At 40.6% G+C, this 72089-nt stretch overlaps 1 long non-coding RNA gene across 1 annotated transcript; it reads left to right on the plus strand.

Moving 5' to 3' along the window:
- Window positions 1–10773: 10773 nt before the first annotated feature.
- On the plus strand, window positions 10774–56222 carry LOC309340044. Its single transcript, XR_014155758.1, has 5 exons — window positions 10774–10883; window positions 24239–24342; window positions 52914–53022; window positions 54796–54859; window positions 56016–56222. It is a non-coding gene; the product is annotated as an uncharacterized lncRNA (long non-coding RNA).
- The last annotated feature ends 15867 nt before the right edge of the window (window positions 56223–72089 follow it).

Below are 72089 nucleotides of genomic sequence, written 5' to 3' on the forward strand. Positions count from 1 at the left end.
GGAGCAGATCATTAAGCAAACAGTCTGTGAGCACCTAGAAAGGAATACTGTGATCACCAATAGTCAGCATGGATTTCTGAAAAATAAGTCATGTCAGACTAACCTGATCTCGTTTTTTGACAGAATTACAAGCCTGGTAGATGAAGGGAATGCAGTGGATGTAGCCTACCTTGATTTCAGCAAGGCATTTGACAAGGTGCCCCATGATATTCTTGTAAAGAAGCTGGTAAAATGCGGACTTGACTATGCTACCACTCAGTGGATTTGTAACTGGCTGACTGACCGAACCCAAAGGGTGCTCATCAATGGTTCCTCTTCATCCTGGAGAAGAGTGACTAGGGTTCTGTCTTGGGCCCGGTCTTATTCAACATCTTTATCAACGACTTGGATGATGGACTCAAGGGCATCCTGATCAAATTTGCAAATGACACCAAACTGGGAGGGGGGGCTAACACCCCAGAGGACAGGATCACATTTCAAAACGACCTTGACAGATTAGAGAACTGGGCCAAAACGAACAAGATGAATTTTAACAGGGAGAAATGTAAAGTATTGCACTTGGGCAAAAAAAATGAGAGGCACAAATACAAGATGGGTGACACCTGGCTTGAGAGCAGTACATGTGAAAAGGATCTAGGAGTCTTGGTTGACCACAAACTTGACATGAGCCAACAGTGTGACGCGGCAGCTAAAAAAGCCAATGCAATTCTGAGCTGCATCAATAGGAGTATAGCATCTAGATCAAGGGAAGTAATAGTGTCACTGTATTCTGCTCTGGTCAGACCTCACCTGGAGTACTGTGTCCAGTTCTGGGCACCACAGTTCAAGAAGGACACTGACAAACTGGAACGTGTCCAGAGGAGGGCAACCAAAATGGTCAAAGGCCTGGAAACGATGCCTTATGAGGAATGGCTAAGGGAGCTGGGCATGTTTAGCCTGGAGAAGAGGAGGTTAAGGGGTGATATGATAGCCATGTTCAAATATATAAAAGGATGTCACATAGAGGAGGGAGAAAGGTTGTTTTCTGCTGCTCCAGAGAAGCGGACACGGAGTAATGGCTCCAAACTAAAAGAAAGAAGATTCTACCTAAACATTAGGAAGAACTTCCTGACAGTAAGAGCTGTTCGGCAGTGGAATTTGCTGCCAAGGAGTGTGGTGGAGTCTCCTTCTTTGGAGGTCTTTAAGCAGAGGCTTGACAACCATATGTCAGGAGTGCTCTGATGGTGTTTCCTGCTTGGCAGGGGGTTGGACTCGATGGCCCTTGTGGTCTTTTCCAACTCTATGATTCTATGATTCTATAAACCTCTTCTAAAGCCAACCAAGTTGGTGGCCGTCACTACATCTTATGGGAGTGAATTTGGTAGTTTAAATATGTACTGTGAAGTACTTTCTTTTGTCTGCTGTGCATCTTCCTACATTTAGCTTCATTGACCCGCTCAATCTACCTTCTCCACACCATGAATAATATTGTAGCAGATTTGTGGTTTTATTAGTAGAATATAACTTCAAAGTGATTATCAGATTGAGTTCTATATTTACTATTGTGTCTAGAGCAGTGTTTCCCAACCTTGTGCCTCCAGCTGTTTTTGGACTACAATTCCCACCATCCCTTGCCACTGGTCTTGCTAGTCAGGGATGATGGGAGTTGTAGTTCAAAAACAGCTGGAGGCACAAGGTTGGGAAATACTGATCTAGAGATATGTTTTCTATTATTTCAACATTTCATCAACATAGGATTATGAGATCCTTTAACAGATATATTAATTGCTGCCATGCCAGTCAAGAGCATTTCCCCCATTGCATCTTTTAAAAGCAGACTTAATGCAATGTACAGTTGCACAGTGATAGCTCTATCCCCTGGTGTAACCACAGTCTAGAGAGTGGCAAAGCTCTGTCTCAATACATAAGTTTTGGCAAGTTGTGAACATCAGAGTTATTTGAAAAAGGGAAATGAACTCCTGGCGGCTCCATGCACGGACTTCTTAGTGCTGTGTGAGTATGGTACCAGTGCAACAGATGAAGCATTCGTAAAGGACAGTGAAGCAGAACATGGTATTGGTGTTCTGTTACTGTCACATAAGATGCTGTTTTGGACCATATCAGCCCCACTTGCACTGGAATGAAGACTGGGCAGCCTGTAGGTCATTGGTATATTTTTGAAGCTCAGTTTATGCTATGTTCTCTTGATTAAATTCTGCATCCTCAGTTCTTGTATATCTATTTATGAAGCAGCTGCTTCGCAACGATTTGCATGGATCTTTAATTTGCAGTTTACTAATCCTTTCCTTCTATATTAAAAAAAAGACAACCTAAGCTAATTATAAGATGATCTCAAATCACAGGAATTATGGCTTGGCTCATAATTAGCTGGGATCAATACCAGCTCACCCTCCTGCTTCCTGTTTCCATGTTCCACTGCAACTTACCAGTTCATTTTGACTTAGAAGCAATAACATACTTGTTTCAATCCATCTACATTGGATTGATTCATTGTTTGCACACTACTTTTGACTTGTTGTTATCATTTATGGTACTCACTTATTTTAAAATTCTGCTCAGTTCAGTAGCTGCACCCTTTACGGACTTGCCTTACACAGCAATGCAAAAGTACATTAGATACAGTTTTGGGTGCTGTACCTTCATTACAAATATGCTGAAAACTGAAGCACCTACATTTCAGAAAGTTGTTTGTTCACTATGTATTTGGACACCTTTTTAAGATGCCATACCCGAATTTTGCATGGTAGTTCATGAAATCAAGAATGAAGTTTTCAACTGTGTTTGTGTAGAACTGGATGACATTCTGAATCAGGATGGTGGACTGAACCTTTCAAAACTGCAATGATTTTAACCATGTTTTGTATCATAGCTGCTGAGATCAAGGAGCTGGTTGGATACAGTTAGACACCATTTTGAATCAAGATGGCAGAATAAGCCTTTCAAAACTGTATCAATTTCGTGGGGTTCCTAGAATTCCTGAGCAGATATAAGGCTACTAGTTTAAAATAAAGCAGAGGTGAGTAACCCATGACCCTCCAAATGTTGTTGGACTACAGCTCCAATCACCAATGATCATTGGCTTTTCTGGAGTTGAAGTTCCACAACAGCTGGAGGGTCGCAAGTTTCCCTCTGCTGCTCTAGAAAATCTTCTGAATTTTATACCAAGGGGTTATATGTTTTGCCTATTCCAATTTCTGAAACAAACCCTTAAAACATTTCTGTTGTGCATATGCATAATGTAAGTAGACTGATAAGAATAAATCATGTTGTATAATACTGACACCTTACATTTCTATTTGACTCTGCTCTAAACAATATCAATGATTTTTAAATTTATTTGGGTTTTTTTGTTTCTTCAAAAAACAATTTTCATTTCTTTCTCTCTCTCTCTCTCTCTCTCTCTGGTGTGTAGGTTTAGGAGAAAGTGAATTATCCCAATCATATTTATGGGAAATGAGTGTATTTCACCAACAACCATTATTTCCCACCTTTGACAAAGCTGGTGTAAAATTCAGATGCAAAATAACTCCATTTAATATACCAGAAAGCCTCTTAAAAGACACATTTAATTTCAATTTCTCAGTAGATGTGAACTCCCCCCTGCCCTGCTTCACCCCTACTTTTCAGTTTCAACCCCACAGCTACTGGCCATTTCTTTCTTTTTGGCCAGCTTCTCAAATTTTACAGGAGGAGAAACAGGGTTAGACAAAGCAACAAGTAGTGTGGGAAGGCATATTCGAAGTCACAAGTGTTTCCCCAAGTTGGTAAATATTAAGGGATTAATTTCCAGGAGGCTACAGTCAGCTTATTGAAAGGACATGGTCAGTGCAAATCAATTACACGGATTGCAAGTAAAAGATGATAGAACTGTTTCTGAAAGAACTCATTGCAATGACAGAATGTGGTAGCATGCAGAAAATGCTATGCATGTTAGTCTCTCTTATTAAGGCATAGAAACAATATAGCAACACAGGGTGACGCAATAATGGTTTCCAGCTTATAGCTCAGTAGGGTTACTTAGCAACTGCTAGCTAACCTGTAGCTTAAAAAAAACCACATTTCTATATAGAGCTTTAGATAGATATCTAAAACTCATTTCCGGTTCTTCTTCTTTTTACTTCATAAACCAGTGCAGAATTGACATGCATTATTTTCGTGAGAGCCTGTACATTTCCATATATAAATGAGGGGGTGGGGAGGGATTTTAGACTTGTCATAGGCAATGCTGATTAACTCAAGAACATGGCACCACAGCCTTGATGGCAGCCTGAGGGCTTCATGCAAAGCTGACTGAAAAATCCCAGGGATTTCATTGAGCCCCATAGCAACAAATGCATCCTGGCTCAGCACACTGAAATCTTCTAAGGGGGTGGGGTGGGTGGGTAGAAGCACATGATAAAAAAGACCTCGGTCAGAATGAACAGTCGTGGTTTGTTTGCAAGCTGCAAAATGGGCAAAGAACATAGTCTGAGAGTTTTCTGTATATCCTAACTCTGCATCTGCATGCACAGAGCTTAGTCTTCTCCCATTGCACGAGAACTGTATTCTGTAAAGCAGGACTGGACAGACTTCAAGCTTGTCAATCTAATAGGTTTCTCCCTAGAAACCTGAAATATATCAGCAGGAATCAAATGCGAAACAGTGACTTAGAAAGTTGAATGGCCATGGAATTAGAGCATGGCACCATATACCGGTACATACCAGTTGCCTCTTACAGGAGCCTGGCAAATATGACCAAGGTGGCTTTATGGGTGAGATCCCAGAATCATGAAACTATTTTCAAGAGCCCATGGGGGCTTTAGATTTTGTCCCCCCTCGAGTATCACCTCCCAATACTATAAAGCAAATTGATTTTGAAACCCAGAATGATTTCAAAACTAGTTTATAAAATGGCATAATATTAGTTGTTCTGTTTTTTTATTCAACGCGGCAATTTGTATTCATTGGGAGCAGCAATTCATTTTAATACCAGTTGCTGGAGGCCACAGTAGGGGAGAGTGGTATTGTGCTTCAGTGCAAGTTTTCCACAGGTATGTGGCTGGCCACTATGAGAATAGGATGCTGGACTAGATGGTCCATTGGCCTGACCCAGCAGCCTCCTCTTATATTCTCATGTTAAATACAATACTAGCAGCAGCTGAAAAAAGCATGTCAGCTCCTTTAGTTTTTAGCCACTATTATCTACAGATCTCCACAAATTTTCACATTTTATAAAATATATGTCAACAACACAAATGTCCCTTTGAGGTGTTATTTGGTCTGTGACTATGAAAGTTGTGTTTTCTGCTTGAATTATACATACTGAACCGTAAAACTTAACACCGTTGATTTTTTAGAAAGCTAATATATTGGGGGGAGGGGAGAGTTGAGGAGCAGGAATGTTGCTCAATACCAAACTGAAATCTTTCAAGCTCAAGATTTTTGGTCTGAAACATTCAAAGATGTCCAGTGACCTGAAGCTAAATCGTGCTGATGTGTTGCAAAATTCCTGATCGGTGTAACCGGCAACTAAGGAACTGACAGTCACAACTCTAAAGATATAGCAAGTTGCTCCTAAATCACTAGGGCAACAGGTTGGAAACTGCCAACTGCGGTGCTGCTATGTGTTACTTGCTCATTTCATCACATTGCTAGATTAGTTCAGACCACTGCACCTGTTTGGTTTCCCTTTGTTCATTCACTTCACTGCAGGAGCTATAAAGTTGTTAAAATACCAAGAAAGATAATGGGCTTCAGCAAGTTGGGTAGGAGGGGGGTGAAAAATGTTGCTGTATTGTCATATTTTTTAAAAAGCGCTTTAAAAAAATGGGCTAAAAATCTTTACTTAAGCAATTCCCAGAAAAGGCCCCAGAAGATTCCTGTACCAGTCAGGAATGTACATGGCAACTGGGAAATCAATGGATGACTTCTATCATGTGACGTTATGCTATTGGATAGAGTGGCACAAGAGAGTTTTATGATATGCAGAGTATCAGCATACTGAATCCCTTTGAGGAATTTCTTTTTCAACATGAGAGAGCCTTTTGGGTTAGGCCAACAGCTCATCTAGTCCAGCTTCTTGTTCCCACAGAGGTCAACCAGAAGCCTATGGGAAACCTGCATGCAGGATCTTAGCAAGGGAGCCCTTTCCCTTTCCGTGGTTTTCAGCAGCTGGTAGTCAGATGCATTACTGCCTCCAACTGTGGAAGCAGAGCATAGCTATAATGGCTAGAATTGCTATACAGTATTCTAAGTGGGCATATGCATACACAAAGTCAAAGGAACAGTTTTCAGAGGTTATGTGGCTCTCTCACAGGAACTTGTTACAATCTTTACAAAGTCCTTCACTGCATAATGTGGGGGCACCATTCAGCAAAGTGAGGCGGCCAACTCTGGAAGCAAATACCTGGTGACAGTGAGGAGCAGAAAGGTATTTGAGAAAAAAACTGTTCCACACAGCCTGCCTTAAAGTAGTATTCAACTGCCACCAGCCTCTGTCTGTGGAATGGGAAAGGAGAGAAACTTGTCCTCCACCTCAGGCAGCAAAATGCCTTTGGCAGGTGTTGTGTGGCACAAAGATTTATGGAGAAACATAGAGAGGGATACAGTGGTAACTTGGGTTAAGAACTTAATTCATTCTGGAGGTCCGTTCTTAACCTGAAACCGTTCTTAACCTGAGGCACCACTTTAGCTAATGGGGCCTCCAGCTGCTGCCGCACTGCTGGAGCATGATTTCTGTTCTCATCCTGAAGCAAAGTTCTTAACCCAAGGTACTATTTCTGGGTTATCAGAGTCTGTAACCTGAAGCGTCTGTAACCTGAAGCATCTGTAACCCGAGGTACCACTGTATTCATTTTCCTGTCTGCAGTTTCACCCCGGACTTTGCTTAGCCAACCAGGCCTCAGGATGCAAAGATGATTCTAAGTATTCTCATTCTAGATAATGCTGATATGTCTCAGACTGTTGGTATGCCTGTTTATAGTAAATGTAGTAGCAGGGGGTTCTGATCGGATATCAATACCTTTGTATTGGCAAGGGAAATCAATTCTCCATGGTATGTTCCCCACTTTCTGGCATAGGAGAATAGAATGAAAACATTTTATGGACCCTAGCCATTCTTTTCTCTGCTCCTGATGTTGGTCAAGCATCATTTTTCACACATGCTTTCTAGCTAACCTATAGAATGTACTATCATATGATGTGTTGGTGACAATGGCACTGGTGGCATTAGAAGAGGGTTAGACCAGTAGCAGAGGAGGTGGTGGGGATCTTATCAGTGTGGTGTAGTGGTTAAGAGCGGTAGACTCATAATCTAGGGAACCAAGTTCACATTTCCGCTCCTCCACATGCATCTGCTGGGTTACCTCAGGCTAGTCACACTTCTCTGAAGTCTCTCAGCCCCACTCACCTCACAGAGTGTTTGTTGTGGGGGAGGAAGGGAAAGGAGAATGTTAGCCGCTTTGAGACTCCTTATAGTGATAAAGCGGGATATCAAATCCAAACTCTTCTTCTCTTCTTCCAATTTGTAAGACCCAGACCAGATGACACGATGGGGTAGCACTGCTTACCTGAGTCACTGTTTGTCCCATGATGGGGAGGAGCTGGGGCAAAGCGGCAGTGAAGTCTGCATGGTGCAAACATATCTTCAGAAGCACTAGATTGGCTCCACTGCTGTTCTTGCAACAACCTTGCTGCTGCCTTAGCTGGAGGAAGGCCAGGTAAGTGGCACAGCCCCACTGGGCCATCCACTACTGGGTTAGCCAAATTAATGATAAGAGCTTCCATATTCAGATGCAGTATACTGTCAATTACCAGAAGCTGAATATAAACTATAGGAATGTTAATCCCTTGTTTACAAGCCTTCAAAAGCATGTTAGCCGATCACTCTTAGAAATAAAATTTGAAACATTGGCTCTGATCTTGCTGGACGGTCTTGATCCAGAGCCCTTTACAAAATATTATGGAACCTGGCTTGTGTTACTACTCTACAAGAACTATTTTATTTATACTTAACAACCTCTTTACACTAGCTACAAAGGACTCCCAAACCTAAGAGCTGCTTGAGTTTTCATTTTAGAATAACACATACCAGAGGTGCCAACTTGCAAGGGTGATGGGAGGGCAATGGCAGGAGCTGGAGGTGCAGCTGAAGGTGTCAGATGTGCAACTTCAGTGGCCAGCAGCTCCTCCTCCTCCTGCTAGTTCCACCACTGCTTTGACCACCCTTCCCCTCCATGGCAGGGGAAGAGAAGGACCCAACTACTGGAGCTACGCCACACTCAGCTCCGTCATTTGCCTCCATGCTTTTGGTTCAAAAATATTGAGGAGGTCCAAGAGTGCTCAGGCCCCAGGAGCTGGTGCCCCTGACATGTACAATGTGAATGTGTTTATGAAGATCAACCTGTACCTGCAAGGTGCTTTCCGTATGAAAAAGTGAGAAGATTGTATTGTGTCTTTCAGCTGTGTTTATGCAAGTGATTTCTTAGACTTTATGTTGCATATTAACTAAAAATGCTTGCCATCATTTTTCGTAGCTTATCCTCTAGTTAAAATAATAATAACCAGCATTTAAAATGGATATTATTGTATCTCTTATATGACCACTTGAATTTAATTAAGCATTCAGTCCTAATTCGCTCCAATTCACTTTCTCTGGAAAAGAATCAAAATGTTTGTGTATTTTACATGTATATTTTTGCTTTGGATGAATAATCAGCCCAACCAGCTACTGATAATAAATTTCAATTTACATAAATTTGAGGAAATTCTAACCTAATATATCAACCAGTATCACAATGGTAATGCATCTGTCATTATACTTCCACATTTTTAGATCTGAAAGTGAAAGCAGGAAGCAGTGGCAGAATCTAGTTCCAGAGAAGGCAAGTGTCTCAATGCGCATTGGCCGACTCAGCCTGAATCTTTTTTTCGGATCTATATAACGACCACTTAATAATAATCTCTAAGTGATGTGCATAAAATAATGCCCATTATTACACAGATCAAATGAGCAAAAACTAATAGAAAATACTAAATTATATATATATGATGGGCTTGTTAAAAAAACAAAAAACAAGTTTTTAGCAGATGTCTTAAACAATGTAGTAAGACTGCTTGCTTAATGTTAATAGCTAGGGAATTTCAAAGTATCGGTGTTGTCACCCTAAAACATTGACTTCTAACAGATGTGGAACAAATACTACATGCTATTTTTAAAAGTGCAAGTCCTGCAAATGAAGTGGTTGACTGGCCACTTATGGGGCAAGGCTATCGTTTGGATGAACTCGATCCAAGCTCCTAAGGGCTTTATGAGGGATGGGTGGAATAGTCTTAATCTAATTTGAGCCCAATGGACACAACTTGAATGATAAATCCTTTCTGTCAAAAATCTGTGCATGGAATATTAATGTAAAATTTAAAACAAAACAAAGCATGCCAATAAAATAATATTAATTATATAACTAATGAGGTGGTCCAAGGACTTTATATCTCTCCTTATACTTTCTTCTTTGGATAGCTTGGAAATAAAGTGTTTCTCAGGGTCATTTAAATGTTTTGCAGAAAAAGCCCCTGGAAGTGACAGTATGTTGCTACATGGTGCCCTTCCTAGTTAACTGTATGGAAAGAAAGAGGCAGCCATGCCCCCCTCCCCATGTAATGTCCTTAGTAACTTTACAGTGATTTAACTGGAACTTCCCTTGTCCCATTTTTTTTTCTTTCTTTTAATTGTTTTTGTTTTATTTTTGTTATGTATATGTAGTATTTTTGTCTTTGTATTGTATTGTATGGTTTTGTTATGTTTAATTATTTTTCTTTTCTTTCTGTAACTTTTAAAACTTTGATAAATATTATTTTTTTAAAAAAGGTCAGCAACCTCCAGACCACTTGAAAGAGCTCTGCTAGCCAGCTGCTTGAGGAAGAGCACCTTCCTTGCAGTATACACTTCCACATGGTAGACATGACTATCTTTCTTCATATGGAGGAACATGAGGTGGAGGGGTCATGTGAACCCCATTATAATTCAGGATATTATTTATTTATTTTTATTTGACAAAAATTATATGCTGCTTTGGGGGGGACACCCTCTAAGGTGTTTATAAACATACAAATGTTTTTGTACAAATACTGTATTCATATACTGTCCTCCATATGAGAATTGGGTGGAAGAAAATGGTAAGCCAGGAATGAGGTACCTGAGGACCTCCAGATGTTGATGGATTCCATCACCCCAACAAGTATGGCTAGTGGCCCAGGATCATTCAACCTGTGGAGAGCTACAGGATCCTTGCCCCCATCACAGACAGACAGATCACAACTACAATGCCGGTAGGTTTGTTCTTTTCCTACAAACACAAGGTAGTTCCACAGTCAGAGAACAGCACTTGTTATCTACACTCCCTTTGAGAATAATACCTTTTATCTATATTCTAAGGACAGTTTGCTTTTGCATTATTTTACTGAGTTCTGCTTCCTAGGAAACAAGCTGCTATGCTGCCCTATAATAAGAAAGAGGAAATAATTGGATCCATACCCTGTGAGGAGTTGGCTGAGGTGAGATGCAGGTGAAATTGTTGTGTAGAAAACAGAGGTGTGCTTCCTGGAGGGGTGAGAGCATTCCTCTGTCATATACACAACTCTTTCACCTGTGAGGAATGGTATTGTATTCCATTCAGCAGAAGGGACAACTCTGAAGAAAGTTTTGCATGTGTTAAGTCTGTGCAAGAAGCTTGCAGGCTAATTAGCATAAAGTTCTATTCAGGGGGAAGGACCTTGCAATTTTGAAGTTGCTTGACAGTTGAAGTGACAGTTGAATGGATTTGCTGAATGCTGAGACTCTGTAAGTAAGGATTTCCCTCCCTCACCTAAGTATATCTGAAGACTAAAGAATGCCTTCATTCTGTCTGGTAAGGGAAGAGATTTCTTAAGTGATCTGAAAGTTGTGTTATCTCAGGAGAACGAGGTCCACTTCTATGAGGGAAATCTCAGGGGGAAGCTGAGTAATAATTTGGAAGCTGTTACTTGCCTGGCTTTAATCTAAAGTTACTCGAATCCTACAATAGCAGCCACTGTTAAATGTTATGAATGCAGATAAAGAGATGGAGTTTTATCCAGTGGTAGTCATATTCAGGAGGGAAACACTTCCATTTCCACAAGGCAAGAAAACAGAATTTCACTGATAAATCTACCCACTGCAGCACCACATGTCCAGAAGTGACTGGTGTTATGGAGAGGTGCTGAGGAATCACTCTCCCAACACTGGTATCACTGCAGCTTACATTAAATGGTGCAGGGGTAGGGCAGGATAGCAGCAATAGCTACTGCCCCTGTCCAGCCCCGACCTCATTGCCACTGTGCCCTGACCTATTATCATCCAGGTGAACTGCAACAATGCTGGTTGTGTCCCTTGAAAAACTGAAAAACGGGTGCTTGGTCTTGCATGAAAAGAACTATCAACTATAATCCATGGAAGAAATGTATAATGGGTGGTGATGGTTGTTTATACAGATTGTATAGGCATGGTGGTACTAATTTTCACAATCTTTTGAAACCTATTTGGACTTATCTATTTCATATTTACTGGATATTTATTTCATATATACTGGATACTTTATTTGAGAATAGGGAAGGGTCATCGTTCATTGGTGAAGCACCTGCCTTGCATGTTAGTAGGTCCCAGGTTGATTCCTCAGCATCTCCAGATAGGCCTAGGGAAGTCTTTTGTCTGAAACCCTAGAGCAGCTTTCCACAACCTCTTAAGTGCTATATTTTGCTGGACTACAACTCCCATCATCTTTGACTATTGGCCATGCTGGGTAGGGCTGATGGAAGTTGGAGTCTAAAACATCTTGAGGTTACCAGGTTGAGAAAAGCCAAAGAGCTGCTGCCAATCACTGTATACCATTATAAATGGACAAATAATCTGATTCTGTATAAGGCAGCTTCCATACACTCAATACTGCCATATCTTAATTTGAATTAAAACTTTGTATGACTGCTCCAATATGAGATTTAGTTTAGCTTTGCTTTTTGTCTCACATGTGAAGCAGTCATATAACATGCTTAAGACACATTTTAATCCTCATTTGAACTTCTCATTTGAACTTGGCCCACATTGTTCCTGATGCATCTTTCACAGAATCTAGGTTGCATTTGGATGTATCTTGTGAAATGTGGGGTGAGTTTTATAGAATGCATTTTGGAATCATCTCTTAATTTCATAGATAACTACAACCATGGGATCAGATTTCCTTGAGGAAATGTCAGTTCTTGGAAAATGAGAATTACACTCTAAATTATCTGCCAAGCTTGATAGATCTCCCACCAAATATTTCCTCCCTAAATACTTCTGAGCCTTCTAAAGCATGGGCAGAGATTTAGGACCAAGTACAGGGGAATATTCTGCAGACCCAATGAAGTAAGTCGATCCTGTATCACAATTTACTCCTTTTCTCTGGAAATACAGTAGGAAGGCCTTCCAGTAAAAAAAAAAGTTTGACACTTGATTTGAGCACGTCACATAAATGATGAATGAGTGGCAGATGCCTGAAACAGAAAAAAGACTCCCTTTCTTTCTTTACTACTGATTCCAAAGTCATTATAACTGGATGCCTTGTTGTATTGTAGAACACATTCAGGAGCACAGAATATGTGGAGAATGCTTAACATCTATGGTGTAATATGTAGCAGAACTTTAAGGCCATAGACTCGGCCAGTTGATTGTTGCAAAAAGGGCAAAAAGGGCAGTGAGCTGTGAACGTATGGATCAAATTACAGTGGCTCAAATTGCTTAGGAATCTTTATGATGAACTGCTGTTAATTAAATTGAGAGTCAAAGAATGACAGTATATTACTCTCTGTTGATAAGAGAGATGAATCAGGGAAAAAGTGAATCAGGGCTAATTGGGGACTAATTCAAGTTATTATTTAAAGTACTGGCAAGCATGTAAATTGTCAGTGTTTGAGAAGCTATTCTGAGGAGAAAATGACAGATGGCAATAGGAGTTGGGATGAGCCATAGTGGCCATGGGGTGTTAGAGACTTCAGGAAACCCTAGCTCCATTAGATATGTAGGTAAAGGAAACACTAACAAAATAAAGAAGGAATATATCTCATGGTATATTCTCATGGTATAAAAAAGAATGGTATTTTTTATACTCATGGTATAAAAAAAGAATGGTAGCTTATTTTTTTAAAAAATATACAATATGCACAAAGTATGAAATATTGCAAATGCTATCAGGCTTTATATCCACCCCTTTCTCCCTGCCACACCCATTCAGGTATGGAAGTAGGTTTTCCTGATTAATGCTGCTTCAAGGCCGCACAACTCCAAGTGAGTGACACAGGTTAAATCTCCAAAGTGATCCATGCCCTATCTCATAAGTCACAAAGCACTGCATGAAAGTCCCACCTGACAGTGTCTCGGGGACTCACCATCTCTTCCCTTTACCACACACACATTCTATGTGACCAAAACCTATTGACCTAGTTATATACATCACCCACCACTAACTGCACCTACCCAACACTAAAATGGGGGGAATGGGGGGGGGGTCCTGCCTTCCAGCCAGTTGTTGGAGGAAACAAAATGGGGATGGAGCATTGCAAACCAGTGGAAAAAGAAAGGAACAGAGATGTCTATAAATGCAAGGAGGTGTTGGTGGAGAAATGGGCTTAAATGTCAGTTGCATCTACATGAATGAGCACGTCTACATACCACTTTGTCTGCCCACCTCCTGCATTCTTGGCTTTTTCTACGAAAGTGACTTCAGCTAACCACTACAGCACAGGCTTTAAAGTCGCAAATTGGGAACAAAACTTTGCAAGCTCTTCATTATTTATTGGTGGAATTGTTCAGCCGATGAACTGCGCTGTCACAGAAGCTCTGCAACAAAATATTTTACACACACAAGCCACAGTAGTGTCGTGTTCCTGGTTCAGAGGCAGCTGGGAAACTCTAGGGAATGCATCCAAGCATTAGGTTTTGCCTTTTGTACTCCTTTGGCAATTTCCTGTGCTATGAAAGTATCTGGGGGTTGCTGTCTACCTAATCACTCTTGCTTTTGTCTTGGTTTGCTTGCCACCGTGATGTTACAGCAAAATAAAATGGTTGTGGAGTCTTTCATGTCTCTCCCTCCTGCAGGTCCCACATCTGTAAAGGTCAGCGTTCCACTGGATTTTCACTTACCTCCAAAAATAGGATGGATTCATCATAACTGTAGCTGTCCAGGCATTCAAAGTCCTTTAACAATACAAGCTCCCCTCCCCACCCCCATATAAATGTTTTATAGATCTATAGCAGTATTAGTTTTCTCAGTTTTAGGTGAGGTTTTTTCCCTTTGTTTCTTTCTGTCAAGACAACTGGTATAACTTTTTTTTTTTTTAGCTATGCAGGTTGAAATTCCCCTCACAGTATTCAATCCTAATGTACCATTTCTTTCTCCTGCAGTAAGCTCTGAAAGAAAAGGAAGGGGAGGGGATTAAAGCTTTTCAAAGTACTTTTTCACGAATGGAGAAAAGTTTGGATTGGCGCCTGTGAAATCACTAACATTAAAGATAAGTTCTCTCCCTGCCCCCCCCCCCAAATAAAATTGGGGCAGAGGCTATTGATTGTATATCATCTTCCAGTCATGGAAAAAGTTTTCAACTTAAAATAAAATACTGCATCTCTGCGTTGAATATAATAAAATATACCTATATTTGGCACTGAGGGGTGAGTCACGCTTTCGTGCGTGCCTGCTTTCCCAACTGTAAGTCAGACACCAAGGCCACCATTTTAATGCAGGCAGCAACCATTTTGTGCAGGGCTTCTGTTCCCAGCCCCCATTCATGTCAGCAGTGTATAATAGCAATTCAGTTAAGGCATGAGCGATTCTCTAATTTGCTGCTGCTTCTTCCTTAGGTAGTTGTTTCTGTGAAAATATGTCTAATCCATTTCATACACACAAGCACTAGTTGATACATTAGTTGTGCCTATGGTAGATACTGGCTTCTTTACAGAATTACCTAAATCAGTATTCCTGCCACTTACTTTTGCTTGCAGCTTAGTTCAAGCAATTCCTTTTGAGTCAGTTATGACCCATACAGGTCCTTATCAAGCTTAAAAGATGAATTAGCAATTTACGTAAATAGCAGGGATATTTAATTACAATCTTTGTAGCTGTCAAATTTTAGAAGGCATATCAACCCTTATGTTCAAGGACTTATAAGTAAATAATTATTAAAGACGGGGATAAATTGCTGCCAAGAAATGTGTGTATACCTAATCTTCTTTATTGGTAGTGCTTCTATCTCTACCTGAAGCATATGCAAGTATGGACCATCCTTTGTGTAAATATGAAACAACGGATGTACCTAGCAGTTAACATAATAAAAGAGACAGAACCATGGGGGTTGGAAGTAACCTTGTCGGCATTGAGCCCAATTCCCCTGTTGATTCAAATAATTCAGACTAGAGCACAGATGGCTGTCTAGCCTCTACCTGAATACCTCCAGCATGGAACTGACCACCATCCTTCAAGGAAATTGGTTCCATGTCAAACGGGTCTCCTAATATTCAGTCAACAGCTACCCCCTTGTAACAAGTTACTTCTTTCCAAACCTAAATGCCATGGAATGAGAGAAATTAATGAGGATTTGCTGGAATGTGGCAGAAAGTGTGTGTGTGTGTGTGTGTGTGTGTGTGTGTGTGTGTAAGGGTGAACATAAATCTTGTGTGCTGCTAAAGTTGGAGATAACTCAGTTAAGAACAATATTCAGTAAAATATATTGGCCCAAACTATGCAGAAGTTTGCTGTGATAAAGTTCCACTGAAAGCAATGAGACTTAATTGAGTTATGAGCAGTGCTTTTTTCCGGGGGTACGCATACCGCTAAACATTTTGTGAATTTTTGTACTTTTGTCCGTTTACTGTATTTATTTCCCCCGATTTGAACTATAAAATGGTGGTTTTCTTGAGTCAAAATGAGAGTACCCCTAAACATTTATTTTTAGAAAAAAGCACTGGTTATGAGTAACCTGTTTTATTAGTTTCAGTGGAACTTAGCCATTACATGTTAGCTGCAGTGCAGTGTGATAATTTTGAGTTGTTGCTCCTGTTTTCATGCTGCTGCCATAATGCTTGAAAAAGAAGCTTGTACCCATGTCTCCTAACCCAGTATTAGGATCATTTGTGCCTCTTCCAAGAAGTATATGCAAGGGTGGGTTTTTTGAATTATATAGAAAAAAGCTGTGAAAATGGAAAGCACAATTCATGGAATGTGTGAAAGAGCTCATGCAATACTAGAAAACATCTGTAAATTCATAATGGTCATTAACTTTATTGCAGGTATTTTACAAAGTACATTTCTAGCTGAACTTGAATTCACATTCCCCATACCATCCTGCAAAGCACCTATTAAAACATAATAATCTAATAAATTAAGCTCATCTTTTTTTGTCCAACTGAAATCCAGCCAACAAACACCTGAGACATCTTACAGCACTTCAGGATGATGGTTAGACTGGTAGGTGAATCAGGGGAAGGGAGCTGGAAGAGTAAACACTGAAAATGCTTTTTTGCCATTCAGATGTGGCACATGGATGGTATAGATGCTCTCAGTTGATTGTAGAGGTCATAATGATACAGTTGGAAGGAGAAATTTTCTAAAAAAGGTGGTTCACAAAATGTGAGGCAAAGCCTCCAAAATGTCTCTTGATTGGGATCGAAATCAGAGTATCTTCTGTTGATTGCCAGTTACTGGAGATCAGTGGGACCGTCACCTCCTTTTCCTAAGCTTTTTGCATTGTCAACTTAAAGTGTGTTATGCCGTTCTCTTCCATAAAATTGCAACCCTTTCTTTTTCCATCCATCTTCTTGCTTCTAAGCTGAGAACAAAAGTGAATTGTAAACTGAAGAACATTCTGTCCACTGGTTTTACATCTGAAGAAACTGCAGAAGTGGTGTTTCTGTTTCCCTCCTTGTTTGTTTGTTTTGTGGTGTGGAAACACTCTAAGGCAAACTTTGAGTACATAGGGTTCAGGGGTGGGACAGAGAAATGTTTAAATCACTCAAAGACAGTTTATGAGGAATAATCAAAGGGGTAGTGAAAACAGGAAAAGGGGATGGTGGCTGCCTCAGTGTTCCCCTCACCCACCCCAGAAGTCTTACAAAGACATTGTATGTGCAAAAAAGATGGCTGTCCTCACAGATTGATGGGGGCAACCTGATTTTCTCCATAAAATTACCTAGGAAGGGACTGTACATTATGAGGTGTATGGGAGCATTATTATTTTTTAACCTTTTGAACATAGAGGAGAATTTAGCTCTTCTAAGGAGGTTAACATGCTAAAGAGGAGGATAGTCCTTGGACTACCTTGTAAGTACAGTACAGATCCATGGACAGATCAGTTTGTTGATTATGCAACTTAACCCACATATAGATATGTTCATATCTATGTGTGAGTTCAAGGAGGTTGAAATGAATAGGTTCATCCCAGAACACTGAATAAATAGGAATCCTCACCCCTATTCCTTTGGAATTAAGGAATAGGAAACTGCTAACTGCAGGAAATTGAAACATGGGTTTTGATCTCTTTAATATAAAGAGATAACACTTCTACAACCAAGGAGTTCCCTAGAAAATGTGAGTGGTTGAGACAATAGCTAGAACATACTTGTTGATAAGTAGGAATGAACAAATCTGGCAGTTTTGGTTCTCTGGTTGCCATTTTTCCAATCTTAAATCCATTTTTCTGCATTAATTTGTGATTATTATTTTCTTTTAGAAAAACCTCCTTATGAAAATTATTCTGCATTTTAATGTGAATTTCTCCTAATAGACACATTGACACTAATACGTCCATGTGGAATTCCTTTTAATTCATTTTTTAAAACATTGTTTAGCTGAAGAACTGCATCACGAATTTGGATAAGTGTAGATTTTTAAGGATAGTTGTGTTTTGGTTTATGGTTTGAGAAATGTAAATTAGATAGTTTCTCATTAAAATGCAAACAGAATCAAATTTCTCCCCATCTCAGAGTATGTTAGCTGATCCAAAAGTGACTATACATATTACTCTTGGTGGAATCAATCTTATATTACAGCCAATGATAATTTTCTTCATATTCCAGGGAAAGTATATTTTATGGATTTTGGTCTATTGACAGTTTTTCTGTAGTCTATACAAGATTGCAGATTTATCCTGAGGTAGCCACTGCCCTAACCAGTACAACTGAGCAGCTTCATAATACAGTGGTACCTCGGGTTAAGTACTTAATTCATTCCGGAGGTCCGTACTTAACCTGAAACTGTTCTTAACCTGAGGTACCACTTTAGCTAATGAGGCCTCCTGCTGCCGCTGCACCACCGCCACACGATTTCTGTTCTCATCCTGAAGCAAAGTTCTTAACCCGAGATACTATTTATGGGTTAGTGGAGTCTGTAACCTGAAGCGTCTGTAACCTGAAGCATCTGTAACCCGAGGTACCACTGTACCACCAAAGATTAGGAAGTCTTAATCTTCCATTATAAACTGGTTTCTGCATAGCTGATGTCTTGACCCTCAGGCTACCTGCCCATATAACATTATCTAACATTTTCTGCCAACCACACAGAAGTCAATTGAAAAGGGAGGATTAGCAGTTTCTAATCTTCTATGGTATTATAAAGCTCCTCAAATATATTGGTTAGGACAGTAGCTATCTCAGTATAAGTCTGAAATCTGGTGTAAATTAGAGCAAAAATTGATTCATATTTCATTAGGCACACTACCATTGGCAGTATGCCCTTCTTGGGCAGGAGCTTATTTCATCTCAAATCCTGGTATGAGAGAAATACAAGAAAAGGTCTTGGAGTATCTCCACTGGCATCAGCTATAAGCAATCAAAACTTTGACATGGAAAGTACATTGCTTTTTCCCTACCAAGAATAATCTCTAATGTTAATAAATTAGGTTATACTCATCAACAATATAATTAATTACTTGGGAAAACAATAGGGCAAAACACAAGGATGTGTTCCCTTGTGGTTTTAAAAAAAACAAGCACAATATTCATAATTTAAGAATCAGGGATTGTAGGACAATTGAAGTTATAATCCTGGGGATTACTTTTGTGCAAGCACCATTGAACTCAATGTGATTTATCGTACTTCTGTGTTGGTACCTAGAGGACTGCCTTGTAATGAAAACTATAAGCCTTGTGGATATTTTTGTTTTTTTGTTTTTTTAAGGAATTGGGTAAAAGTAGAATACTATCACAAGTTTATTTTAGTTCATTCATAACTGGGTGCTAGGAGATGCTCCATCTGAATAGAACTAGATCTAAATTCATAGATCAATTAGATTCCCCCTTTATGTCTATCATTGAGAAAACATTTATGCATTTATAAAATCTATATTCCATTTTGAACATAAAAAAACATAAATTGCCTTTCAAGGCAATTTAAAACCATCAAATTAAAATAAAAAATGATAAAATTGAAATAAAACAGTAAAAGCAGAATAATAGGAGCACAAAGAACAGAAAAAATAGTAAAAAAACAAAAGCCAGCTATGGCATAAATAAATATGCCATCTGTTAAAGCCTGAATAGAGTCAAGTTGATTTTTCTGGTACTTAAAAGTTAACAGAGAAGGCACCAACCTGTTCCTGGGAAGTATATTCCACAACCAGACACCATTACTCAGAAGGCCCTGACCAACACCTGCCTAATCCCCCAGAGATGGTCCTCTGATGAAGATCTTAGAGTAGACAGGTTCTCATGGGTACAGGCAGTTCTTCAGCCATAATGAGCTTTAAAGGTCAAAGCAAGCACTTTGAATTGTGCCTGGAAACATATCAAAAAATTAATTTTGGACAGGTGATTGCAGCACCATGGAAAGATCCAAGTAAACAACTTCCTCTAACAAAGGCTACAGGTGGGGTGAGGCCACACAAGTCCCTCCAAAAAGTTTCACTCTTCTAAGTCCTACCAACTTGCCTTAGGAGTGTGAATTATAGGGTTGCCACCCCACCCCACCAATTCCTGGCCTGAAGAAGGAGGAGGAGGAGGGGGATTAGGAGGAGGAGAAATAAAATAAAATAAAATAAATAAATACATTTTTATTTATACCCCACCCTCCCCAGCCAGGGCCAGGGCCAGGCTCAGGGCGGCTAACACCAAATATAAATTACAATAAAGCGTAATGGGGGGGGGGGACAAAACAAAACAAAAAACAGTTAATTAAAATACGGCTTAAAATACAGCTTAAAATAGAGCTTAAAATGCAGCCTCATTTTAGTAGTAGTCCATATATCAAGACCATAAAGGGAGGAAACATCAGATATTCACCCGAGCCAGCTATCCATGGGAAGATTTATATACCAAATCCCATATAAGGGGTCAGAGTGATTCTAAGCCGAAGGCCAGGTGGAACAGCTCCATCTTGCAGGCCCTGCAGAAAGATGTCAAATCCCGCAGAGCCCTAGTCTCTTGTGACAGAGCGTTCCACCAAGTCGGGGCCAGTGCTGAAAAGGCTCTGGCCCTAGCTGAGACCAATCTAACCTCCTTGAGGCTCGGGACCTACAAAGTGTTGTTATTTGTGGACCTTAAGGTCCTCCGTGGGACATACCAGGAGAGGCAGTCCCGTAGGTACAAGGGTCCTAGGCCGCATAGGGCTTTAAAGGTCAAAACCAGCACCTTAAACCTGATGCTGTACTCCACCAGAAGCCAGTGCTGCTGGTAAAGCACTGGATGAATGTGGTCACGCAGCAAGGCCCCCATAAGGAGTCTCGCCGCAGCATTCTGCACCCGCTGGAGTTTCTGGAGCAGCTTCAAGGGCAGCCCCACGTAGACGAGTTACAATAAGCAAGCCTGGAGGTGACTGTCACATGGATCACTGTGGCCGGATCAGGGCGAGAAAGGTAAGGGACCAAATGCTTAATACAGTGTTCTTCTATGTTCTTCTGTGGCCTCCTGCCTGGTGCACTTCTTGTGCTCTTGGGCAGCCACAGTGAAAACAGAGGCAGGTGACAAGTCAGATAAAGTGCGCTTGGGATAGGTGTCTGCAAGGCTCATGGCTTTTATTTCACAGAAGCCACAGGTGCCATATCAGGAACATAGTTTAGCTCTTCTGCCAATGGTAGTCAGCCCCAGATTCAACTAGGTCATCTTCCTCTGTCTCTTGAGCATCAGTCTAGGGTTGCAACACCCCAGACATTCATTTATTTAAGCTATTTATTAACGGCATTAGCCTAATCGGTGAAAGCTACTGCATCACATATGCCTTCAGAGTAAGGAGCCGTTCTAATGGCACCTCTGCTGTCTGAATTTGATCCCGAAGTGGAAGTACAACTGCAGCCTCATCCCAAACAGGTCAAATGCTGCCTCACAGGTTCATTGAACTACTTCCCAACAATGTCTTTTTCTTGTGGGGAATTAGTACTTTCAGAACTGAACCTGGACCCAAAAGATGGACTGAACTGGATTCAGATAATCTGTAGTGTCTTAAGAGTGGCTGGCATTGAGAAGCATATATTCAAAGTTGGTCCACTCCACCCCAGTACATCACTTACATTGAACTACAACTGCTACTTTAGCACCCCATTGATTAAGGTATTGCTGAGATAACTAAATCGACTTATAGTCCTAATAAAAGACATTAATCTACAATCATAGAACAATCCAGTTTAAAAGTGATCTCACTTGTGTGTGTGTTTTAAAAATCATAATACACATTATAACTCCATTTGTTGAAACAGAAAGTTTCTTTTCTCTCCTAATAGCAAATTTAGTTGCTATGTGCTATGTGTAGCCAAAACAAAAGGGATGCTCTTAGGGATGCTGATGTTGGCAGAAAGGCAAACAAAACAAAACAAAACCCTGGGGGAGGGAATGCAAGGGGAAATCATCCCAAAGAACTCAACAAAAACTGAACATACTCAATAGCCACAGAAGGCTCAATGTCTTCTTTGGTGGGATAGAAAATGAGGAATGGAATCAAGTTCCCATAAGAGGCCATGGCTTGCCTGTTTGGAATTGTGGACCGGAGTCCTGCTTTTTGAAGGGTGAGGATACAATGCAACACTTAGTTGCAGGCTCCCTTATATGTTGTAATTCTACCCGTTTAAATCAGCAAATGTTTAGACCTGAGCTGAGGCAATTTTCATTCCAAGCAAGTGTAGAAAAAAATAGAACCATTCCAAAATCCCCCTTAAAAAAAAAAAAAAAATCCAGGCAAATTTCCAGAGCAGTGAAGGAGAACAACAAAAGCCTGATATGCAGATAGCAGACACAGGGTGTCTGTTCAGACTCTAGATTGATTGATTTATTACACATTTCCAGCATTCACATCTTGAGAGAATGTCCATCCCCATCAATCATTTAAGAGGATTTATTCTGAGAGGTGCACAGATATGCAGGCTACTGTAAAATATGTCTCAAAGCCTGGTTAGTGTGACTGTGACTCAGCCCATTTGTGCAGCCCACCCTCTGCAGCTTCATTTTGATTTATGTACTGTGGCAGATTATCTCCCTCGTAAATACTAAATTCCATCAATTTATTTGCATTATGCAAAGAGGAGAGCATTTTAGTACCAAAGGGAGCACACCCCATGTTGTGTAATCATGTTGCTTTATTGGGTTTCAGGGATTTTGTTGCTGCTGCTGATGTAATAAAGGTCTGCTTCACGCTATCTGATGCACTGCAACCCCCTTCTTTAATTTTATCGTTGAAGTGATGGGCCAGGCTGAGGTCAGATGATAAAGGACATGATATTAACAAGTCATAAAGTTTCACTTTAGATAATGCAAACTTAAAGAATGCTAATGATGCATAATTTACCACTAGCAACCCTTTCTGTACACTGCACAGCATCTTGCAATGTTAGTAAGGTACTAGGTAATTACAAGCTGCTACCATGTGTCCTCCACAAATATGAGTGAGCTAATTGCTATTAATTTAAAGAAACCTGTGGAGTTTAAATAGAGTAAGCTGCTGTCTGAAAATTATTGGGCTATAATTCTTCTGCCTTCTGGCTGTAGAGATAGTATAAATCTGCAAAGAATGTGCCAGGTTAGATATGTAGTCAGCAGAACCCTGAGATGAAATTAAAGACCCATAAGTCATAAGTTTAAAAAAACATTTTCCTTAATATGTATACTCAAGTTTTGCTCAGGGAATACCACTGTGTATATAGACACAGACTACAAATGTAATTAAAACCAAAGTGTTTATTCAGTCACTCTGTAGTTTATCACACCACTGGGAATGGAAATCATCATGAGAAGATGCAGCAGTGGTTCAATGTACAGTCATTAACATTTGATTTCTTTTGAGGGGGTAAGGAAAGGGAAGTCCTAGATTTTGCCGTTAACACTATACCCATGAATCGGAAACAAATGTGCATCTAACTGCAACATAATTTTGTCATATTTCCAAACTTCTACTTTCCTAGATATAATAATCTAGTGGGAGAAAAGAGTTCAAGAAGCTACTTCAAGAAACCATTCTGTGTCTACTCTACCCCGCCATGCAAATATTATATGATCTCCGGTAATCTGCTCCTACACATTGTGACAGCTAACCACCTCCCAAATTGCTATCTGTTATATGTCCTGTTCTTCCAATCATTCTGATTGATTGGAAAAGACAGGGACTTTTACCAGATTTAGAGTTGCTGACTGATTCTGGGCCTCATGTATATAAATAGTAAATATTACTCTTGGCAATGAAATAGCACTGGTTGCTTTATTGTTCATTTATGACATAGACACCAATAGAGAAATATATTTCAGACAAGATTGCGTCAAAATAACAAAATGGCAACCATTGGCTTACTACAAAGCTACTAATCAGGTGTCAATAATACAGGTTGTTTAATGTTGGTGTTAACCTGTACTGTCATAATAAACAAGGTTAATGGCTACAATGAGGCCTCTGGTGGTGAACCACTCTATTCATTATTAACATTTAGAAGGAATTTACAAACATTAATGTTCACCGGGGCATTTGATGGCTTAACTATACCAAAAAAAAAAAAAAAAAAAAATTGCAATTCACTGTAGTATCTGATCCTGCACCTGCATGCAAAGCCTCTGCTCTACCGCTGAGATTTTTGGCATGCAAAACATGAGCTTTTCACACAGCTACGTGGCTTCGGTTGTCTTCAGTTGAAATAAATAGTATAGAATTAAATATAAATCCTGAGCTCCTGCTATGATGACATGTGAAATGCACCCAGCTATATAGTTAGGAAGACACACAGTAAAACCTGTCTATTTTGAAATTTTATTATTCAGTGGGAGTTGCCAGGATGAAAAGCAGTGACAGACTCAACTACTACATCAGCATGCGGGCATCTTGTATTAATTGATGAAACAACAGTGAAGCTCACAGCTTCAAGGTAAACTCTGTCTGCCAAAACTACCTGAAGTTCATAAGAGTAATTAAGATCTAAACCCAGAAGAATAATTAAAATATGCAAAACACTTATTGATCTTCAGCATCTGGTGACTTGTCAGTTACCACAGACATACAGACACAAAAGCAAGCTTAATTTAACATACTGTTAATTTGCTTTCTTTGATTAAGCAAATTTTTGGAAAATATTCATATCTTTACCTAGTACGTAAAGAATTCTGCTGCTCATACTAGTGTTTCCTAGAAATTTCTCTGGCATTTGGAAGCCAGTTGAGATGCTGTGAAGAGTAAAAATGCTGAACTGAATATATATATATGTAATGAACCAGGTATTTATTTGGATCCACAAGAGATTATGCCATACGAAATTTGATAGTCTTTAAGATATTAGGGAGTTGGACTAGATGCCCCTTCTAACTCTGCAATTCTTTGATTCTTTGATTCTATTACTTCTGCCCAGAAGTCATCTTCCAAATGCCAATGAAATGTTCAATGTTAGTCCCTATACAATGAACACAAGAGCTTTGAGGACTTAATGTTATGGTGTTGAAAACCATTTGGTGGAAGAAGAGGAGGAGAGCAGATTGCTATTCACCTGCCCCTGAACTGAATATCTAGAACCAACAACTTTTGTCACCACAAAACATTTTCAAAAGAGTGAGGTAGTATAACGGGTCTGAATTTCCACCTAGAAATATAGGAAGCTGCCTTTGTTCTTCTGGCTCACTGTTGTCCATAAGTCCTGCAATGATTCACCAGAATTTCAGGCAGGTATCTCTCCAAGTCCTACCTGGAGATGCTAAGGATGGAACCAGGGACATTTAATATCTATTAAATGTCTATACTGCCATTACTCCACAGATCATAGGGCAGATTTCCATAGAGAAACAAAAAATACATAATATAGTAAGGAACAAAAACAATACTCCCTCACAGTTTAAAAGGCCAGAGTGTTTAATTTGCCAAAGTCCTGGGAAACAAGGAATGATTTTGCTTGGCAATGAAAGATATGTACAGTAGTACCTTGGGTTAAAGACGCTTCAGGTTACAGACTCTGCTAACCCAGAAATAGTACCTTGGGTTAAGAACTTTGCTTCAGGATGAGAACAGAAATCGCGTGGCAGCAGCGGGAGGCCCCATGAGCTAAAGTGGTACCTCAGGTTAAGAACAGTTTCAGGTTAAGAATGGACCTCCAGAATGAATTACAGTAAGTTCTTAACCTGAGGTACCACTGTAATGAAGCCACCAGGTGAGCCTCCCTGGGGAGAGCTTGCAAAAAATGGGGAGCCACAGCAAAAAAGGCCTGCTCTCATGTTGCTACCCTCGAGGAGGGGGCACACAGTTGGTAATTGCAGGGTCCAGGTCAGTCATTTGAGGTATGGCAGTCCTGAGCCATTTAAACAGTACTATTTTTCTAGAAAAAAAGGTGCTGGAGCTTACCATGAATGCCTCCCTTGGTGTCTTATAATGCCAATGGAGCCGACCAGAGAGGTTCTGGAACTTACTATGATACCTGTGATATGATTTATACCACTTTGAGGAGTGGGTTTTTTATCTTTACAACTAATGGTACTGTGTATGAAATAAATACAGCAACATATTTTATGTATGTTGTGAGGCCAAGAGCCTGCAGCCCTATGAGTCAAAATTAGGCTAGGAACAGAAATGGGGGGCGGGGACTGAAACCACTGTTCTCTTCCCAGTAATGTGACCATGTAGTCTCCATGTTTAAAATGTGTTCCTATAACAGAGTTTGACTGAAATATATGGAATAACTCTTGACGTGAAAAAAGAAATGGCCCCAAGACACTGCATGCTGGGAAATGTTATTGTCATCAGTCTCTTTTTGCTTTCTGTTTTCTGACATGCTTTACTTCCCTCATTCTATGAACACACACATTCCTTCCTAGCCTTCTTGTCTGAGATCCCTCATCTCTTACCTTCATTGCCAAACAACTAGAGCACTTGATGTTTATATCTATGACTTTTGTTTCATTTCATAAACCAAGAGGCTCCCTGTACTGATGTTCACCCATTTCATTTTACCAAATATAATGGCTTTTTTTTTTTTTACTTTCTGCTGCCTGTAATACTACCAGCTGGGTTATGCACCTTGATTGTCTTCTTCCTTAAGTTTCTAAGATGCCGCAACACTATTGATTCTTCTCTGTCTATTATTATGATCCCCCCTCACACACTTCATCTCCAGTAATATCAGTTTATTGCAAGACTTCTACTATTCTCACATGACATATTGGTGATTCTATCTTCTAAGAAACAGCATTTATCCTTTTGACTTCTAAATCATATTTTTTTCTAAACGCAAAACTTTCTGTCTGATCCTGTAACATCTTCTTGGGCATCTATCTAACATCCTGGCTTAAGCCAGTGAAGAAGAACAGAGAACATATAGTGAAACCACACGTTAGCTGCTATTTTAGCATTTTTGCTAGCAATATCAGAGGAGATTTCACCAGCCACAATTTCAGCAAAACTGTGCTTTCCAAAGCAAAATGACTGCTAACATTTTGTACTTTCGCGTGGAGGATAGCAATTTGTATTTTAATCCATAACCATCTCTAATTCAAAGCAACTTTATCAGCGCTCCATATAGCAGTCTTCTTGGCTGCAATTACAGCATTAACGTTTAGCTTTTCAGTCTTGATAACACAGTCTAATTTTATCCCATCTGGTTTATTGTGCAAAGTTTTTTTTCATGCCTGGAGGTGGCATTTCCTTAATCATTTCTTCTGCATGGAATTGCTGGTTGGAGCTTAAAAGGTTTTGTTAGCTACAAGGACCAACTGCAGGTTTCTTCTCCATGAGGACAATGTGTCAGCAGTTCTCTGTAAGAATTGTCTAGAAGGCAGTCATTTGGAAGCTCTTGCTGTACTAGGGAGGTCATCAAACCAAACTGAATAAGCTTTTGATCTCACTTTATTTTTTTAATGACTGTAATGTTAGAGTGGCATTTCCTTTCTAATGATTAGCTTTCAGGGAGGTAGGATTACAGACTGCCAGTTTATTAATAGCTGGTGGGAAACAGGTGACCTTAGATTTGCATATTAAACCCATGCCAAAATCAATGTGGAGATATGAAGGTGGAGGAGGATCTTCTCAGCAACAATGTGGAAAGTGTTTGGAAATCGGCATGCAATCAGTCCTTTTCCCTTTTGATGGCCATATGCTTCAATTAGTTCCTGTATTGTACATTTGTGCAAGATGACACCATACCAAACCACTTTAGGCATTTCCAAATAGATGCTTGTGTTCTGTTTCTAGGAATATCATGCCAAACATTTTCTCAAACAGAAAAAAGGCTCAGATACTTTGCTTCGCTTTGGCGAAAATGGGATATTTTACCAGTAATATAAAATCTCGATTAGAGATGCCAGGAAATACATTCTGTGATTTATAAAAAATAGCCCCCCCCCAAAAGGTGACAATTTCAAGCCTCAATCTTTTGCATTAAGCTTCCTGGCTTCCCCCCTGCCAACCTATCACTGCTCTTCCCTTTCTTTCTCAGTGGAAAGAGCAGCAGCAACATCACAAAGAGAGAAAATAAGTCTCTCTCTCCATTACTTCATTACATTGGCTAATAGTGTAATGGGATGCATGGGATTAGCTCCCTAGAGATCCTGCAATTATAGCTCCTTTGGGTAAAGCTAGAGCTCCCATAGTCTTTTATGCCCTCCCATGTCCTTTAAACTGAACACAAGTACAAGCAATCTCTACACATTTGTGTGAAGGTGTGTTCTGTTGTGTATTCAAATGGACAGACTGTACAGTCACTGAACATTACATATAAATAACTGTGCAAGTGTATGGTTCAAGTATTTGGGTACACAGGCTGCACAGTCATTGAATGTACTATTAGCTAGCGTACTGGGGCAATGGAGTGGGGGAAACTGTGTTCCTCTCTTTTCCATGTCTGTCTCCTCACTGCCACAGAGGATAAGGAGGTGGGTATTTGGGAGGAGCTGGCAAGTCAATGCAGAAGGGATGCTGGTGATTTTCTTTCAAGCCCTCAGTGTGGTCTATTTTTATTTCTGGGAAACTTGGGGAAAGCCCAGCCCAGAAGAACTTTGGAGAATTTAAACATCTGTTTCTTACGTAGTATATGCAAGCAAGTGGAAAAATCAGAAAGATAAGCTGGACTGGCCTATGCGTTTCCACCCTTTGTCCTCGCTCATATTTTGTTCTTCACACCCATTTTCTGCTATCCATATTCAGAGGAGACTGAACATAACAAAACTGTAGTCGACATACCTAAGGATGAGGGAGAAATTCAATCCAGTTTGCATATAAAGGTGAAGTGACCAGATTTGCACTTTCCAAAACAATGTGCAAAATGAAACACAACCATCTTTTGAAATTCAAACCTCTCCGAATTTTGCAATGCAGTTCGCCACCCAAGCAATGTGTACAAAAATGTTTATCCTTGGGGAAAGTGTACACAAAAGCACATATATCAATGGAATCAACATATATATTCACTATATGTTGTGAACACAGAATAATTTTACTTTCTTTTCTAACACTGATGAATTTTCATGATTTATTTATTTATTTTTAAAAAATCCCAAGCTGATGTGGAAATCTGAAAAGCTGAATTTAAGATCGGATAAATTTGAAACAGAGAGACACCAGAATTGACAAATTTGCTCATCCTTAGTTATATTTCTGTTTTCTTCAGTACCTTTGTCTTCTTGCTTTTTTCTGTTTGTTTCCCCTATTTCTTTTTCTTCTAGTCCCATCATCCAATTCTGTTTTATATCCTTTTTTTGCATGAGTCACTCTAGACAATGACTTGTATCTCTGTTTCTAAGCTTGTTCCACATTTGGAAAATGTTGGTTGACTGCATTTCCACCTCCCAACCCCCATGACTGCAGTTATACGAAGAGGCCAGGGATTTTTTTCCTGTATTCCTTTAGCATCTCAAAATTCATTTCTGGATTATGTATTTAATCATACAAACTGATTTGCTGTTTAGAACTTCTGACATTAGAGTTTCCACTATCAGCTTCCCAAATATCATTTGAAGTATTTTTCCCATATTAATCAGCATGACATTTTCACTGCTAGCACCTGTAGCTATTTCTGTGTTTAATCTCTGAGTCTTTTCTGTCCTCTTTTAATATGGTCACTGTATAGAGAAAGAAAATACACAATCCAAATCACAGTTAAGCACATTCATTAAAATCAGTTAGAATTCAAGAATGTCAGTATTTCTTTCCAGGACTGGTGGTAATATTAGGTTGAGGAGGTTGCTGCCTAATGCAGCTGATTGTGGGTGTCACAAAAGGGCAGGAACTGGTTTGTTTAATATTGTATTTTTATTCTGAAGGAAAGGCACTTCTGGGATTTTCTCTCTCAGATGCCAAAATAACTTGCCAACCTTGGGTACTAATGACACAGAGTTCAGATCAAAATAGAAATGGGTGTGGGAATTGTCACTGTTCACTTATTTGCTCATTATCAGGACTGGATTGATGTCATGCAAATGAAAGCAGGCTATTTTTGACACTGAATTTCAATGCTGTGGATGTCTATCACTGAACTATATGCCTTTACTTGGCAGGAAGGATTTAAGGTAAAGGGACCCCTGACCATTAGGTCCAGTCGTGGCTGACTCTGGGGTTGCGACGCTCATCTCGCTTTATTAGCCAAGGGAGCCGGCGTACAGCTTCCAGGTCATGTGGCCAGCATGACTAAGCCACTTCTGGCGAACTAGAGCAGCACACGGAAATGCCATTTACCTTCCGCTGGAGCGGTACCTATTTATCTACTTGCACTTTGACGTGCTTTTGAACTGCTCACCCTGTTGCGGGGATTCGAACCACCGACCTTCTGATCGGCAAGCCCTAGGCTCTGTGGTTTAACCCACAGTGCCACTCAGCCAGTAAAATGGCCTAGCACAGCGCTGTCCTCAACCTTCTCCCATTGGAATGTGACAAACTTAAACGTACTTTACTTTGTCTGGATCGTGCCCATAATATCAGTCCTCCTCCCTAACTTGACAGTGGAAAAGCCTATTAAGTGTGGATTGAGAATCCTATAGGGATGTGGTGGCAGCTGAGTAATCTCTCTCCCCTGCCACCAACTCTCCTCTTCAGCTCACCTATCCAGAGAAACTTTCTCCTGCCAATAAATGAGAGGGGAAAGTGCAGGCCCATTTTCCTTTGCAAAGAATGGGTATTGCACCTGTGGCAACTGCATTAAATGGGTACAAAATAGGATGCAGAGGTCTTGTACACACTTTGTGATGCATCAAAACTGTTAGCCCTGATGTTAGTATATATAATAATGAGATCTGTAAAACTGAGGACAACATGCTGGGTAATGCTGGCTACTTCACTTTCAGATTATCCATTACACAACAAGCACCCTTTCAATAATATGGTAAACACAGCCTAGAAATATGAATTTCTGATATCACTCTACTTTCCTCTCTCCATGTTGTTCTATTACATTCTGAGCCAGAATTGATTGAATTAATTTATTCAAGTACACTGTTGAGTGGCCCATAGCTTTGAGAAGTCTAGGTAGGGTGCATTTACCAACTCTCCTTCATCAACAGTTATCAGCTGGTATTGTGCTTCATCACTATCATCTTCCTGCAGTTCTGGGAGTCCCTGTCTCTTCAAAGAAATTAAATGGAAGATCCTTATCTTTTGAAGATAACAAATGTGCATTAAACATTTCAGTATTATGAACAGGTGGTCAAGCACAGAAGAATGAAGATGTTTTGAGTTGGAAACAGTATGAGAAGTAATCGCTGCCATCCCAATTGACTCTAAATGGCAACAGGCCATTTCAGAAGTAGGAGATATCCAATGTGGTCACATGAACTAATTGGATTGTAAGCTAGTACAGTCCAGGCTTTTCTGTTTCTTTTTATGTTTATGCTCAAACATTGTTATCTATGCAGTAAGAACCACGATGCTTTTCTTCTGTTCAGTGAGCAAATGCCAGTTCTCATTAGACCTGCAATTTGGGTTTCATAAAAGCTCTAGCTTGCAAAACTAAAAATAAATAGTGAGAAACAAAATTTGTTTTCTTTCTTTCTAAAAAAAAAATGTTTTTAGGAGCAATGGACAAAAGAACAGCTTAAAAATGAAGTGTTGGGATGAAATGTAAAAGCAGTTATTTCTAAAACATACAACAGGCACATGTGGCTGCATTTATCCTAAGTTTAACCATGGGAGCCAGGAAGGACTCTGGTCCATAGAGGGAGCACGTGAAGGGACTAAACCCTACACACACCAATGTTGTTTACCTGATGAAAATCCCCCCATTCTGCAATTTGTCACAATATGAAAATGATACATTTGCATATGCGTTTGTCTAGTGTGGCAAATAACAGCTTAAGAGGAGCTTTTACCTGAACATGCAAGGGTGTAAACTGCAGAGGGGGGCGGGGAGTGTGCATGCAATTCCCCACACCCCATTGTCCCCCTTCAGAGCTTTGTGCTGAATGGACAAAGGTCTGACAGAAGCCAAGAACCTTGCAAGGATTTGTGGGGTGGGAGGCTTGCATGCAATTTTAATGCTCATGTGTTCAGGAAAATGCTTGAAAAGTGTCTGTCATGATTATAACAGAAGAAAGTGTCTGGGTGGGCAGTGCATCAGGATCAGAGTACATGCTTTTGGCACATACACATTCTCTCTCTCTCTCTCACACACACACACACAGAGAGAGAGAGAGAGAGAGAGAGAGAGAGAATATTTACATTAAAAAACATAGGTTGAATTGGGCCTTGATTAGTGAAATATTGCTTGGAAAAATTCCCAAGGAAAGTAGCTCCCATCATCCCCTCATCCAATCAGATTCACACACATTATCTGCATTTCAATGTTGTTGGTTTCAACGCCAAGTCTGATCATATGTCTACTGGTATTTCAGTTTAGGCTCTTAGCCTAAATTGCAGGGATAGGACTTTTCACTACTCTACCTTTTTTCATATACAATGGTATCTCAGGTTACATACGCTTCAGGTTACATACGCTTCAGGTTACAGACTCCTCTAACCCAGAAATAGTACCTCAGGTTAAGAACTTTGCTTCAGGATGAGAACAGAAATCGTGCTCCGGCGGTGCAGCAGCAGCAGCAGGAGGCCCCATTAGCTAAAGTGGTGCTTCAGGTTAAGACAGTTTCAGGTTAAGAATGGACCTCCGGAACGAATTAAGTACTTAACCTGAGGTACCACTGTATCTTCCTTCCTCTTCCTACTCTTTCACTTGGTTCTTCTGAACTGTCATCTATAAGCTCGTATCAAAAGCATTTTAAAATTCTCAAGGTTTCCACAGTCACTTTCTTAAAGTCAATGGAGATTCTAGTTTAAGATTGGTCATTTGAAGTTTTCATGTTCTCAATTATGCTCTGAGGTGCTTTTTAAGGGCATTTAGTAGGACTGTTTAGAGGGCTCATTGAATGTATTCAGTCTTTCCCACTATCCCAATAAGTTTTGTAATATGTCTCCTGTTACAGGTAAGGAACGGCAAAAGAATCATTAGGATGCTCCATTGTACATTAGGGAAGTGATTTGTGGGTATATTAACCCCCTTGAATGTCATAATGACCGATAGAATTATACATTTCAAAGAAAGTGAAAACCCTGCGTTTTCCTCTTGAGAAACACTTTATCCTTCTGCTGTAAAAATGGTTTCCCTTTGTGTTAGCAGAACTCCAGAAAATTAATACAGTTTATGTCGATAACTATGTGGTTCAGAACATTTCACACTAGCAAAATAGACATTCATCTCTCACATTTTTTTGTACTGACAATATTCAGTTTATCATATAGACTATCCTTGCACAACAAAGAAGTTCAGTTCTGAAGTTTATGCCTTGACTGTTGGCAAAATGACAAAAACTTTCTAAGGGATGCATGGGAATATGTTAAATTGAATGCAGTGACTCAGATGTGTGACATAGATTTGCACCATAATAAATTCATAGTTCACTTTTTGGTCTCAGTGGGAGCCAAACACTGGATTTCCAAATTAATGTCCTTGGATATTGGCATGAAAATTTGCAGCATATTGCCTTAGAGAAACCTGCACAAAACTTGAAAACTGCTAGGGCACAAAGTTCAGAGGACAAGCTTGTGGCTGTGTGATATTGTTTTACTGTATGCAGTACAGGAGTCACTGTGTGTCCACCACCTGCAACATATTTTCACTTGTGATTACAGTAATAACTTCAGCCTTGGGAGTACAGTGGTACCTCGGGTTAAGAACTTAATTCGTTCTGGAGGTCCGTTCTTAACCTGAAACTGTTCTTAACCTGAGGTACCACTTTAGATAATGGGACCTCCCGCTGCTGCCACACCACTGGCGCACAATTTCTGTTCTCATCCTGAAGCAAAGTTCTTAACCCAAGGTACTATTTCTGGGTTAGCGGAGTCTGTAACCTGAAGCGTCTGTAACCGGAGGTACCACTGTAATAGGGCAGCCTGGAACATGCAAGAAAGATACTTGTGAACTTGAAACTGGATGGAGTTTCCAGACAAACGGCTATTCATACAATGGCTGTGGCTCATGCAACAGGTCATCTGTGTGATGGAAGAGCTCACACCATTTTCCTGCTGTTCTGTTCCAGTGCTACCTTTCAGTGAATATCAGAACCAATGTGAAAAGATGCAGGGCACTTGTCTGACAAGGGTTAAATCAGAGATAGAATTTCCACCACATGTAACTTTTACATCAGCTATAAAGTGATAGCTGAATGATGAGAGAATCCATAGATTGATTGATTGATTGATTTTTAAAAAAGCTGTTTCCCATCAAGAAGGAAAACAATTTGCACAATGCTAATCAGAACTTGCTCTTACGTTCTTTTTTTTAAAAAAGATGTTTCTCTTAACAAAGGAAAATGTCACATTCAAACTTTAATATCCAGCGTATGAAGATCAGCATAGGGTGTGTGTGTGTGTGTGTGTGTGTGTGTGTGTGTGTGTGTGTGTTTGATCACCCTGTGTCTCAACGCATATTTAACACAACAGTAATGATTTCCAAAAGAATGCCTTCTGGATAGTACCTTAAAAATATGCATTGAGACAAGATACAGTATTTAAATGCCTCTTTATCATAAAACAGCTTGGAAGTTCTGTGAAAGAATAATACCAACTAGAGGATAGTTTAAAGACCATAATTGGACTTTATCCCAGAAAAGGCTAAATAAATTGAAATATGTTTTATATCATTATGCATATTTTCCTGTGATAAAAATAGATTTATATTTCATAGTAGCACAAGAAATTGTACAACAGGGGAATAATAATGGAAAGGAAAGGAAGCAATCAAGAAAGAAAGCAGAATATTCCTTATATCCCTTTAGAAAGGAAGCAATAAATTACTTTTGTGAATAATTTCAAAGACTCAAATATGGTCCATGTATATCCCAGGTGACATTTTTTAAAGAAAAAAACAGTCTCAGCCCCCTGTTCATATAAAAAAGGTATAAAACAATCATTGGGTTTTTAATCTAGAGGAAAAAAATGACTACTGAAATATTTACTGTACAAAGTCCTCTTAGAGAGGCCTCTTATTGAATAAAGGAACAGTTTCTGATCAAAAAAATTTCATGGTCCACCAGTAAATTCAAAATTCCAGCTAATATATAAGTTTCTTTCTCAGAAGCGAAACTGTGTTACACCTCTTTAGATCAATGGATCATGCTTAATTAATAAGAGTCATATGTTGCAAAATAATGGAATCTGTGAATAAATTCCTTTTTCTTCTGCTGAAAGAGTTATATGCTTTAATTTCAAAGGCGATGGTGCTGAGTGCTGGAACATCACATAATTCTGTATGGTGAGAAAGCAAAAGAGCAGCTCATTGTTAGCTTTTAGGCCTGGAATCAGCTACTGCCATACAGGGCTGCCTTTTCATTTGTACTTAAAATTTAAGTGGAAAATTAAATAACAGTCCTTTGTTGATACAGCCATTTTAAAGGAACAGATAGATGGTCAAACAGACACAATGGTGCTGTGAATTAAAACTTCAGAGCTTTGACCTGCAATGACTTATCATGCAGGCATACTGATATCCACAGGTATTTAGAGAAAGATTTTTTTAATAATAAAAACCGCCACCCTTATTGATTTTAATTTCCATTTTTTGAGAATGATTTGGGGGATGGGAAAAATCTGCACTGTTTTCCCCAGCAGAGGAAACATAATTTCCTGTTTGGGTCATCTTTATATCTTGTTTTTGAAAAGCACAAACCTATCCCATCATGTTTTCTCCTCCTTTTTTTGTAATAAGATCAATAGTTTGAAAACTATTTTTCCTTCTCTGAGTGTGCCTTTAGGGCCCAAAGAGTCGACCTTGTGAAAATTGTTATTGCTGTTCTTCAGGCTGCTTTCATAGGTTTCTTTCTTTATGTGAGAACGGGTGGGAAGTAGCTTTAAGTACAGGTTTTTAATGGTATCAAAGGTAAAAAACCTCCACAGCCAAGTTCTCTGAAAGTTTCGCTGAGGCTTGTGAACTTAGGCCAATTTATGGCATCTGCTGGAAGTCAGCCAATAAATAATAGCTTCTGCTGAGGCAGGCATTGAGATTCCTATGTAGTTTATAAAAGGAAAATTATAGGGATGGCAGATTGGGCCCGAAACTGCAGATGAACAACTCCTTATGTCTTCATAAGACATGAATGATTATGAGGGGGGGGGGATGTGGATTCACGCTCATATTGGCAACCCATTTTATTTCATAGACCAAGAAGGATAATTTTTACTTCCTAGCTTTCTCCTGGTTAGCCTGCATCTATCCAGACTACATTTCTTCTATTATTATTATTATTATTATTATTATTATTATTATTATTATTATTATTATTATTATAGTGCTGGTTATTAGTGAGCATATGCACGTGTGAGTTAAGGTGGTCACCTAACTACCTTCTCTCTCTCTCTCTCTCTCTCTCTCTCTCTCTCTCTCTCCTTCCTTCCTTCCTTCCTTCCTTCGGGGGTGAGGGGCTTCTTACCATTTTGCTTTGCTAATGTAAGGAGTTCTGAGTATTGTGGGATGTTGTCCCCAACCCACTACAACAGGAGCCTTCTTGGAAACTGGGGCATTACTAGGATGTAGTAGATTCCTTTCAAGTTTTACCTAAAGCACTGTAAGGAGCTATTTTGGGTGGCAACATAATAAGGTGCATAAGAGGTTTGCTTCCCCTCCCTCGACCTTGCAGCACAGTCCTTATGGAGAGCAGTTCAATTAGCTTTTCTGGAATTGCTGGGAATAGCTACAAAATAAGGAACAGAATATATGGGGTTTTTTTGGAAAGCTAAACCATAAGCAACTGGAGAGGCTTAATAAGAAATAATTGGGAATTTTAAGATAGGAATAAGTCAAAAATCAGGTTTCAAGCTAAGGAAAGATAAGACAAGTGCATAATGAATGCTGGGTAAATTAGAGCACAATATTACCTCACCTGTGCTCCAAGCAGGACTTGGTGGAGCTGTGGGGCCACCACTGCACTTGCAGACCTGCTGATTACAGTGGCTACAGTGGAAGCAGGGGGGACAGGACAATTGGGCATGAAGTTGACTCAATGCTATCATATTACAGCTATTAGAACAGCCCAGGAGCCAGTGGTTCCCAGGTTGGTCCAGCTTCAGCACCACTCTCAGGCCCATTTCTGGGCCTTCCACTAGCTCCATTCAGTAAGGATCCTCCCATTGGGTCTCTTGCCTGACCACACATTTGTTGGGGTTGGCACCAATTGAGTGATGCTTGCACTTGTGTGTGTTTTAATGATGATTCTTCTCACAAAGGAAAATGTCTCTGTTATACATTCCTTAATATCCATTGCACAGATACCTTTAGTTCAGTGGTTCCCAACCCCTTTTGGCCATGTCCCACCTAAGCATCTCTAAAATCCTGGTCCCCACAACCACACCCTAGGCCAACCCCAACCTCTCTCACCACCAAAGGAACACAAGTGAACAGCACAAGCAACGCTGACACCAAACCCTACATACATTAAGCATAATAGAAACATTGCCACCTGACACCACCCCACCCATCTTTCCCCCCTCCACCCCTTTTTTTCTCCCCCTAATGTCTCAACAAATGAAACGAATTTGTAAAAATGTTACATGGAAAAAATACAAGAGACATTACACATACTTCTGTAAAACAAGAAAATCTTTAATAATAATAATAATAATAATAAATCCTGATCCCCGCCCCCTGCCCCCCGGTGACATAGTGAACTCCTGTTCATGAGGAGGAAGCCTAAGAGGCCATTCACTGTTAAAAACTCATTCTCAAATTGCCCCCCTTAAAAATCAAATTGCCTCCCTGTGAGGTGTATGGTTGGGAACCATGGCTCTAGATCAAACTAAAGGCCCATCTAGTCCCACATCCTGTGGCCAACCAGATGTCTGTTTGTGGACTCCCATGTGCATCTGTTTAGCCAACTGTGAGAACAGGTTACTGAACTAGATGGATATTTAGACTGATTCAGCAGGGTCTTCTTGTGTTCTTATGGGAAGCCCACAAACTGGACCTGAGTGCAACAGGGTTCTCCCTACTTGTGATTCCCATCAACTGGTACTCAAATGCATACTGCCTCCAACAGCGAAGGTAGAAAGAACATAATTATCAAGACAAGTAGACACTGTTAGTTTTATCCTCCTAATCCACTTCTGAAGTCATCCAAGTTGGTGGCCATCACTGCATCTTATGAGAGCAAATCCCATATTTCATTCTCCAAAGAACAAAGAAAAACATATATTTGTAAAGAGAAATGTAACTATCTGCATCATGACTAAATGAACTCATATCTTGCATCAACTGCATAAGTTGTGCTGGTGCTGTAGCTACTAACCTCTTTTTATAGTTGCATGTGTGTCTGTTATCATCTATATATCTATCTATCATCTATCTAAATTGCTAGATTTCTGAGTCTCATCCACTACTTTCAAAATTTTTAGGAAAGTTTGATAAATATATGTTATATATAACCACACTTGCCGAAAGTGTTTTCACTGCTTTTCTATACTATTTGAAAAATGAGAACAACATATTATGTAATGCATCACACAATAATAGCAAATAACAGAGTTGATAAACTGAAGAAGAGAGTTCAGCATTCTTTTGCAAGCTGACACATATGTACACAAAATCATTCAATCTGAGGGGTGAAATAAAATAAAATTTGATTCTTCAAATTAAATGTGTAAAGAATATCATTTCATGGTGATAATTTGCCAACAGAAAAGGGAGATAATTTGCAAAATATTGCACAGCTTAATCAAGATGAAGCCTTTTTGTGGGCTACTTGTTCCCCTTTATGCTCATGTGACAAATATAGTTTGAAAAATACTTGACAGCACAATATTGTGCATGTTTACTTAGAACTAGGTTCCACTGTGGTCAGTGAGGCTCACTTTCAGGTAAGTGTGCAGAGAATTGCATTCTCAGTCATTCACATAATGCTAATATTATGTCTAGTTTAGAGTTTAGAGTTTAGTTTAGAGGTCCTAAGGAAGTCAGACTATCCTCCACCAGGGCCAGGGCCTTTTCAGTGATGGCTCCAACCTGGTGGAATGCTCTGTCCCATGAGACCAAGGCCCTGCAGGATTTAACTTCCTTCTCAGGGCCTGTAAGACAGAGCTATTCCGCCTGGCTTTCAATTTGAACTTAGCCTGATCTTTTATTCCCCTTCCTCCCCCCTCCCCTTTTTATGAAGATTACCTGCTGTGGGATCCCACAGCTAATTCTCCTCTAGTCTCCTTGCTGGCCCAAATAGGACTAACTTAGTCAGCTAGCCCTGGTGATCATCTAATGTTTATTGGATGGATTTCTCCCTTAAATTGATTTTTGAATTCTGAATTTATTCTTATTCACGTTTTATACTGTATTTTATGCTGTTTTTTGTTGCATCAATTAAGTGTTTTAAGTTTGTTGTTAGCCTCCCTGAGCCCGGTTTTCTGAACCAGGAAGGGTGGGGTATAAATAAAAAATTATTTATAATTTATTTATTTATTTAGTTTGAAGTTGCCATACAACTAATTTGTATATATATGATACTAGTTTGTAAGGTTTGGAAGAGCCCGTTGGGTTACAGGATGTAGTGATGGTCACCAACTTGTATGGCTTTAAAAGAGCATTTGACAAGTTCATGGAGGACAAAGTTATCCATGACAGCTAGCCCTTATGGCCATGTTCTGCCTCCACTGTTAGAGATAGTGAGCCTCTGAATACAAGCTGGAAGCAACTACACGGGTCATCTAGTCCAACCCAAGGTTTTTTTTTTGCCCAAGGTTGGACTTGTGCCCCTCAGAATATTACACAGGAGGGAAAAGAGCACCCTCCTGAGTTCACCACCCTTGTGCTAAATACAAAATATCCTAGGTCTTAAACACTGAGAGCTTTTCCTAAAATGTTTCCCCTTTTCCAGACAGTAGCAAATTCTTTTCTAGTACTACAGAAAATTAAACTCCTTTCAGGTCACTGTGGTGCCAATAATAGCTTTACTTTAAAATATTTTTGAATAATTCATAAGCACAAGAATAACATTCTGACATTTACCTGATCTATCCTAAAGATTAGACTCTAATGGGAAACTTGATCATATTCACTAGCAGTTTCTAGGGAACAGTGTGTGAGGGAGGGAGACTCAAGTAGGTCTGAATGGCAGATTGAGGCTGTACATAGAGCTACCGCCTCTTTAGTAAGTTTTAAAGCCAATGCAGGTGCTTAGGATCAAACATGATGTGCCCCCCTACATATTAGTGGCCAGAAATTATGAGTTGCTCCTTTCTGCATTAGTTCTGCCTGAAGAGAACACAGATCTGAGGCTGATGCACATGTGAGAGAGCCTATCGCTTGGCAGATATTTGTACAGACAAGGTACTGCAGCACAATGTTTGGAGTTTCCTGTTAACATACCATATGCCTTTGAAGAAACTGCAGGTAGCTCAAAATTCAGCAACTAGATAAACTAGACTGGGACAAAGCAAATGGAATTATGCTGGCTCCCAGCAAGGCCATCTCAAAATGGAACTCCTTGTCTAAGACAATCATTGCTTCCTGTCCCCAGCCTGTCCACTTCTGCTTCTGGCTTCTGTCCATCTAAAGAGCTACCTGTCACTGTTTCATGGACTACTGTCACAACTGCCACCACAGGCCAGTCATTCATCACCCTGACCCAGCAGATCTGCCTAGGCATTGCCATTTTGCTCCTGACACAACCTGGCAACAGCATATCTCTGCAGGTACCTGGATAGCCAGGTAGCTGTGATCTGAAGAAAAAACCTTCCTTGGAGACAGGCACTGTGGCACTGTGGCCAACATTTCATTCTAGTAATGGTGAAGAATACTTATGTAAAGTTTTGCACATTACCAGTATAAAACTGTAAATAGTACTTGCCTCTGCAAAGAGGGGTGGTCTCTCTCTGTGCCACCTCGCCCACAATGCCTCCACCAAGGAAGGCATTCCTCAGAGTAAAACGTGGGCAACTTGTCCCCAGAGAGCCTTAGAGGGGCCTGCGCTGCCAACCCTGATGTGCAGCAAAAAAAAAAAAAAGAAAGAAAGAAAGAAAGAAAGAAAAAGAGGAAGGTGGAGAGGAAGTAAGAGGTGATGTTGGAGGTAGTTGGCACTTGGGGAGGCAGTGGCGACTGGCCCACTTCACCTCAGGTGCAGCCATGTTCTGGTCCTATTTCAAAGCACAATTCAAGAGGTTGGTATTGACCTATAAAGTCCTAAATGACTTATGACCCAAGTGCTAGAATCACCTCTTCTTAACATCAAACTACTTGTACATTAGGGACGCGGGTGGCGGTGTGGGTTAAACCACAGAGCCTAGGACTTGCTGATCAGAAGCTCGGCAGTTCGAATCCCCACGACAGGTTGAGTTCCTGTTGTTCAATCCCAGCTCCTGCCCACCTAGCAGTTTGAAAGCACGTAAAAGTGCAAGTAGATAAATCGGTACCACCCTGGTGGGAAGGTAAACAGCATTTCTGTGTGCTGCTCTGGTTCACCAGAAGTGACTTAGTCATGCTGGCCACATGACCCGGAAGCTGTACGCCGGCTCCTTCGGCCAATAAAGCAAGATGAGCGCCTCAACCCCAGAGTCCGTCATGACTGGACCTAATGGTCAGGGGTCCCTTTACCTTTACCTTACTTGTACATTAAAATTTGTCTGAGAGGCTCTTTTCTTGTTTCAAGCACCATTAGACACGAGAGGACGGAAACAAGAAATAGGGGCTTCCATGCAGTGGTGCTCTGGTTTTTGAATTTTATTCTCAGTGAATTTTGCCAGGAAACAGGTCTGTGAGTTCACAGTTTTGAACCCACCAGTTTCACAACACAACGCCCTAGTTGTATTTCACAGCAATGGTTTCCCCCCGCCTATCCATCTGGCACCTCTGCTGTGTAGTCCTACTACCCAAAGGCCATCCTATAATACCTTTCCCCTTAAAATACAAATAGTAATCCCCCTCCACACAGAGATATGGATTTGAGAGACAAGCTGACAAAGTGCTTTTTTATATCGTCTTTCCCCTTCTTCTTCTTTTCTGAGGAAGAGTTTTATCATAGTGTCTCCTTCAGTTTATTTTTCTCAAGCAAATATGCTAACCTAAGTAATCTTATGAAAGGCAAACAGATAAAGCTTGAGAATGCAGTGCTTATGAAAAGTCTATAAGCTCTGTCAAGGAAGTTATTTGTATTGACTGGCTAGAGAAATTATTGAAACCAAACTAAATTTGGAACAAAAGATGCACTGTTGTTGTTGAGTTTGCAAACAACACAACATTTAAGGGGATCCATAAACTAATGAAATAGCTCTTTGACAGAAGAGTGTGCTGGCAGTATATCATGAACCACATTTCAAAGGCTCAGCCAACACAATCCTTCTAGTTATGGCGAACAGCTTCTGACTAGCACGGCACCTTCATAAATATAGTCAGGTATCTAAAATCATTATTTGAACTTTTCCTTCCCTATAGTGTTGAATCTAATAATGTAGAGCTGTTCAGTTTCTGATGTCCCCAATACATCTTCATGTTTCCAAAAACCAAGTGGTAAAAAAAAGGAGGTGGGGGGAACCAACACACAAACATTCACCAGAGAAGCACCAAGGGAAAATTGTTGTTAAAAACACAATCCCTTCTGCTAAACATGCTTATCCATGAGTAAGTCTCAGAATGATAGCACTAACAATGTGTGTGTTTAGGAGCAGAGCCAAATAAATAAAGAAGTTAATCCATAATTGTTATCAGGCCAAATGAATGGAACTAAATCCAACACCCCAAAGGTTTATATGGATGTTTATTAGAGGCTTGGATTTGTGTGTTTATTACTTAGGTTTATCCAATGGAGAAGCTGAAAAACAAAGGTTAAGTCAAGGCTACTTCCACATTCCATGAATAATAGGGGATATGCAGAAATGAATATCTTCTTGGAGAATACAGGAATGTGCCTGGGCAGGGGGTTGTACTGAAGGAGCTGGTGCATTAGTGGATACTCTTTGCTTCATCTCTGTCATTGGAAACCCAAGTAGCCTCTGTGGAAAGGTCACCCAATACCAACTTAGGCTGGTACTGTTCAGAGTGAAGCAACAACATTTGCAACATTTGGGGGATGATAAACAGAAAAGCAATCTGTTCTTTCTGCTCAGTGATTTCTTTTATTCTAATAACTATTTGCTGGTAAATTCCTTTAAGACTATACTTCCTGTTCCTTCTCAAGCCAATACAAGTAAGTGTTACCATGTGCTGGTGTTAACTTCCCGGCTCCATCTTGTCCATATGTCCCTTTGCTCTTCTAGGGCAAGTGTCTTTGTGGGATGGCCCCAAGGCCACTCTCGTGAACCAGCGAATGCTAGACCGGATCATCCCCTGATGCTAAAATTGGCCAATGGCAGCAGGGCCTCATGGGCATTCCTCTGGGCACAGGATCAACTGCCCAGTGGTGGCACTTGGCCCCGCACCCAGGGCCAAGATAAACTGCAGCCTGCCAGGCCATTCAGCCTACACTTAGAATAGCTTTGTTTGCCATGAGTAATGATCATCACTTTTTCTTTATCCCTTCAACTTGTAGTCTTCCCAGACTACCATTTCTTTCTGCACACTTATTCTGTCATTCTGGTGTTATAAGGTATGGTCCTGAGAAGCAGGAGGCAGTATGCATGATGGATGAAATAGCTGTGAACCCAGTGAACTGTTTGCCCTGGGCTGACTAGTTTGCCTCCTTATCTGGGTTTCATGCAGGAGAATGCCAGGCACTGAACCTGGGACTCTACCACTGCGCTACAGCTCTTCTTCATATAGTAATTTGGGGCATGTCAATTAAAATATATGAATTACACTTTGAGGAATGCCATCTGGGAACAGCCATATCCTAATTGGTATAAATATATATACTTCCCATGTGTATGGAATGCAAGGGGGGAAATGGGAGATATTTTCATGATGATGTTTAACAGTTAAAAACTGAGCTATTTTTGTTTGTGTACAATGATGATATAATTATATAGCTTTATTATTTTTCTAAAAGAGGTAGAGATTATTTCCCACAGTCACCCTTTGTTTTCTTTCCATGTTCTTTTTTGGGCTCCGCCCACCAAAAAAAAAATCACTTCAAAATTTGTTTTAGGAAATGTTACGCATTAAAAGAAAATATGATGAAAATTACCCACAGATGGCACTTAACACCTACCAAACCAGCGAAAAAAAGAAAAAGGGAAATGTTGGAAATATTTTACAATGTGGAAGTAAAGAATATAGGGAGGATTGGAAAAAGTTTATTGAATATGTTAAGAACCAGTGTAAACAAGTAATGAACCTAGCAGGTCTTGAGCAAATCCAGCAGAATAGGAGCTAATAGAAATTTGAAGAAATAGAAATAGGAAGACATTTGAAGATTAAAAATATGGAATATGTGATTTAGTAGAAAAGTAAAGAAACCAGGAAAAGGGTGGAAGGGGAGTCACTAGGTATTAGTTGTATATTGTGATTGGTATGAAAGTTGTATAATTGGTGGGTGGAGGGAAGGGGATGTGGGTTTTTTTTGTTTTGTAATAAAAATGCAAATAAAATTTTTTTGTAAAGAAAGAAGTAGGCAACAATATAGTGATAATGTAGTAATAAGACAGACACGTGGAAAATTTTGCTAGACCTATCAAAGCTGTATTAGCTTCCATTACAAATCCTCAGAAATTTTGCCTAGGTAGGAAGTACCGTATTCTGATTTCCCTTGAACTTCACTTCAGGCAGAATTCAGTGCCACTTCTATGCAGCAAAAGTTTACAAAAGAAAACCAGAACTTCCCTTTGTAATTCATTTTGTTTGAGACATGAAGTGAAATTTGTGTTTGTAAATGTATCTGCAGAACAGAAAACCAGAAAGCAGTCCTTGAAATTTGTGTTTCAGCAGATTATTTCACATGTCAATTTCAACTCTACCACTATGGATTTCAAAAAGAAACGTAGTAATTAATCTCTCCAGAACAACAAAGGAGATTGTTGTTGATAAAATGACAGGATAATGACAAAAATATTTTCCCAGCTTGTTCACTTGTTCACTTGTAATATCTGTTCTGTGTGCCAAATTCATTTTCAATATTATTTTACCTCTTAATTTCATACCTAAAGATATTGCGTAAATCAAGTATAAAAGTCAAACTGTGGGCATAATAATACATTATCATTGAGAAGTGGCAATGTTGAGACCTTAATGAGATGGCAATTTGTTTTAATTGATCCAATTTCTGCATAAATTACAGGAATAGTTGCCTACCCTTGGCAACTTGAGGCCAGGGACATTGCTGCTGCTGCATCGTGAGTGCTTGGAGTGTAAGGCCTCTCCCTCCTCAGGCTAACTCCATCTGGCCTAGGGGGTGGGGCCCAGGCTCACCTCCCTGATAGTTTTAAGGACGGTGCTGCTGCAGCAAATGCTAAAGATGTTTTATATATTTTAATGTGTTTTAAACGTGTTTTTATTGCTTATTTTGTTGTACCACCATGAATGGTGGGTTTTATCTATGTATTCTTGTTTTGTTCTATCTTGTTCTGTTTTGGGGTGGGATATTGAGTAGGGTGGGGATTGGTTTTTGTTTGGGCACAATTGTTTTTTGGTTGTATTGTTTTTCTATTTTGTAAATGGAGGTTACTATGAGGCTTGGGATTGCTACCGTGGAGGGGCGAGGGAGGTATGGCGGTGGGGGCAGATGTTATAAGCGAAGGGGATCGAGATACGGATATGCTCGTACCCCTTCCAATCTGCGCCCCATCCCGAGAGACGAGGGTAGGGTGAGCAAGGATTACTCACCTCCTTCACTGGTGTTGTGCAATGCCAGGTCTATAGGCAACAAAACCGCCACCCTGCGAGATTTCTTTACCTCGCAGGGGGTCGACCTGGCTTGTGTGACGGAGACCTGGGTGCGCGAAGGGGTAACTGTTACCTTACGAGAGATGGCGCCCCCGGGTTTCTCTGTCCTCCACCAGTCACGGACTGTGGGCCGGGGGGGAGGGGTGGCATTATTAATCCGGGAAGATTGTTCTTTCAGGGCTCTACCATCGCCATCGATCCCCGGCATTGAATGTGTTGGCCTAGTGTGGGGCTCCGAGGAGAGCTTGGCTGTCTGGCTGGTGTACCGGCCACCTAGCGCACCAGCAGCCACCCTGTCAGGCCTGCTGGAGGCGGTGGCCGGCTGGGCCTTGGAGTTCCCTAACCTATTGGTATTGGGAGACTTCAACTTCCATGCTGATGCCGCTCCCTCCTCACAGGCTCTGGACCTGGTGTCTTCCATGGCGACACTAGGGCTCTCCCAGTTTGTTTCGGGCCCCACACATCAAGCAGGCCACACGCTGGATTTGATCTTTGGTGCCGGTATAGATGTGATCATGTCTCCTTCGATGAAGGTGCCATGGTCTGATCACTATGCTCTGAAAGCCAGGATTGACTTTCCACCCCCACCCCGCTTAGGTGGCGAGCCGATTTGGGCTCGCCCGCAGAGGCTGATGGACCCTGCTAGATTCCGTCAAGCCTTGCGGGACCTTGCTCTCCCTGGCGACTCATTGACTGAGCTTGTTGAGGGCTGGAATACCCAGCTCCTGGCAGCCATCGATGAGATCGCACCTAAGCGCCCTCTGCGACCCCGCAGAAACCGGGCTCCCTGGTTTACCGAGGAGCTTCGGAAAATGAAGCGGGACCTCAGACGGCTAGAGCGAGTATGGCGGGGTGCCCGTGACGGAGCCTCAAGAACATCTTATAGGGTTTTTATGAAAACCTATGAGATGGCTGTGAAGGCCGCTAAGAAGTCTTACTTCTCGGCCTCCATTGCATCCGCTAGCTCTCGCCCGGCGCAATTATTTAGTATAATTCGGTCTTTAACGTCCCTTGAAGGACAGCCAAATTTAAATAACAATCTGACACACAGCTGTGAGGCATTTGCGAGCTTTTTTGCGGAGAAGGTCCTGTTGCTCCGCCATGACCTCCCTGCCAATTTGGATACAATAAAGGAACTGGAGGCCCCTCGACTGTCCTCGGGTTCAGTATTGGACCATTTTGACCGGATATCTCCAGCCGATGTGGACAGACTCCTCCAAGCTGGAAAGCCCACCACCTGTCCTCTTGACCCGTGCCCGTCATGGCTGATTAGAGCGTGTCCAGACGAGGTGCGGGCCCCCCTGGGGGATATCATCAATTTGTCCCTTGGCACCGGGATATTCCCAGGGGAACTGAAGGAGGCAGTGGTGCGTCCGCTCTTAAAGAAAACATCATTAGATCCCTTAGATCTATCCAATTACCGCCCGGTTTCGAATCTTCCATTCCTGGGTAAGGTGATTGAGAGAGCGGTTGCTGAACAGCTTGGTAGGTTTCTGGATGAAACATCTGCTCTGGATCCATTCCAGTCCGGCTTCCGTGCTGGTCATGGGACCGAGACGGCTCTGGTCGCCCTAACAGATGATCTCCGTAGGCAGTTGGATCGAGGCGGGTCGGGGCTGCTGATTCTTCTAGATCTGTCAGCAGCCTTCGACATGGTCGATCACGAACTCCTGGACCACCGCCTTGCCGACGTGGGGATCCAGGGCACAGTCCTTCAATGGCTGCGCTCGTTTCTCTCTGGTCGGGGACAGAGGGTGGCGCTCGGGGGGGAATTGTCATCGCGCCACTCCTTGGTGTGTGGAGTGCCTCAGGGTGCGATTCTCTCCCCGATGCTTTTTAACATCTTTATGCGCCCCCTCGCCCAGCTTGTCCGGAGTTTTGGGCTGGGTTGCCATCAGTATGCCGATGACACCCAACTCTATCTGTTGATGGATGGCCATCCTGACTCGGCCCCCAATACACTGGCGAGATGTCTGGAAGCTGTGGCTGGATGGTTACGTGGGAGCCGGTTGAAGTTAAATCCTTCGAAGACAGAGGTCCTCTGGCTGGGGCGGGATGATATGGGATTGAGGGGGCAACTCCCATCTCTTGCGGGGGTGCAACTAGTGCCAGCACCGTCCGTTAAGAGTTTGGGTGTAATCTTCGATACCTCCCTCTCTATGGAGGCGCAGATTACAGCTATAACAAAGGCGGCATTTTTTCATCTCCGCCAAGCTAAGCAGTTGGCCCCTTATCTCTCTCGCCCTGACCTAGCCACTGTGATCCATGCGACGGTCACCTCCAGACTGGATTATTGTAACTCGCTCTACGTGGGGCTGCCCTTAAGACTGACCCAGAAACTCCAGCGGGTGCAGAATGCCGCGGCGAGACTCCTTATGGGGTCTTCGCTGCGAGATCACATTCAACCGGTACTATACCAGCTACACTGGCTCCCGGTGGAGTACAGGATCAGGTTTAAGGTGCTGGTTTTAACCTTTAAAGCCCTATACGGCCTAGGACCCTCGTACCTACGGGACCGCCTCTCCTGGTATGCCCCACAGAGAAACCTACGGTCTGCAAATAATAACATCCTCAAGGTCCCAGGCCTCAGAGAGGTTAGGCTGGCCTCAACTAGAGCCAGGGCCTTCTCGGCTGCGGCTCCAATCTGGTGGAACGCTCTGTCACAAGAGACTAGGGCCCTGCGGGACCTGACATCCTTCCGCAGGGCCTGCAAGACAGAGTTGTTCCACCAGGCCTTTGGTCAGGGCGCAGCCTGACTCCCTCCTCTGGCAACCTGCTTAGAATCTTGCTTAATTAGTTGCCATTAATTTGATTTTAATTGATTTTTATAATGTAATATTTTTAGAATGTGTGAATATTTGATTGTTTGATTGTTGATTGTTGTTAGCCGCCCTGAGCCCGGCTTCGGCTGGGGAGGGCGGGATATAAATAAAATTTATTATTATTATTATTATTATTATTACTTGACCCAAACAACTCTAGGAGGCCATTCACTGGGTTCTCAATGTTTGTGCTTTAAGTACCACAACAGTAACTATAAATCCAAACAAACACACATGTGCAATACCCTGTTAAAAAGACATTTTTTTAAAATAAAAAAAACCTGTCCTTGTTGAATTGCTCCCAGATTACTTGGGGTAAAAGTATTCATATGAATGGGGTATTTAATGAGCCATACCACAAGGTCTCAGGTTCAATCCGCATCATTTCCAGATAGGTAGCCTCTTCTTTGAAATTGCTGAACTCTCTGTGACCTACCTTGAGTAAGCAGCTCTGACATTGGAAATCAAGGCTGCTCCGATAGTCTGCTGAACTTCTATTCCCCAGCATAACTAGCATCCTATCGAGCTCTGGTACTCACCTAGAAGGCAAGTCTCGAAATCCCTGCATCTGAAAGCAAGGCCCAGGCATCAGCAATACCATTTCGTAGTCATGACTCATTTAGAGCCACAAATGAAATATATTCCTTCTGGAACTGCATTATGGAAGCATGAACAAGTCACATCACATGGAAAGTCCAGGGAGGCCTGGGTATTGCTCTCCGGTACCATAGACTGGCTATCACTCCAAAAAATTAACTGTGCAGTTATGAAACAACCATGACCAGAATTGAACAGTTACAGTAGTCAGAAAGAAAATTTTGTTACTGTGATGTAATTCCCCACTCTTCCCCACTTGGTGTGCTCGCCGCAGAACTTCACAAAACCTGTCTTTGTTTATTCCTCTCTTCATTTTATTGTTTGTAATGCCTTCCATTCTATACTTACAATGCAATAAACTAAACACTAATAAAGAAGCTAGGTCTCTAATAATATTGGCTGTGGGTCCTGGAAGACCTGCTCCCTGCTCTGCAGGCCTGTTTTCACCCAGCCTGGGAGGGCAGGACCCTGACTGACTTCAGCTGCAAAAGCTGAGGCTGCTGAACAGTCTCTTGGGCTTGAATATTGTTTAGGGGTTTTTGTCAGGGGGCGGGGCTGTTGTTATTAATGTTATTTTTTGATTTTTTGATTTTGGATCTTATTATGATCTATGTGGAAATGGTTCTGTTTGGTTGTGTAATTTCTGATGCTTTATTTATTGTTTATGACTGCTTTGGGTATGTTGCAATTATGCATTATTTCATGTTGTAAGCGGCCCTGAGCATGGTTTGAACTATGAAAAGGTGGCATGCAAATAAAATTATGCATGTATATATGTATGTAGGTAGGTACACAGAGAGAGAGGGGGGAAGAGAAGACAAATATGACCTTATATAAGAAATTTAGTTAAAATTAAGTTAAGGGAGCATCATAAAGAGAATTGTGTAGATTCCCCCCCCTCCCCAGGTCTTGTAGAGGGCACAACTGAACCTTGCAATTATTTCGTTTGAAATTGTACATATCTGGTACCTCTAACTAGGACAAATATATGGATTTTTCTTGTCTGTAGAAATTTCATTGTGACTTCTCTCCAATACAGCAGCCTCAGAAAGATTTTAGGAACCTATTTGTCACCACACTAGGTGACAACAACCCAAAACTATTTCTCACAGCATGACAAATAATATCTACCGTTGGAGACGCAGAGGTTGTATCTCATTTGTAAATGTAACAACTATAAGACAACAGAGCTGAAATTTCCCACTGAAAGAGCAAAGGGCTTGCTGTACAATTTCTTTTACACTGCACTATGCAAATCTTGTAACGGAAGTGTTGGTAATTACAAGCAGTATGTTTTTTAGATTTATTTTATGTGTGCTGTGTGTCAGTGTTGTTTATCAGTTGTCTTCACAAGCCTGCCAAGAGACATAGGGCTTCTTTGGGGTTTTGATTGTTAGAGGTGTGTGTGTGTGTGTGTGTGTGTTAGTAGACAGATAGAAAAGGATCATACAAAAGTTCACACAGGCTTTCTCTTAGCTCCTTTCAAGGATTCAGTTGAACACTAACTTATCAGTTGCTCTAATAAAAATGAAATTATGTTGTTTCCAAGGTGGCAGTTACAGAGCTTTGAGGTCTGGATGCTCAAAAGTTCTTCATTTGCCAAAGCTACACAATGTTACTACTATCCTCTGATAAGTCTGATGGGTTGTGGGTCTCAGAACTAAAGTGTTTAGCAACAGGTCAATTGACTTTTTTTGTCAGACTTGCCAATTTGTGGTTTCTAAAACACATGCATAGTTCAGCCATTTATTATTTTGAGCCAGTGAAAGGCATCACTGATATTGCATTGCACCCATGGGAACCTTTTCTGAGTAAAGATGTTTTGGTTTGGGTTTGACTTAATGTGATAACACACCTGTATTATTAATGACCTGTTTAAACCAATCCATAAATGATATTGTAACTATAAATTATTTGTCCTGTCTACAAAGGAACTTGTGCCTGCCCAGACAATTTGGCTGCCAGTATATCCCTCTGCTGTTCAGACACCTATTGATATCAACATAAGACCAAGAGATGCAAAAAGGGATCTCATGGAAGGTGTGGGGAGGTGGAGATATGGGAGGAGGATGGGGTGTAAACAGAAAGCCAAAGAGAGCTCTTGAGAGAAATAAATCTTCCATGTAATCATTAACATTCAAGTGTTCCTGGATACTAAAATGCAATGGAAGAAAACAACACATTCTGTTTGTGGTATTTACAGTGTTCTTAAATACAAAGGAGAAATTAAAATTTTGTAGATGCTGGTTGCATTTTCCACAAAAAACACTATTTTTCTTGATAAGCTGCAGGTGACTGGTGACAGAAAGAATGAGTTTTTGTTTCAGAGTGCTAACTTCAATCTCCTAGCTATTCAGGCATATTTCTATTTTATTTTATTTATATCTCACCTTTCACTTGACAAGGACTCAAAGAGGCTTACAGATAAAATGAGAACAGCTAAAAACTTCCACCTGTTGCCTCCACATCTGTTTCCCCTTTTCTTAGAAGCTCAGGCCAATGCATCTGAAACCAGGATGTAGCTCCACTGCCCACTTATTCTTTCCATTTACCAGACTCAATAGCCTCTCAGGTCAACTCCTGAGCTTTATTGACTTACCAAGTGAAAACAATTGTTTGTGGCTCAGGCTGAAACAAAACTGAGTGGTCCTAGCAGTGGGGGTTAGAGCAAGGCATATGCCAGCTGCATAGGATCGTCCCTCAATTGCCATCCCATAGCCAGTGAGGTTGTCATACATTTAGGCCACAGTATGCAAAATCCTATGAGCCACAGCCTCAGTCTAGTGGCACAGGAGATTAGGCTGTGTTGAATCACAGGTTTTAGTTAGCATATTATTCGGCGAGGTATACTTTTGTTTCTCCTGCTAAAATTCAACTGCAAAATTGCCATCAGCTGGCCTTCCCTATCATCTCAGGATGAAACTGAACAATGTTGCGTATAAGAAGCCAGGAAGAAAAGAAATCAAAGACCTAGGAGTTCAAACAAAAGCTGTTTCCCAAATTTCAGCAAGATCTTTGTGTCTTCAATGATCTTTCCCTTCTGTTCTCATCTATATTTGTTTGCTGATCAGTGTCTAAATACTTCTGTTAAATATCAGGTGATATCGGTTATTACAGCCTGAACATGTAGCAACCGCGGATGGCAGACTAGATGGATTTGTAAAACAAATGCAACCTTTTGTCATTATGAAAATGTATGCCATTTGTAAAACAAAAACATCAAATTACTTTTATGCATACTATACTGTAAGTCAGAACTTATAGATGTTCAACAGCATCATAAATGTGACTTATTTGTTTCAAGAACATGGAACAATAGTACATATTGAAAATTGCAGAAGGCAGACTAGATTGAATAGGGTAGGTATGGGGAGGGAATACAGGGCAAGATCCAGTAAAAGATAACATTTTAACTCTAATTAACCTTAATGAGGCATATGCAGGCATATGCTTAAATCTTCCGCTGAAAGTGAAGGGACTTTATTGCATAGTGGTGGCTAGATTGTGGAAACAGTTCTCATCAACTCCTATGCTTATTTCTGAAAATCATAACTGTTCTTAAACATAAAAATATTTCACCCATCACAGTCTTCATAACAATTAACTCATTCTTGCTTCTGGGGAGAGGGGGGGAGGAATTTTCCTGTTTTTCATTCTTCCGAACACATATAATGAATATATCAGAGGTGGAGAGATGGTGACTCTCCTGATGTTGTTGAAGCCCAACTCTCATCATCCCTGCTCTGCTGCCATTGCCACAGCACACTGATGCTTCCATTTCAGCCTCAGCAGTGTCAGGAGAAGGGAAGAACCAGCAGAGCAGGACTGTTGGTGGAGAGCTGTCCTTCCCTGTCCCAGTTGTTCCTCTGCAGCTAACCTAGATGCAATTTAGGTGAGCTGTAAGGGGGAAGTGTGTAGTGACAATGTTAAGGGAAGGGGGTGGATTTGGTGAGGTGTAAAAGGTGGATGAGGCGGTTTGGTGAGGGGGTGAGGATCTGGCAGGGCTTTGGCAATGCAACATGTCAGCATTGTCAGGCTTAAGCTGATAAGCCTCAATATGACAATGCTGACAGGGCCTCCTCTGTACATCATTCAGGCATGTGGGCAATGAAAAGCAAACAGCAACATCATTAATCTGAATCTTGGGAGTCAGGGTTATGTTGCCCATTCAAGAAGACTGCTTCTCAGTGTGATACCAAGCACACACCTACTGAGTTTGGGAAGGATGTCTATAACCAGTCCTGGGATGGGGAATTTAAGGCCCCAATATGTTGTTGATCTATAGCTCCCATCATCCCTGACCATGGACCATGCTGATGGGACTTGGAGTCCAACAACATAAGGTTCCCCATAATGTTGCATATCAGATAGACACATTGCAAAAGCTGTGACCTATTTTTCAAACTTTTCACAGTCTCATGTATTGATAACTGGGATGTGGGCACAATATATAAGCATAAGTTACAGGTGTGCAGGAACTATTTTGCTCATCTCAATATATTTTTGCATAGGATTAAAATTATATGTGAAAAGAGCTTCTATCTTCCTGCTGTTCTTGAGAATTAACCTCTAACTACTATTCACCCTCCTGCCTCAGTCACATCATTGTTTTATAAATCATCAATGTTCTGCAACATGCATCTCAAGAAGGCATCATCAATTGCTTTTTATTTTGACCGTTGTTACACATTTATTTTCTCTTCATTGTTTGCAGTACTTTGAAGCTGGAAAATGCAATTTCTTGAGTATTTATTTTGTCCTTTTCCATTTAGTAAGCTAAGACCCTAAATACACAAATATCTATGCACGTTTCTTCCTATCAGTAATCTGAGAATATATCTTACAAATGGAGACATGCAAAAAGATGCAGATGGTTTTCTCTCACTTTCTCGGCACTTTTGCTCTCATTTCTAGTCATGTTGCCAAAATTTTCATTTACCTGGTTTGGAATGCATATTTTCCTAGCTGATGATTCCTGGATATGCAATACAAATCAAATGTTATTTTCCTCAGAAGCTCTAATATGACTCAGAATACAAAACAAGCATCCTCATACACAGAGGCCTACACTGCTTTTATAATCTGTGGTGGCAATCCTATGGCCCTTCAGAGGGCATCCCAGGGACTATGATACATATAGGTTCTTCTTTTCCAATGATATACATACATAGAGAGCAAGAAAGTGAGAGTGTTGTTATCAGAGAGGAAGATCCAGTGTGAGACAAGGAGATACAGTGTTGGATTCCCCCTCCTTGCCACAATGGGAACTTCCAGTGCTGTGGCCCAGTTGATACTGGAGCTCTGATATTGGTAAAGGCAAAAGGAGAGGGGTTGCCAGGGTTATTTGGGTCACATCAGTGAAAGATCAGGAAACAACTTTGAACCAAAGGCTCCAAAGCCATCTCTGTCAGCTGACAAGCTTCAAACCAAGCAAAGGTTTAGACCCAAGCTGTCTCTGGTTACCCTTGCATTGCTCTCAATTGGGAGGGAAAGTATTTTATTAAAAATGGATGGAAAACTGCAAGAATGGTCCTCTAACCTCAGTAATGTGCTTCAAATATGATGCCAGCAGAGCTTAGGATATGATGATTGAACCATCTTCCTTTCCTCATTGCTAATATTGGGATTGCAGTTGTGTGGGGTTTTGTTTTGTTTTTTGGTCCAGGCAACATCTGCTGCTTTGACAGGGTTAAGGAACCACAACCAAAGGAGGACTGCTGAGATTCAAGGTAGGAAGAGTTTCTAACTACAGCAAAAGGCTTTTCAGGTGCCACATTAATAAGCATACGCCCTGGACATTTAAAAAAAATTCATCTGAAGAGCATCAGTGTGTTGATTCTGTTGGGGAGGGGTCTTCAACTTTTTCATAACCATAAATATGACTGTACATAATTTGCACACACTGCAGTTTAGGCAAGACACATAACTGGTGCACAGCTATATTATCTATCCTACATGGAACTTGACCCCAGGATGTGATTTTCAGCTGCAAGGGAAACATTATCTCTTTCTCTTTCTTTCTTTCATTCTCTCTCATATTGCATAATCATGACTGCATTATTTAAAATTATATGAGCAAGGGGTAGGCTAAAGGCTGCATTTTAAATACTTGCATGTGCATCTTTAAAACTTTACTAACAGATTTTGTACATTTCAATTAAGATGTATTGTGGAAATGGCTAAGTGTCACAGATGGTAATACTGCTGGGGCTACTTCAGCGTTTTGATTACAGTTTGCACAATATGCTACTTTTTATGCATTTAAAAGTCATAAAATTTTATTAAAAGAAAGTGAAGCAGATATATGTTTTGATCTGCAAAAAATGCAAAAGCTGCTCAGCTGATTACTGTACACTTCTAGGTTTCATGTAAATAAAGGCCATGATTAACTAGATGCAGAAAGATTGGAAGCAACATTTAGTACAAATAGGACAAACTGTTATGTCTTCTTGCACCCCCCCCCACCCCCAAGAAAGAAATGTATTGGAGACCTGTCATGTATTGTGCTGGCTGGCAAGGAAAAAAAACACTTATACTGCTAAGTCCAAGAGTAGGCAAACTAAGGCCCAGTGGCTGGATCCAGTCCAATCGCCTTCTAAATACAGCCCGCGGACGGTCCGGGAATCAGTGTGTTTTTACAAGAGTAGAATGTGTCCTTTTATTTAAAATGCATCTCTGGATTATTTGTGGGGCATAGGAATTCATTCATTTTTTGCCCTTCAAAATATAGTCCGGCCACCACAAGGTCTGAGGGACACTGGACGGGCCCCCTGCTGAAATAGTTTGCTGACCCCTGGCTAAGTCCATAGTAGAATTAGAATTCAGTAGTTACCCCTTCTTCTCTGCCTCTTTTCTCTTCTCTTCCACCTCTTTTTTCTTCACTAGCATCCTGCACAAAATAAGAGGAAATTATGTTGGAAGACTTTTTATCCATTGTTATACCCACAATGTAGTAACAGGTTCTAAAAAGCAGCTCATCCCAACTGCATGTTCCACAACAGACAAAAAAGCAAGAATATTATCTCTTCTTGCTCAACTGAGAGTGAGCAACAATATACAATGGAAACTGGTTGGCCATTGCTATACAACTGGACAGAAGTCTACAATGACTGTGAGTCATGGAGGACCAAGATTTGTAAAGTATAATCTGAATGAATCCAGTTCAGAGATTGTTAGCCTCCACTCTCCTGTGGCATTCTATTGGCTAAAATAAATGGAGAGTTTTAGTTTACCCAATCCCCTTACTGCAGTTTTCAGGTGGGAAAGGAAATTGCCCAAATACATATCCCTGTGGAGAAGAGAAGATAACTTACACCTCCTTCCAGTAGAGATAATTTTCTTCTTGACTACGCTTTTTTCCCTTTTTTAAAAAAAGTAAATGACACCAATTTCCACATCAATGCTATCATCCTTACTTGCTATGGTGACTACATATCCAAAAGTGCTAACCGCATCTTCCCAAAGCCTCCCATCTAGGCAGCTTCTCAGTCAGGGATAGAAGCCTGTGCATCAATATTCATCCTGACAGCAACAAGATGGTAAGAGAAGAGTTGAAAAAAACATGGCTGTTCACCTTGGACCAAGCGAATAGTAGTAGAAATAAAAGAAGGAAAAAGAAGTGTAGAAGTAAAAGGAAAAAAAGAGGCAAATTCCAAAATGGCGCTGGGGAAAAATGAAGTTAATAAAATCATAAAAATATGCTTATAAAATAGTAAAATGACTAATTTGTTTCACTGAAGATGTTCAGAAACACAAAAATACAGTTTTCCTATTAAGACAAGAGATATCACTATCCTACTTCCTTACACCAGCCAGTAAAACAATATTTTGCTGTGACTAAATAGCTTTCTACTTTAGCTTTTTCTGCTGGAGTGTATTAGTTATTTATTTATTTTTAGAAATCAGTAATATTTTAGTAAGCCAGCCACCACTTTGTTTATCACACTGGATGTGCAGGTAGGACAGTGGTCATATATTTTTAAAAAGTAAAGATAAGAGTTATCTACAGACATCCTTTTGGGTGTAGAAACATTTGATGATTGGGTGGCTAGGAAGGAAATCCATGCTGGATTCCAATTATGACTAATGAATATACCAGGCAACAGTTGAGATTAGAGGGTCACATTTATTACTATTGAGTCAAGGATCTGCAGTGGGCTGGACAATCTATTTCTCTGTGGTCATAATTAACAGGGTGGAACACTGAGGAAGCCCCATGTTTTCTCCTTTGAGTGACACCACACTGGTTCCACGTTAACCATCAGGTAAGGTTAAATGATGTATGCCTTTCATTGATGGCCCAATATAATTGCACATTGAGTGCCTACTGGCTGCTCCATCTCATTCCCACTGTCCAGCATTGACAGGGAAGAAGCCTACCAGACCCAAGTGATGCTCCCCTCCCTTTCCCTCTCAAGCCAGCTGGGAGAAAAAGGTACAATGGGAAGGCATTGCTTTACCCAGGGGATGCTCACCAGAGCATATACAACTCTCCTTCCCTGACCACACCATCTGTCCAAGTGTGCCCAAACCTTTCTTTTTAAACAAGCAAAAAACAATTATTCCACATCCTGGCCAATTACACATACATCTCAGCCAAATCAAGCAGTGTGGAGTAGGTGAAAAAAGGAAGTCCCAGAAAGCCAATTGTGAGATCAACCAAAGAAGAAGAAAGTGGTCCACCAGAAGGTGACTTGCTAACTCCCAGCCTCTGTCTGGCTGTGCCATGTAACAGGGACAGCTGGAGCCCCCTAAGTTCCCTTATTCCACACCTAGTAGGAGGTGGTCCCCAAATAAATCCATTCCATACGTAATGTGGGTGGACGAGGAATGGAAAGGAGAGGAGATGGCTCCTCACCATGTGAAGATAGATCAAAGGCCCTGTTCTTAATACAGAGGTAGCTCGGGTTACAGACGCTTCAGGTTACAGACTCCGCTAACCCAGAAATAGTACCTCGGGTTAAGAACTTTGCTTCAGGATGAGAACATAAATTGTGCAGTGGTGGGGTGGCAGCAGCGGGAGGCCCCATTAGCTAAAGTGGTGCCTCAGGTTAAGAACAGTTTCAGGTTAAGAATGGTCCTCCAGAACAAATTAAGTTCTTAACCCGAGGTACCACTGTATTTGGATGGTCATGATCAGTGCTGCCCCCCAGGGGGTACTCAAGGATACACAGTACCAGCATCTCTCTTTTGTTGTTGTTAAAAAGTGTGGCACTTACTGTAACAACTTCATGTGAGTTCCGGCACCTATTTTTCAGGGAGGGGGGAAGAAGCACTGGTCATGATCATGTTTACCACCGTAAAAACCAGGATACGGAATAAAGCATGCTCACCTGAAGAAATCAGACCCTTTCAAATGGTCAGAACTAAGTTGCTCTGAAGAATGTAATCTCAGCAGAGGAAAAGATAGAGCTGTCCGAGTAGAATAGTAGCAACCAGAGCCATTGAGCAGGATACAATGAGGGGAAAGGATGGAGCTGTTAACAAGAACTGTTATGAAGTGCCGGGTAAGTTCATGTCAGTTTTTCTGTAATTTAAATTGAAGATTGTAAAGTGCTATAGGTTACAAGAGGTCAGGTATTTCTACCCAAACTGGGAACCCAGCCTGATTGCTACTTTGCAGCTGGAGGTCCCAAATGTGATAGTATAACAGAAAAAGAACAAGTATTCCAGAAAATTACCCTTGTAATATATATCCCACAGCAAAAAAATACAAAAGATCATTTGAAAATGTAGTCACTATGTATTTTTAGAGAGTCTGATGAGGATAGTATTGAGGTGGAACTTGGTTTGATTTACTTTTTTTTTACTTCCCCCAAATTTAGTCAGGGAGAAAATGATCTCTGCTGGAAGGAAAGAAGAATTTATTTTCCACTGAGAGTTATCTTATATATTCTGCATAGACAGAAATGCTGTTGTTCATTATCGAGTCACGATTAAACAAGACTAAAAATTGCTTTAATTAAGTGTCCTAAAAAGCAATCAAGAGATGGGTGGGTGTTTTTTGTTTTGTTTTTATTTAAAAAAGCAAACTGTTTTGTTCTCTCAAAAGCTCTAGGCATATGAGGCATTGTTTGGATTATGAGAAATCTCATTGATTAGACTTGATTTGTTTTTAGAGCCAATGAGAGTATTTTTCAAGAGTTTAAGCATGTAAGAAACACCATTTTCAGTGGAATATCATTTAAGTAGGACAGTCTAGTCCAACAAGGTGGTGCAACGTACGACTCACAAGGCTTTTTTTGGTGATTTTCGGTAACACTACCCCTCCCCCCTTCAGCACCCCTCACCTGGGTAAGCAGGCCCTGGGCTTTGAGAAGGAGGTGTGAGGGCTCTGACAGGGTCCCAGAGTCCTGTCTCCTCCATCCCAAAGCCTAATTAGTGCTTTCTCAGCTATGGGATGAAGGAAGGAGGACTCTAGGACCCTCATGCCTCCTTCCCAAGCCTGCTCCTCACCTAGCCATCTTTGGAAAGGCAGCATAATGGCTGGTAGAAGGACATCAAAATTTGGCCTTGTTTCACTCCACCCATGCAACAAGGCAGTGTGTGGCCTGAGGGTTTTATGTCAAAGTGGCCCATTTGGTATGAAAAGTTGGACCACCCTGGTCTAGAGGGTTTAAAAAACCACCACCACCAAGTTGTCATAATTGGCCAGGAAAAGCCAATGTGGTACCTTCCAGATTGTGGGACTATAATGACCACTAGCCCATGGTTATGATGGAAGTTTCAGCCTAACAGGATCTGTGGGACACCATGTTGGTTCTCCCTGTGCTATGTTTAACTACACTGGATAATTTTTATTTTTGTTGTGAATTAGCATATCATAAAAATAAAAAATGTGTAAATGTGTAAAAAGTTTCAGACACACAATACATTCCTCTTTGTAAACAGCAACTGGCATCCAGATTTGTCTTTACATATACAGCTATCTATAGGTGTGGATATTTATTATGCCATCCCCAGGGTAGACTGTTTTTCATCAATCCACATTAGCTCCCATATCCTGAGATTGTTGCATATTAGAGAAAGATACTGGGTGGGGGGGGTATGCATCTATTTATTGTGCAAGTGAATGGGACGTGTGAGGTATTCAGGCTTGGGGATGCCAGCTGCCAGAGATTCTGGCTGTGAGGCTGGGATGAGATGACAGGATGTGAACGGTTGATGAAATAAATAAATAAAATGCAGTTAACATTTTTCACTATTCTCTCTGCATGTCTCTCTGCACCTGTGTGTTTCAGAGAAATAGCTTGGCAAGGAAGCTCAGCTCTTCTTTCATAAATATAGCCAGAGATGACTTAGAATGACACCCCCAAACAGCCATAGCCAATATGGTGCTGTCCAGGTGCTGAAGTCTATAATTTTCATCAGCTGTGTGGATGGCCAATTCCAAGGACCATGGGAGTTGAAAACCAACATATTTGGAGGGAATGATGAAACCTTTCGGCTTCCCGACCCTAAAAGGACATTGGGCAAATCCTTTGTTTGTATAAAAGCTAGTAAACCAATGGTAAGGAACTGGAGGGCCATAACTCAAATTCAGCCTATGTTTGACTACCAGATGCACCCCATCACTCAGCTGTTCCACTTATAGTGACTAAAATGCTACTTTTAGTCAGAATTCAGGTATTAAATAGGTATGTTTTTGCACTCCTATGTCACTTTTTAAATATCTAAGTTTTCTGCCTCAAAAACCTTTGAGTCTGTATATTACATTGGCTGTTCTACTGAAATCCTTGTGTGACTGGAATGGTGGAAGATGCGTGGCATGAAGGAATCCATGCTTCTCCGTGATAATTCATGTAGTTGTGGATTATGTTGACTAGAATAACAGTAGCAAAGGTGTGAGCATGTCGAAGCATAGGTAAGAAACCCATTTGATATAAAGCAGCAATGATTCTTCTGTACCTTTCAGTGCCATTTGATGCCATCACTTATAGTTGCCCAGTTGAGTTGGGAATTGGAAGCAGATCAAAATACTGATAATAAAATAAAACTTTAAAAAATGAAGGAGAAGAAAAGAGTAGCAAGACACAGACCAGCTGTGTAGGATATAGGACTGGGGCACAATCTGATGCTCTCTGCAACAGTGGCCCAGGGACAACACAAGATTTTGCAGATCTCCCTGTTCACAAGAAGAAAGGGAGATCCTCCCTCGAAGAGCGAGGAAGAGATGTCCTTGGAAGCCTCCTCCTGACTTGTGTGGAAAGGATTGCTCCTCCACCATTGGTGTTCTGATGGTTGACGGAGCAATCCAGGGGTGTATCAAGGGCAGATTGAGGAAACTTGGAATCTACTTGACAGGTGGCGGAGGAGATTGTGCTGATTCTAGCAATGGTGCACTTATTTCCCCTTCCACTGAGACCAATGGAAAGGGAAAAATAAACACAGCACCCTGACCTTCCACTCTGCTGGTGCAAGCCTGGCAGGCCTTGGATTTGACAATTCCATGATGGGTTCTCCTCTCCTGGCCCCCTTAGTATTGCTCTATTAACATTTTGCTTTTTGTTTTTGTTTTTAAAGAGGAATGGTATTAACTGATAGAGCTCCATAGATAAGGGACAATGGGAGAGATAAAGTGAGTGACAGAGGAAGAGGGAGGACAGAGGGAGGGAGGGAAAGAAAGAGATAGAAGATGGATAAGAGAGATTAGAAAAATAACAAAGAAAGGGAAACAAGCAATGAATGGGTAGGAATAAACAGAGAAATTTAGTAATTTGAATTCTATACATAATATATTCATGTGAATAAAAAATTTCTGCAATCAATCTGTCGCAGAGAAATCACACTTTATCACTTTTAAATTTCAATTAATCCTGTTTTGCAATGGAAGAGGGGCCAGCATGGGTTAAGTGATTGACAGCAAATGGCCCTGATCCAGAAAAGTTAGTTGTGTTTAGATGCCACTGTTTTCATTCCTTAAAACTAACTAACTAACTAACAAAAACCCTTTGGTCTGATTATTCAAAGATAAATACCTTTCTCTGTATTGGAATCATTATATTTTTACATTAGAGTGTTTTCTGTGAAGTGGCCCCTATTTGCTGCCAATAACATACCAAAAATATTCCAAAATAGAAATAATACAAAAATATTACAGCACCAAAATCATTATTTGAAAAACAGAATCTATCAGGTTTGGTTCAAATCCAGTCATCATAATCATATCTGGACAGTTTCACCAATAATTTATTTATTTATTTATTTAAAAAATCTAGACTGGGAAAACTCAAGCAGAGAAACCACATCCTTAATTAGTATGAGAATATCTTCATCATACATATTACTTAACCTATAATTCTTCTAGCCTGCAGAGACAGCTTTCATCTCCAGATGGAATCAGATTATTGTTGGCCAGTGCTTGATAGTAACTTACTGTTCCTGATAAAAATAGATAAAAGCTGAAAATGTGCTTTATGCTCCACATGAGATCATTAACATCCTAGAACCTTGGGGTTTGCCTTTTTAATAAAGTACCAGACTGCAGAGTTTAAACAAACTCTGCAAGAGAGGCAATGTATTTAAAGATGTATTGAATCGGCCTTCAGATAACCAACCTTATACCCAAAATATTCACATGCGATGTTAATCAGGCTACCAATCATAACTCAGGGAAACACAAATAAACACAGGCAACATTGTGTCTAATTGCCTTTAGTGCTACACTAAAACATAGTACCGTTGGCAAGTATCTGGCAGAGAGCAGTGACAGCTACACCTCCTCACTTTACCTCCATGTATTAAAAATAGATCTGCGCTTGGGTTGGCATTCACAGTGTCTGAAAGGCATCAATTGACTTTTGCATAATTACACCTCAAAACGGAGAGATGCTTTTCTAGTGGCTAATGCATCCTTGATGTAAAACTCTCCCACCGCACATTTAAACCAACCGAGGACACAATTCACTAAGCCTTTCCCCTCTGCAAACCCCATTTATTTCAATTGCGCAGGAAAAGCATTAAGTGGACTGCATCCTTAGACTCTTAATAAGCCATAAAGGTCAAACATGTCAGCTGATATAATAAATCAGCATAGTACTGTTTGCTCAGGGGAACCATTCTGATTTGAGAAGGAAGAGATCTAGGACACTGATATAAATAGATTCTTTGATGCTCTAATACAAGATACAGACAAGTATGATACAGAAGTGGTTGGGGCAGTAGGCTGGTGCCGCATGACTGCCCTCCGAAGAGCTGCATTTCTGCTGCTTGCTAGGAAAATGTGTGGGACAGAATGACAGCAAAGGTCAGGGCTGTGCAGGTGCTCCAGCAGAACCAATCCAACCCTTCCGTCAGTGTGCCCATGCAGCCCTGAACTCAAGGTTGTCCTGCTAAGCAACTGCACTGTCCCAGTATGTAAAATAGCTGCAGTGCCCCATAGTGCTTGCTACTTCTGACATTATGTTATTCATACCTTGTAAGTCCATTCTTATTGTACCGTAACCCTCAATAATTGCAACTGGCAAAGTAGGTCAATGGGAGCATCCAAACACTATGCTATTTTTTTTTAGACCAAAATAACTTCTTCTTTTTCCCCTGTTTCCATATTCCTAATTTGGCACTGTATTCTCATTTCAATGCATATACAATTGCTATTAGTGTTGGACAACCATTCAGCATGGTTAACCCATTTTTTTCTACTCTATTTATCTTGGGGTTGTTTCTTCCCTCAACTTCTTTCTCTTTCTCTCTTTCTCTCTCTCTGACTCATTCTCAGTATTTTCTGGCCTTTGTTTAATAGCACAATCATCACTTGATAACATCTGTGTGTCTTCTGCAATTCTGTCAAATTTGCTAGGATGGAGAGATTTAAGTGCTGCAATTTCCCTTCTGAGATCCTGCTGCTGCCTCATTTCAGCATACAATTTTTGTCTTTCAGCCTTTACCCCTTCTTTCTTTCTCTCACTTTTGTCCTCTATAAAAATGTTTTATATTCAAATTCACTATGGAGAGCAACTTCTTTGCATAAATTACCCATGAACGCAAGCATATGACACAAAATATAAAAGAAAGCAAGGAGTGCACAAATCAAGACAACCAGCTTTGATTGCCATAACAAATCCCCCTCTCTTCAAATTCATGGGAGCTTTTACAAGGCAGAAATCTAATCTCAGATGGGCAGGCCATCATTGCACACTTCGAGGAATCTGCATTTGCTGGCAGTATTAAAATCTTCCCTGGAGAGTTTTCAGTGGGTACTTTCCCATTTTAACTACACTCTGGTGCCTTTTCTGAACCTTTCTGTTATAGCAACAGAACAGAAGCGAAGGCATCTAAAATGATCCCTGTGTATATTTACGTTGGGTGCTCAAATATAAAAATAACCAATCAGTCTAGTTCTTTGTTCTTTGAAATAGTTGCTGTCCAAACCTTCTCTGTGTTATTGGTAGATCTTTAGAGTTTCTTTTTTACTGAAAAATATCAGGAATGGCTTACCATGGAGGAGAGAGCTGTCGATCACTACCAACCAGGATTTTGTGTGTGGAGGGGGAGAGATTTGAGGAGATTTTATTAATAGCAACCAGGTCCACACACCCAAAAAGCTAGGAGCAGTTTGCATAGACATGCTCATGCACGCACATGCACACGCGCGCGCACACACACACACACACACACACACACTCTGTAGTAGCCATTGTGGTGGGGCAGAGCCAAGGAGCCACCAGACATCAGCATCACTCTTGGGAAGTATTCAGGCAGGGCAGTGGTGGAGACACATTGAGCAGACATACTGACAAAGCCATTCTAGCTTTACCACCAGTGCATCAGCACAGTCTTGACCTTGCTGCCACCCTGACCCACCTATAACCAGCAAGCATATAGAGTCTTTAATTCTGCTCACACATCTGTATTTTATACTAAGAGCAAATACTAAAGGTAAAGATAAAGGGACCCCTGACAGTTAAGTCCAGTCACGAACGACTCTGGGGTTGCAGCGCTCATCTTGCTTTATTGGCTGAGGGAGCCGGCGTACAGCTTCCGGGTCATGTGGCCAGCATGACTAAGCCGCTTCTGGTGAACCAGAGCAGTGCACGGAAACGCCGTTTACCTTCCCACTGGAGCGGTACCTATTTATCTACTTGCACTGCATGCTTTCGAACTGCTAGGTTTGCTAGTCATGTGGCAAATTTTGATATCACAATACACACCAATTAATAACATGCAAGAAAATGCATCACTTCAAAAGGAATTGTCCACTTTAATGATGAAATAATATCAAGTGAAATTATATGACTGCTCTGCATTTTAAACCGCTTTCACCAAACCCTTCATGCAAGGATGGTTTGGTGAAAATGATTCCGGTATGAACATCAAACTATATTAGACAAACTGTATCCATGAAAAGCACTGATGCTGTTGTTAGTGCTATAGTTTCTTGAGGCCAGTCCTGCACCGTTATGATCTTCCTAACTCTGATTCAAGGAAGTCGTTAAATATACAACTACAGCCTTTGAAGCTGGACTTCGGTAATCCATGACACCTTGTTATCTGAATTAACTATTCACCCGCCATGTATCTATATGTCCAGGGCTGGCATATGTCATGTTCCATAAGCATCTGGTTGGCCACTGTGAGAACAGAATGCTGGACTACAGGAGCTTTTCAGTCTTTCAATCCTGGCCCATTTATGTATGTTAAAGAGATGACCTTGGATGAAGCTTGAAAACCTTGCAATTAATGCTCAGCTCCTTCTATGGAGATCTAACAAGCATACAAATTGTAGGGGAAGATATAGTGCAGGTAGTTATTTTTAGGTTTCCACGTGGATCAAATTGTAAGAACCATTGGCCTGGATCCATCTTTCCTAAAACTGTAAAGAAAAGGAGTCTCGCAATTATTCTAGAAGTAGGACATATTGCCTAAAAGAACAGGCAATACTATTTCCTTTCTGCAGGTTCCTTTTCTCTCTCTGACTGAACACTTCAAGCATAAAACCATAGAAGATACTTCAGTAATGGAGTGGCTCTTGTAATCATGCAGTGAAAGGAGAAGAGTTCAAATGTGGGCAGCAGTGCTGAGAGGTTCCGCATTCTTGACTAACTTATTCCTCAGACAGGTTTAAAACACTGGAAGCAAATGGGATACAAGCAGGGAATATTCCAATCCACTGAAGCTTAGTAAATAGGAGAAACTAGTGGCACCCAGTCCCAACCTGGATAAGAAGACTGCGCCTCACTTCAGATTGCATAGAAAAGTGCCACTAATAACGTTGTATAAATATTTATAATTAAATTATCACATTTCCCCTTCTCTTCAGTAAACTCCACCATCCTTCTGCTTTCATGTGTCCTTTTACCAGTACTGAAATAATTAATGATGTTGACATTTTAATTGTCAACAGATTTCAAAGCTAACACTTAATTCAGATGGGCAGACTGTCTGAAAAGTCAACCATGCATACATCACTGTATTGAACTGAATTAAATTCCCCTTTCAGGTCATTAGCTTGCCACACAGTTTTCATTCTACCAGCATCTTCTTGGCTACCTAACTGGCTATATTCAAATCAAAGGGTTGCAAAATAAATAAATAAAAAGGGGGAGAACATTTTGCTTGTATTAGTTAAGGAATGTTGTTATGGAATGGTGAAAGATTTGGTTCAGTTCCTATTTAAAGGTGAACCTACCAAATGTTCACTTTCTGAAACAACATGCAAACCGAAGCACAGCCATTGTTTGAAAGTCACACTTATCCAAATTTTGCAATTCTGTTTGCCACTCAAGTGGTGTGTACATTACTAGGGTAAAGTGTGCATAAAAATGCATATAATACTGCAAAGAATACAGATAAATGTGTTATAAGGGGGAAACGAGTTGCAAATAAATGTGTATTGGGCAAAATCATTATCATGAGTGTCTTTTTGGCAGTGCCTATGCCACCAAGTGATACATATCCCCACAACCAGTATCATGCAGAAAAAATACGATATAATCACAGTGTATCAGGTTTATATATCTTTCTTTGCATCACAAGCTGATTCATGCACAGTTTATGCTCAAAACATGAAAAATCACTTTTTTGAATCTTTCATACACATTTTCCATGAATACTGTTCTTTTTGTTATGGAGATTATCTCTGTGTAAGGAAATTTTCCTGTAAGAAGTGACCCTAAATTACTATGAAAAGACAGTATTCTCTCCAAGCTTAAATAATAAAAATGTGTTGCTCAGCTGGTTACAATTATTCTAGTTCCAGTTATGAGGTGAGAAGCGATTAAGGCTGAAGAAGTCCAATATGCTTTAACGTCCTTTGAATAATAGATTTTTCCCCCTATATTTGGCACACTTTAGGTTATGTAAATGGAATGGTACAAATAGAGCTTTGCACCTACACCCTGAAAATGATAAGACAAAGACTAGAATTTTGTGGTTTAAATGGAGCAATGGTGTTTATTACCACTGTCCCCACAGAACAGGATCTGCAAAAGATTAATGTTGAGCATAAAAAACTCACTCACCCCAATCACTGCAGATAACCTATCAGGCTGAGGAGAGCTTTCTTCTTCAGACCCTCCAAGTGTCCCTATTTTCCAGGGACATCCCTGATTGAGAGAAGCCATCCTGGTTTCTGATCTGATCCCATAATGTCCCACTTTTCCTTCGGATGTCCCTCTTTCCATTAGAGAAATGTAGGAGGGTATGGAGTTATCTGACCCCAAGCTGTCTGGAGGTAATCCTGTATAGGGAAGTTTTTAAAGAAATGTTTAATGTTTTATTATATTTTTATATATGTTGGTGGCTGTGGCAACCCAGTAAGACATGTGGGGTATAAATAGTAAAATTATCATTATGGAATGGGATGTCCCTGTTTTCATCGGAGAAATGTTGGAAGGTATGCAGTCTTTCCTGGAATACAACTTTTCTCGCTCCAGGCCTATAGCTATTTCTCCTTCCAATTCATGTCCACACAAACATGGGAAGCTGTCAAACACTGGTCCATCTATACCAGTACTGTCACCATTGATTTACAGCAGCTTTTCAGAGTCTGAGGCAGGGTTTTCTCCCAGCCCTACCTGGAGATGTTTGGGATTGAACCAGAGACCTTTTGCATGCATCTTCTCTATCACTGAGCTGTGTGTGGCCTTGTGGCCTGTCAGCATTGCCATCATTCGGACCTCACAGCTTTGTGTGGGTTATTTGGACAGGCTGCAAGTGGAAGTCCTTACCTTGAAGAGGCAAGCAGGTCTGGGGAATTCTCCCATCACCTCAAAATGTTGTTGTTGTTGTTGTTGTTGTTGTTTTCTTCCCTTGAGTCTGCAGTGTTCTTTCATGATCATAATCTACTTAGGTCTCAGTCAGTGTGATGTAAACATAAACCACCAGTTGCAAAGGCCATCTCAGTCAGTAGATTTCTTTAAAAATAAAAATAAAAAATCTCATATGACCCCCATACAGTAGTACCTCGGGTTACATACGCTTCAGATTACATACACTTCAGGTTACACACTCCGCTAACCCAGAAATAGTGCTTCAGGTTAAGAACTTTGCTTCAGGATAAGAACAGAAATTGGGCTCCGGCGGTGTGGCGGCAGCAGGAGGCCCCATTAGCTAAAGTGCTTCAGGTTACGAACGGACATCCGGAACAAATTAAGTACTTAACTCGAGGTACCACTGTACTCTCATTTCATCCTCTTAAGCGGGCAGGTGGGTTTTGAGGGAGGTTGAGCAAAGCTTTTAAATACCTCTATTTTTTCCTATTTCCACCTGGCTGCATGCAACCAGCCCTGCATTACATCTGCTCTGTGGTGTTTTGGATTGAAAGGCATTACTTCAGCCCACTGTGGCACGGGATGGCATATGTAGCATTATCCTGTGGCATTTTATGCCAGTTTGAGTTCAATAGACTTACGTTTAGCATCTGCAATAAATTTGCAATGTAGACATTTGTTTGATTCTATGATTCCAAAGATAGCTGCAAGGCAAGCAACAGCTTCACATAATGCAATGAGGATCCTGTGCCCAGCATCACCAGTATGTACAAACATCAGGAGTGGAAAGAAAATTGTCAGGAACAGATGAGTTCTCCCCCCCCCCAACACACAAATATTCATCTAGAGGTGAGAAAAGTTCACCCATTGCTTCTCAGAACCTGCATGTCCTAAACATCTGAAAAGAAGCCTTGAGACTAGTTTACAACAGAACCAAAAAGGATGATAATAAGCACTGGAAGAACATAATGTGGTGCTTAGGCAGGATGTGATATTCACTGAGGAACATATTGCAGCTATAATTAAAGGCTGTGTTGCACTCACTTTAAACATGAGTCATGAATGAAAGCAATCAAAAGTTAAATTCTAACTTTGCTGTTTTCCCCAAAATGGGATGAAAGGGTAACACTTAGGAAGGATGTTAATTTGTTCTAAATTTATCAGAAAAGAGGTGTAAATAAGTCATTGAGAGATAGAATGAAAATTGCCAGGAACCTGTCATATTACATATTGGGATTCTTTCATACGTATGCTTTTCTTTTTTCTTTTTTATAAAAGACTATAACATTAAAAAGTAATGTGTTTATTCCACTAAAAGAAATTTTCTTCTCATAGAATGCACACTTTTGTTCACACTTGAGTACCAAATGTACTCAATAAGAACAGGAGAATATATATAATTAATCTGCTTTTTTGTGTGTTTCATAGGCTTCAGCTTATAAGGGGCAGTACAATAAATCTTGATTGCATTCATTTTGAAAACAGTTTGCATCAGGTGGTATAAGCTGATACAATATTGCAATTCATTTCTTTGCATGGGGTTATCCAAATCCACATTATTGCATTGAGTGAGTAAGTATTTAAGGTCCCCAACCCTAAACTGCGGGTTGTCATCTGATTGGATTTTATTCTGGTCCTGATCTGATTTTAGGATGTATTTTAATTGATTGCCTGATTTTATGTTAATGTGTTATACATCTGATGTTAGCGGCTCTGAGCCCAGTTCTGGCTGGGGAGGGAGGGGTATAAATAAAGATGATGATGGTGATGATACCATAAAATTGTTACCATCTTAAAACATTATTTATGATGAGAACTTGACAGCTAGAAAAACTTTAAATGTAATATCTATCTGTCCAAATGTATACCTATCCATATATGTCTGTCTGCCTGGATAGGAAGGTAGGTAGAATATTTCTATAGCAGAGCCTCATGTAAAACATATTGCAATATTCCAATCTGGAAATCACCATAGCATGGTAATTTCCATCATCACAGGACAATAATAGGCTAATCCAAAGCTAAACTGATTTAAGTACAGTGGTACCTCAGGTTAAGAACTTAATTCGTTCCGGAGGTCCGTTCTTAACCTGAAACTGTTCTTAACCTGAAGCACCATTTTAGCTAATGGGGCCTCCCGCTGCCGCGCCGCCAGAGCACGATTTCTGCTCTTATCCTGAAGCAAAGTTCTTAACCCGAGGTACTATTTCTGGGTTAGCGGAGTCTGTAACCTGAAGTGTATGTAACCCGAGGTACCACTGTATTACCTTTCTTCACATATGACAATGATTCATGTGGGTACACTGATATTGGCAATCAGAGTAGTTGTCATAAATGAGTTCCTTTACCCATTTAATAATAATGAAATGTGTGCAGAGTAGCATCTAATACCCTCTTTCTTACCTAATAAAAAGTTGCTTCTGCACTTATATGCTGCATAGGGTGATGCAGCTTGGTATAAATATGTACAAAAGCTCTATTATATATGAAGATATATATAAAAACAAAGAGGTTTAAAGACTGTCTCAAGGCAAATTTTTAAAAATGTAGTATAGACACCAACAATTGGGAAACACTTGCCTGCGAGCGCTCCAATTGGAGAACAGCCTTTAGCAAAGGTGTCATGGGCTTTGAAGACACTCAAACTCAGGACACAATGGAGAAACGTGATAAGAGGAAGGCATGCTTGGGAAATCCACACCCTGATCAACTCCCACCAGAAATGAATGCCCCCACTGTGGAACGACGTGTGGATCCAGTATTGGTCTCCACAGTCACGGACTCACTGTTAAGACTGTGTTTATGGAAGTCGATCTTACTTGGCTATGAGTGATCACCAAAGAAGAAGAAGAAGAAGAAGAAGAAGAAGAAGAAGAAGAAGAAGAGGAAGATATATGAAGATGCTCCTCTTTATCTTATTCTAAGATATAAGGCAATAATAGGTCTAAGTATCTGACAAATCCACATAACTCCCCAATTAGTCATGTATACAAAAAACAACAACCCCCCCCAAAAAAAAACAACAACAACCAGCAACAGTAGTATTAAAGGCTCTGTATCTTTTGATGGACTCAACAACCCCCCACTTCCAGATGGTCAATCCCATTCACAGATCTATCTCACTGGATTCAGGGATGTTCAAGTTGCCACAGAAACATCATTTAATGTGAAAGCTGAAGTGAAAAGGGAAGTTCCTCCCAAGAGGAAACAGCTGTTGTCTTCTGTATCTTGGTAGGAAGACAATAGCAGTTTTGATAAGCCTAGCAAAAGGCTTTAGTATATGTTGAGAGGAGAAGAGTGGGTGGGGATTCTGTACTTATTCAGTGAGTATATTGAAGATGAGAATTGATTTCTGTCACCACCAAGGCTAACAGATATTGCATCCCTATCTTAAGCCTATTTCAAAATCAAGTACAGCCTCTCTTGTGCAATAATATGCATGAGGACTCATGTGGTGAAAGTAAACTGAAGCCCCACTGTTTCCTAGCCCTGCCCCCCAAGTTGTGCAGCACCCAGCTCACTTCCCAACATCAAGACACTGAAAAGGGGGGTGGGAATCTATGTGTATAGACTGCTAAGTGAGTAGGATTGTACACAGATGAAACCCTGTGAGATTGGAGTTACTGCCTGCAAAGCACTTTACATATATAGAATTTCCTGCTGCAAATGTCCATGCGCAATGTGTGGCCTTTGGGACCAGGACTGAGGAGCTACATGACATTAGAGGTGGGTAAGTGGCATGGCCCTGCTG

Source organism: Podarcis erhardii (genome assembly GCF_964252035.2).
Source record: "Podarcis erhardii genome assembly, chromosome: 4".
Lineage (NCBI taxonomy): Eukaryota > Metazoa > Chordata > Lepidosauria > Squamata > Lacertidae > Podarcis > Podarcis erhardii.